The sequence below is a fragment of the Opisthocomus hoazin genome, chromosome 8 (assembly GCF_030867145.1).
Source record: "Opisthocomus hoazin isolate bOpiHoa1 chromosome 8, bOpiHoa1.hap1, whole genome shotgun sequence".
Taxonomy (NCBI): Eukaryota; Metazoa; Chordata; class Aves; order Opisthocomiformes; family Opisthocomidae; genus Opisthocomus; species Opisthocomus hoazin.
Genome location: NC_134421.1, coordinates 62167919 through 62240007, shown reverse-complemented (window position 1 = coordinate 62240007; position 72089 = coordinate 62167919). Strand labels below are relative to the sequence as shown.

At 39.0% G+C, this 72089-nt stretch overlaps 1 protein-coding gene across 1 annotated transcript; it reads right to left on the bottom strand.

Moving 5' to 3' along the window:
• Positions 1-15621: 15621 nt before the first annotated feature.
• Positions 15622-55060, bottom strand: GNAI1 (G protein subunit alpha i1). The gene is made up of 8 exons (XM_075427966.1): positions 54577-55060; positions 32471-32513; positions 32247-32388; positions 27444-27601; positions 25522-25650; positions 19504-19633; positions 18169-18322; positions 15622-17292 (listed from the first exon to the last, which is right to left on the bottom strand). The coding sequence occupies exons 1-8, from the start codon at positions 54692-54694 to the stop codon at positions 17102-17104; spliced, it is 1065 nt and encodes a 354-aa protein (XP_075284081.1). The 5' UTR covers positions 54695-55060; the 3' UTR covers positions 15622-17101.
• Positions 55061-72089: the final 17029 nt, after the last annotated feature.

Below are 72089 nucleotides of genomic sequence, written 5' to 3'. Positions count from 1 at the left end.
TCTGTTGCGAGTCCAGTGTGCAGCTGTTAACATATTTAAACAGACCTAACCACCCCACCTTGGGCGAGAAAACAAAGCCAAAAAAGTATGAAAACTCACGGAAATTTGGAATTTAGGTTGTAATTGCAAATCTTTCTCCTGACATAAAATTACCATTGGCTGTTAAAGTAACCACTTTAAATAGGCTCATCGGTTACAAGTTTCACTTGAAACCAGTACCTTTTGCCTGAGTCAAGGCACTTCAGAAGAAAGAGTTTTCATCTGCTAAAATCATTATCATTGTTCTCTAAAGAATAGGAGAGTACTTCTAATTGAACAGACCCTGCACTTCCTTTTTTGGGACAATAAACTAATTTTTCTTCTTTTTGTTATTTGTTTTTTGTTAGTTGCCTTTTGCTATTTTTAAGCAACATATAAGAATTCTGACAGCCCAAAGTAAACGTTAACTTGAGTCACTCACATTATCAGGTTAATTCATTAACTGGAGAAATGAAGGGAATAAGGACCTGCAAAACCACAGGTTTTTTCACTGCACTGGCATAAGGACCACAACATTCAATACATGAGTTTTAGCACTGGCTTTATTACTTAAGGAAAAAGTGTATATGAATATCTATACAACTGGTGCCCCAGAACGACTCTGCTTTCCTATTCTTAACCGCATCTTGGCTCAGCCAAATAGCCAGGGATCACTGCATTCAAGCATCAGATTGTGGAACAAAGAAAATTACTACTTCTGTTCTCAGGACCTGACCCTTGTTTTACAAAGGTGATGTCATTACTAAGCACTAGTAAACCAAAATAAGACTGAGCTGATTTCCTGTTACTTTGTGTACCTCCCTTAAAGATGCATTTTATACTCTGTATTCACAGCCTTGCAGGAAAAGAATGCTTATTTTTAGAAATATCCTTGAATGTTTCTACCAGTGAGTAGATCTACAAGCAAAGAGTACAACTGCTAAATCTCATTGATCCAACTGTTCTTTTGTTACTGAAGAACAAAGTTAAATAGACTACAACAGTGGATTTATAAAATGCAATCAAGCAACAAAGACTGGAAAGAACAACATAATCATCTTATGCTCTTATTTACCATATTTTTAAGAATATATATATATCTAAAAAAATGAGGTTACAGCTTATTTTTCCAAACAGAATTATTCACATCTACAATCAAGAAAGTATTACAAAATTCAGAACATGCAATTGAGTCCTGTGGTAGAGATGCAGACCAGCTTCGGAAGCTTTGACTTCAGAAGGCTCCAGCAGCAAACCTGCCCTTTGCCCTTTCTTCCTGTGCCAATAGCATCTGTTTTGCCACATTATCTGCCATAAAATTCCTGACAGTAATTCTGAGGTATTTCACTGCATTTTAATCCACCCCAGTCAGTTCCAAAAAAATATTTCTTGAATGAGGACAAGGGCAGAAGTTACATATCCTCAGGTTTGCCATTCTTTGGCATCTTAGAGTACTAGAATCCACATCTCCATGGTAGATTCCCTTGGATTTGGGAAATCTTAAGCATTCTGTATTCTATAACTGCGTGGACTCTCTACTCTCAAGGATGCCAAGGCCATGGGAGAGAAGCCATTAAATACCACATCACCACCCATCCTTTCACCCCCAGATCCCTAATGGTAAGACAAAATGCAGAAACTTAGCCCTGCTGCATTGCTTTGCTTTGCTTTGATTGTGCTTGCTTGGGGCAGCAGGAGGTGCCAACACAGGCTGCACACTGAGGATGTACGGTATGGTTTGAAAGCAAGTAGATGCCAGCACCTACGAAATGGACATCACAAAATGTATATCATCCAGTACAGAACAAGCCTTGATTACCATCCCATTCCCACCTTCCCTGCTGTTCACACTCCACCTTCTTCCACAAGACCACTCCAAGCTCCTAAGGTTTGGCTTCCTGATCTGTATCAGGACAGCCTCTCCATAGTACGAGCCCCACATGTCGACTATCTCAGGAGAAGGAATATCAGCAGATTTTACTAAAGTGCCCACTCCAGGTATTTCGCACCAGGAAGAACGGTAGATCACATAGTCTCAGTCCCAGATCTGGCTGAGAAGCAGCAAGACTAAGAGCAAATCCCAGCAGAAAAGGATGTCTCCCTAAAGGCTGATATGGTTATTGTGATTAATGGCAGAGCAAATCCTTGCAACAGCACAAAGGAATCAATCAAATCCCTCCAGATCAGCCAACGAGGAAAGAACAGAGATGGTCCATTAGCATCAAACCCTTCCTACTTCAGACCCAGACCAACGCTCCCACCTCAACTGCTGTTTCCCACGGTTACAGGAAACCTGATTCCAGGTTCTCATCTCTAACAAAACAGACAGATTGTCCAGACTGAACACAGGGCACTGCCATCCACTCCTTCTCCACGCTGAAGGATATTTAGCAGTAGCCAGTAAGTCATGTCAGTAAAGGCCCTTCTCCAAGAAGTCTATTTTTAGTATGATCATCAAACTGAAGGTTCTTAGTAAAAACTCAGTTTTTGAGGTCTCAGAAAGCTAAGTAAAGATAGGGGCAACAATGCGTGTTTTCAGATTAAAACAGCTTTTCACTGTGAAAACATCTGAGAATTTAGCCTCACCTGTCCCCAGGCTGGTGCATACAACTCAGTGTGGGTCATCCAACAGCAGGTTGATTGTGAAAACATTGTAAATGAGAAGAAGGAAGAACAGAAAACCAGACTGTATCATGGGCCACATTCAAAGGCAGGTCATGGATACCAAAAGAGCAGTTCTTTGGTCATGTTTTCTAATCTGGGCCTCTGGGCCCTGAAGACCTCACGCCAGGACACTTCTCTGGTCCCAGAGGAGTAGCAGGTGTCCAGGAAGGAGCTGCCCTGGCAGAGGCCAAGTACGCTGCCACCAAGACAGTTGACAATCTCTTCCCAGTCTTCTCCCACACACAGGCTGGCTGGATCCTTACTAAGATTGTAAAAATAAACCTTAAAAAGTTGTTTCCATGTTTTGTTGGGACACCTTTCTGCTCCTCCTCCTCTCCCAGACAGTAAGCTTTTTGCCAAGAAGGCAGCCCACATAGCAGGGTTGATACAGAAATCCAGGCTGCTAGACAGGAGACATAGCATGAAGGAACACTTTATTTCCACAGATAAATGGCTGGCAGCAGCAAGGAGGAATGCCCAGAAGTCCGTAGAGGTTTAGCGCTGGCTAAAGAGCAGTCTTCCAGTGTACAAGCCTGAGAGTTTTCATAAAAATTTTCTTAGCCCTGTAGAATAGGGATGACCTTTATGAGCACTAAATGGTCTGAATAAAAAGCAACATACTGCTAATGCCTTGTGTTATACAAATGTCCTTGTAAGTGCCCTTATTCACTACAGGATATTTTGTGCATACAGAATGCTTTCACTATGGAGACAAGATCGGTGCTTCAGGCAGGGAGACAGAAACAATACAGACGAGTGCAACGTCTAGTTGTGCTGGGAGGGAGGCTGTGATGTTTGCAGAAAGGCAGCCTGGGACAAAGCTGAGCCTGCTGAACCCTGCCCTGCCGAGAAGTTCACTCAGGTATGCCACAGCTCACAGCTCTCTGCTCCCTGAACAGTGATTTCAAGCACTTTGCACTGCTGGCAGAAAGGCTGTCCCACAGCATCCTGCTCCTTAGTGAGATGACAGAAAACACACCGCATGTCAACACTGAGGAGTTGAGACCTGCTCAAAGCAAGTGCATGAGCCTCTTGGTTTCTGGCAGAGCTGAATGATAACGAAGAGCGTGGATTCATATGCTGATACCCTGGAGGATGAGGTTTTCTTTGAGGAGAAATGCATCTTCAGTGGAAAATGGCTGAGGTATAAAAGCTAACTTGTGATGTAGGCTGTTGCTGCAGAGACTCCCAGCAATGATCTTCCACAATGGTTCACAGAGCCTGTAAAATGACAGAATGATAATTATTAGTTAACACAATTGCAGTTGCATTAGGAAAGCTGCATACAGAGATGTGTACTCCTTTACAACTGGGGGATCCCTGGTAACACCACCAGTACTGATTTACCCCAGGTAAGTAACCATTATGGACCAAACTACATTGAAAGTGAAACATGGCATCACAAGATGAGGCCACAAGTGGATTGTTGTCTTACTTTGAACTGGTTCCTCACTGACCAGTGCAAGTAAAGGATTTCCAAGATCCAGCGGGCAATGGCAAGGCTCTCTTCCAGAGGAACAAGTTCCCAGGAGACTGTATGCTCCTGCAACAGAAATAACAGCACTGGGCATGGTAACTGTAGACAGGTTGCTGCCTGGTGCTATACCTGTGATACACAGTGGCTGAGCATCCATCAGCCAAGGTGAGCGTGAGACAAGTGGTCCACAAGTACAGGCAACATTGGAGACACGTTACAGAAGAAGAAACAGTTTGTGCTGCAGTTGAACCATGGTACAGCCCAGGCAAGTCACTGCAGAGCACAGCAAGACAGAACAGCATGGTCACAAGCCAGTCGGCAACACTTGACAGCAGGACTCAAACACACTCCCTGATAATGCCTGTTACAGTTAGCACAGACACAACTTTCCTCAGCTTCTTTCTATATTCAAGGCATTTTTTCGGTGTTCTGTTTTTCTCTAATGGACAGTGTTTTACTCTGTTTGGAAAATTTAGAATACTTTTCGAACCTATGCCTTTAAAAATAGTCTCAGTACCTTTCCAGGGCATAAGGATAATAAAGTACTAAATAAATTACTGTATTACATCACTGCAGCCCAGAGAACCAGATTTCAGAAATGGCTGAGGGATAATAGTGCAGTTTTGGAGACATCCTAAAGAGTAAGGCTGAGTATGATTATCTTACATGCACTTGTTCTGCCACAGAGTTCACGTACAACTTAGAGCAAGAAATTTATTATAATGGATTAGGTATGCCAGGAAATGGTCTTTGAGAGTCTACTGAAATCAGTTTTGGCCTTTGTTTTCAGTAACAGAGTAATACTCGAGGTCATTTCTATCAGTGGAAAAGAATTTCCAGTTTGTTCTTACAGAAAATACCTTAACCACAGGACAGCACCTTACAATGTGCAAAGGGTCTGTTTTACAGGTACAAGAACCACCCTCGCCTGTACTGTACATGGTATTGTTTATATACTCATACATAACATAAAAGCAATTGAATTCAAATTAAAAATGGGATTTTAAAGTATATAGTGGAACTATATAGATTCATTAAAACATAGTATTAATACAGGAAGTCTTGTTGCTAGTTATTATATGATGCTATTGTTTATGACAGCTTTTGGATCTAATTGCATCAGACTAAACACAGACCATCTTAAATGCCTGCTCGATATCAAATGTCTTGCTGAAAAGTGCTGCTACTACACCATTGTGCATCAGACAACCACCATTAAAAGTACTGCCATGTTAGAAGGTGATTGTTCACTTGACTTACTAGCTTGCATGGGGCTTTGTGGTCACCACAGGCAAGTCAGCTTTATGTTAGCCAGTCATCCTCTACCCTCAGTGGGAGACAAATTCAGCTGTGTGGGATAGACAATGTTGAACACAAAACTCCCCATTATGTCGGCAGCAAAGCAATGAGCGGCACTGCCAGGTACATTTCACTGTTGTATTCTAATACCAGTAACTTTTGCTAGTGTCTTCAGAGAAGTTCCCTACCTCTGATACAGTTTTTTAGGGGATGAAGTGTGGTAAGTGTTCTGATGTTTGGTTTGGTTTTTTTTCTGAAGAGGATTCATGCCCCTCTCAAGACCTGGCTAATCTCTCGAGTTTATTTGCTGCAGTAAGACCCTACACAACCAGTAAATCACGATGTCATCTGCACATGCTGCAGGCTCCTTCAGCTGCGATTTGCTGTGTGGAATGACTTCTTATGTGTCCTGATTAACTGTGGTGAACTGAATCTTACCCATGTCTTTTCTCCATGAAATGCTATTCCAGATAATTCACCACAAATGATTAGCCATGAATACAAAGCCGAACGGATTTTGCATTCTTGGTTACGGGGGTAATTTGTGTAGGAAATGAGGCAACTTCCAATTCAGGATGAGTTTGTTCACTTTAAATGGGAAATATTTAGAAAGTCTGGTTTTGGCAGTCCTCTAAACCCTCTTGTACCATCGCCGCTTCATCCCGAGTTCAGTGTAGTTTCATACTTAGTACTCCACTGCCTTGGGTCAGACAGACCAGCTGTGACTACCACCATTAAAAAGGCAGCCAGTCACTTCTCTTTTTCTGTCAGCAGGGTAACAGTGACTGAGAACTGCACTTTTAGTAGTACCAACCCCAATAAAGCCACACATGATATAGTTGATAGCTGTGCATATAGCACTTAAAAACACAACACAGCGAGTGCTCAGAAACACATGCCAAAACCTCCTTTGATCATACGTATGGCATGAAGTTCAGAAGTTGCATGGAAGATAGCCAGAGGCTGCGTGTATGTCCATATGATCATCATATGGAGACTGTTACAGAAGAGAGAACTACCCGTAAGGATTATATATTGCTTTAAAAGAGCTTATTCTTTATCTTTCCATGTTGTACAGATCTGATAGTCTCTTTCCATCTGCTTCCTCTCCAGAACATTAAAAATACCACTCACTACAGAGACGCTAAAGTCTTCTTTTTCAGCTATAACAAATCCCACAGCCACTGGCATCCCCAGCTGCTTCCTCTTCCCCAAGATCCCCTCCCTGCCTTTCCTGTTACCTCCCTCTGCTAATAAACCCCCCCCTAAATCAATGCATGATTTGGCAAGTGCATTTACTGTAGCTGTAGACAAATAACTAGAGGGGAAAAAACCCTGTAAGTAGAAAGGTACACTGTCTCACAGCTTCATTAAAACACTTGGCTTTTATCAAAGTCTGTGTCATGAGCTAGTGGCCCAAGTTAGGCTACAGCGATGTTTCAGGTAGCCTACACTCAAAAGTAATTTGAAAAAGCACTCAAAACTTCAAGTGGAGTCCCAAAACAGAAAAAGAAAACATGCATGATGTTTTAAACTGTGGAGGAAACGTTTAATCATTGTGGTCCACTATAATCATTGTATCACCAAGAGTGTAAGTACCTGTGGTTTTCTTTTTCTCAGTATCTTTAGCACAGCTGTAGTGCTACAGAACATGGCAAAGAGAGCAACGCAAGAGAAGAATAAAAAAAACACACAAAGAAAGAAAAAGGTCCTCTAAATTCCACCATGAAATATTTAAACCAGTAATAGGGCAATGAGAACACAGCTGTAGAAGGATGGTTATTTGAGGCGCTTTCCATACGTTACTTAAGATCATAGCTCTGGAAGAGAGGCACAGTTATGATGGAACACTTTGCAACATGTCAGTATGAAATTTTTTCAAAGCATTACAAACTGTCAAGACCACAAAAGTACCCACCTGCCCCTTGAGCTGAAGAGCCTCCAATGAGCAGCAGCCAGCTGAGTTCTAAAGCAAAGATCCATTGAGCAAAACTATTCAAATACCTCACAGAAGTACTGAGTTCTGTCATTTGGCTCTTATTCCTCCATTATCTACAGTCTTCGGCATTAGAAGGAAATCATCTTTGTGACTCAAAATACACTTTGATTATGCTGTTCTATGACGATTGTGCTCTGCAGCATGCCCTCCATGTTGTTTGACAATAAAAAAATAAATCAGATTTTAAAGACTAATCGATAATAGATACAGGAGGCAAATGATGGTAGCTTCTCACCATGCTTCTCATGTAATCTCTCTTTCAAAGAATTCAGCACAGAGGCAGAATGCAGCACCACTGGACACGTACTTAGAACACAAGTGAAGACCTGTATTGATACAATGGCTAACAAAGTACCTTATTTTGGTATAGTGAAAAGCTATAAACATCAGTTTGCTGTGCTTAAAGCACGGAAGCCTGTCGTTAATTCCACTATTTTGCCTTCCAGAATACAGCTCATCAGAAAGATCTGCCTTAAAAGTCCAGCTTTTACCTTCTGGTCCATTGCTCACCTAAGAACATAAAAGTACCCTAGGGAGTTAAGAGAGTTAAAGCAAAGAAGGAAACTGACATGCTAGGAATCTCTTTCTGAACTCAGTAGTCAAAGACTAATGGCTCTAGAGCAGAATTCTGGTTGGCAATGAGGCAAATAAATGCTTTAGCAGTAGCCTTTAGGCAAAAAATCATATCAGGCACAGGACAAATACCTTGCAGGGAAGTTGCATGCCTTCATTCAGAAATTTAATGTGTTCTGCTGTCCAGCTAAACTCTTCCAGCCCTGTTTAACGAGGGGATCAAGTGCACCCTCAGTCAATCTGCAGATGACACCAAATTAGGCAGAAGTGCTGATCTGCTTGAGGGTACCAAGACTCTGCAGAGGGATCTGGACAGGCTGGATCGATGAGCCAAGGCCAACTGTATGAGATTCAACAAGGCCAAATGTCGGGTCCTGCACTTGGGTCAAAACAACCCCATGCAATGCTACAGACTTGGGGAGGAGTGGCTGGAAAGCTGCCCAGAGGAAAAGGACCTTGGGGTGTTGGTCAACAGCCGGCTGAACATCAGCCAGCAGTGTGCCCAGGCAGCCAAGAAGGCCAACAGCATCCTGGCTTGGATCAGGAATAGTGTGGCCAGCAGGAGCAGGGAGGTGATCGTGCCCCTGTACTCGGTACTGGTGAGGCTGCACCTCGAACACTGTATTCACTTTTGGGCCCCTCACTACAAGGACACTGAGGTGCTGGAGGGTTTCCAGAGAAGGGCAACAAAGCCAGTGAAGGGTCTGGAGAACAAGTCTTATGAGGAGCAGCTGAGGGAACTGGGGCTGTTTAGTCTGGAAAAAAAGGAGACTGAGGGGAAACCTTATCGCTCTCTACAACTACCTGAAAGGAGGCTGTGGCAAGATGGATGTCCATCTCTTTTCCCAAGTAACAAGTGATGAGAGGAAACAGACTCAAGTTGCATCAGGGGAGGTTTACAATCATAGAATCATTAAGGTTGGAAAAGATCTCTACATTCATCAAGTCCAACCACAGAATCATAGGTTGGAAAAGACCTCTAAGATCATCAAGTCCAACCATCCACCCAACACCACCGTGCCTACTAAACCACATCCCAAAGTGCCACATCTACACCTTTTTTGAACACCTCCAGGGATGATGACTCAACCACCTCCCTGGGCAGCCTGTTCCAATGCCTGACCATGCTCTCAGTAAAGAAATTTTTCCTAATCTCTAATCTAAACCTCCCCTGATGCAACCTGAAGCCATTGCCTCTCGTCCTGTCGCTGATTACTTGCGAGAGGAGACAAACACCTGTCTCACTACAGCCTCCTTTCAGGTAGTTGTAGAGAGCGATAAGGTCCCCCCTCAGCCTCCTCTTCTCCAGGCTGAACAGCCAAAACAGACTAAACCATCAACCCATGCATTGATGGCCCTTCCTCAATATGTTACCTGACTTCTTCCAGAACGAACACGGTGTTCTGATTTTTGTCTTTCTATCCCTGGTCTAATAACTTGACGGCTTAATGGAAGTCATCAATTAATTATTGTAGTCTGACCAGATACAGCATGGAGGCAGAAAGGGTTTTTGGTATTTCAGCGTATGGTAATGCATTTTTCTGTCTTCCGTTCTGCCTTTTTTTAAAAAAAAAGGGTATTACAAGGTTTAGTAATGTATAAACCTCACAAGCAATATCCAAGCTTTGGGAATGGAAAAATCTGAAGCTTGTTGAGATGATTGAAATAGATAGTTTTTGGTAAAATACTCATTTCATATTCCTTCCCTATCCATCCTGGCAAAAGAAAATTTTTTTTTAAAAAAAGAGGTTTCCACTTTTAAACCCTTTTCACTTATAAATAGCTTTGCAATTCAAGATACACAAGGAGAAACGGAAACTGATGCAGAAAAGAACTGCAAGAATGAATGAAGGACGAAAAAAACATGTGTCGTACAGATCTCATCAGGCTGAATCCATCCAGTTCAATAAAGAAACAGCTAAAGAATGACTAGATCTGTCTAAGTGAGCGCTGTAAGATTTCCCTGTTTGCTGGTAGTCCAAAGAAACAGTTGATAAATTTATCTCAAGTTGCATTAGACATTGTAAACTATTATAAATAAGATGGTATCTGGAAAAAAAAGGTCTAAAAGGATGATTTTGTTACCTTTCAAAGGTGAAGAGGAAGGACACAGCTGTAATCTCACTACGTAATACAGATGGCTAGGGTACTCCTTCAGGACACAGGCAAACGAATTCAGCATCTGCTTTGGTTCAGAGCAAAGATCTGAGTAAAGCTCTAACTCTGAGATCTTCTGCTGAACTTATTTTACTTAGTACAAGACACACACATTTGTTGCAAAAGAATGAATGCTTAGGATTGGTAACCAATACATGCAGATTCTATCCCTTGCAAAAATGAGAAGTTAGTATTATGTAAAGTGAAATAAATTTAACACGACAAGGTAAAAATAACCATTTCAGAGTATTTACTAGCCCATTCATCAGAGCACTTTTCTCAGATTTGAGCAGGCCAAATGTATTTCAAAAATCAGACTGAGTCTGAACCTTATTGTCCCAGTTGTCAGCTGAATCGCCTTGCAACTGGATTACAGACAACGCTGTTAGTGCCATCATGCTCTCAGTTCTGTCTATAGTATGACAATGAGAAGTGCTGTCTCCATAAATCTGGCATAGACCTACTTCAGAAATGAGTTTCTGAAACGTTGTCATAACGTGATTATGTCTGTAAGTGTTACTGGAACAACACAAGCCTTGGTTACCTAATATGAAATTTTAATTTTGCAAATTATTTCTTTAGTGATCATGTCTTCTTTACCTCTCAGATGTACAAGTTTCATTGTCTTTCAAATAAACTGAACTACAGTGCATTTGTCAAAGGCTAAGAAAACATTATCACATGCCAGCTGATAGGTGATCACCTGACAAACTTTTAACTCACTCGAGATGCTGAACATTAAAGTGAGGCAAATTACCCCATTTCTAACAGAACTGCTCATTGCTTTCTGAAGACCTTTTGAAAGGGATGAAACAGCTAACTCCTTTTAAAGCTTTCGCTGAAAGTCAGTTTACGTAAACAACCCTTCTGCAGCAGTCATCACAGTTTGGCCTCAAGGGACCTTAATACTCGTGCTCTGGTAGTTTAGGGTCCTGTATCATTAATACTGTTTTAATATCTCATTCCTCTTTGTCAAGGATGTCAACTGTCAATGTACTGGATTAAAACACTAGAGCTATCAGGAAGCACTATCAGTTCTTTGCAGCAATTCCACGGCAGATAGAAATGCTTCATTCTGCCTCTCTTGCAGCCTACGGAAGCATTGTCTTTCAGCACTGGTCTCAGGAAGGCGCACACAGCACACTCCGAGCGCTCTATTAATCTTCCTTTCACAGATTTCCGGGGGGAAAAAATGAAGTGAAATGAAATAGCTTGTCCCTATCTCTGTACTTCAATATTTAAAACGCCATACAACTCATTTAACAGCCCCAGGATTTATCTTTTAGATCATCTTTGAGACTACTAAAAATTCTGGTTTTGTAGAAAAAACTCATTCAAGACTAGCAAACTATTACTCTGCAGCTGTATTAGCATTTTATTCTTTCTGGCATGGTTTCTAACTAGAGGAATACAGATCCTCAAGGGCTGAGAATCTGGATAGGACGTTTCAAGATTAAGAGTCCAATATACCAACAACTTTCTGCTAGCAGCACCCAAATATATTATCTCTTCTTGTAAAATTGTATTAAAACCTGAGAGCATTCAAATGCAAACTTAATTGACACCAGAAGAGCAGTTGCCTCCCTACTCCATCCCTGTTCACTCCTCTGGAGAGTGCTCCCGCTCTCCTCTCCAGAAACAGGGTGCCTCTTGCCGATTGCTTTTTGCTGAGTAGCTTTTTATTCCTGACGGCACAGTTCTGGCAGGCTGGAGAGAAACCCTGAACAAGTATTATCACCAGCAGTAACTTGTGACTCACACGTAGCAGGCAGCTCTGAACTTCTCAGACTCAAAAACACTCTGAATATTACAGTACAGAAAGGAGCACAGTGCTTTTCCCCAATATTTACAGGATCAGGCTGCCTGGGCCTTTTATACGCAGACATCTAACAGACTCACCTGGGAAACGGCAAGTAGCTGAGCAACTGTAGATACCTCACTGTATCTCCTCACCAGCAGAGCTACAGACAACAAAAACATAGAAGACGACACCAAAAATCAACTTTATGCCACATCACTATCCCAATGTTGCTTTCTTCAAATGTTGGACAGAGCTGTGAAGCTCATCATGGAGTATTTTCTTCAAAGGTTTCCCAGAAGATGTCTCATATGCCTGTCTGACCACAACCACCTTGAAAACATTCTTTTTGTCTCTGTAGATTATATAGTTTACGACCATCTTCCATCCCTTAAATAGAGTCATAAGACCAAAAACTGAGAACTTTATAAAGAATTAAGTTTTAAGTAGAAAAACAAGGTAAACTAACAACACTTAAGCCAAACCAACATAACTTTGCTATGGAAGATACTGGCAGAATATACAGGCAACAACTTCAGAATCTGATTAAATGTACTCATCTCCATATGCAGTATATCTAACAATTAAGACTTTTTTTACAAGCATGTTTCTAGAAGTATGAAGAATTAAACTCATGTTTCTGTTAAAGATTAAAAACGGGAAAGATCATCATTAGAAACTGGATGTGATGAACTATCCTTGCTGACTTACAGGTATCTTAGGACCTAACATACAGGACAAAACCACATCTTGAGTACACATTCAAATATGTTTGCTACAACAAAGTCACAGAATATAATTTGGATATGCTTTTTCTGGTTGTTGGTGTTCAGTTTTGTATTCTAAATTATGCAGTTAATAACTTCTGATTTTTATTTATTTTAATAAATCCACCAATAATTCTTGTTAAAGAAATGCAAGTTTTGGCAATTTACACCAAGTGAAAGTTAATACTATTCTCAGTGGAAAATTATCTTTGTTTTACTAGCAAAGCTCTCGATAAAAGTTAGACGAAGTATTTTAAGTTTGTGATTTATGGAATCAAAACAGGAATAGCTGAATCTTTGTTTCAATCTACCAAAAAAAATCTGACATACAGAAGTATTAGCTTTTTTCAATCACAAATACGCAACATTATCAGGATGACTTAGTTTCATGGGATTTTTAGAACAGATTTCACAGGGGTTTTTATCATACTGTTAGAGAATCATTACACTGGAACAGGGGAAGAGTGAGAATTTGTGACTGTACCTCAGCATATTTTTTTCCAGAGTAAGACGTTATGGTTCCTGAGGTGAGTTATTACGCCTTTGAGTTTATGCGCAAATCTGATGGATTATTCATTTTAGTTTAGATAGCTGCTACGTTGACAAACGGCCAAACCCTTCTGGACGGATCTTAGTATCTATTTGAAATGTGTCTCCCATTCAACCATTTGTACTGTGCAGTCTCAAACTGCATTTTGGTTTTGTAGAAATGAGGAAACTTATTTGTAAGAGGTATTTGAGATGTGCTCTGTGTCATACTGCAAGAACTTTGGATCAGACTGTGTATCACTGTGGAACTGTAAGCTGCATAACTGAAAAGCTTCACCTGCTCAGGTTCCTGGTTTCCTAGACTTTTCTTCATGTTTTTCAAGTTTTAAGGACACTTTTTTATTCTCTAATCAGATTGTGTATTCTTACATTACTGTAGTACTAATAATCTTATATTATATACAGACATCTGTATCTTCTTTATCTGCAAAAGAAACAAAGATGAGCATATTCCACAGGATTTAGGGAACCCATTCTTTAGATGTTTACACAATAACACAACTCCTGAGTTTACAGCCCTGGCATTACTCATTGACCCACAGGCTCTTGGTTGTTCAGATGAAGTATAACAACTTCAAGAGACATCCACACAGTAGGATTGCCAGTATCTTGGTAGGGTTTCCTTTTTCCTTGATTTGGAACAGAAACTTATCCTTCCATTTTCCCCAATTCTAAATGCATACTAGCCATCATGCTGTTCAGCATGCTGCAGATTGTTCTCTTTTGCTCCTTAAGGTTTCATGTAGAATTAAAATCATTTAACTGCTAATTGCATACACAGAAATAGAAATTGCAATCCAGCAAATGTTATGCTGTTCCCATGCTATGATCCTGGACCCTGTTTTAGTAACTAACAAGCTACTACATTTAGCATCAAACTTCCCCCAAAATCAATAGGTAGCATCGTGAAGCCAAATACCAAGTTCTGCAAATCATACCTCCTCACAGTTAAATCCTTTAAAAATATCTACATGTTTAACGATGGCTGTATTTTCCCGCAGCTTTAACCACAGACAACACGCTCAACAAGACCATGGGGGCTGGAGAAGCCTCCATAAAGTTGCAATTCCCTACATATACTAAATTTAGAAGATCTAAAACAATCTGAAGCAGTATCTAAGCTAGTAGAGTGAGCTTCCTTGTATAAGGGTAGGAAAAGCAGTTTTCCTGGATATTTTGCATGAAGAGATAAGAGGAATGGAGAACTGGAAGAGAAGGGAGGCTCAGATTGCTGAGGGACAAGACTGTTCTCCTCAGTGGCGGCCCTGTAGGATTTTCTCCATTTTCTGCAGTGCTCTGACTGAGAAGCAGCCTCCTGAGAGGCAGAACAGAGAGGGAGTGGAGCCTTATTACAACTGCAGTGAAAATTAATTGTCTGGCTCCCGACCCTATTGCACATAAATCCTCTTGCAGCTTTTCCTAGCGCAGTGGCTTAGGCTGACAACTTCCATCTCAGGACAAAGACTGATCAACCAGTACAGAGCATCTACAAGGAAACATACCTGCTGTCCACTCATCAGGTCAGGAAAGACAAGCTTATCTGCCTGGACTAGAGAGCAGAAATATTTCACAATTTTGTTCTGCGTTAAGATGTGAATACTTCAGAAAACACCAGCTATAAAATTCCAAAAATTCTCTAGTTGAAAGTGTTAGGATCAATGGTAAAGTATTTAGGAATTAATCAATAATCATCAATTCACGTTCATTTTCATTTTGCTATTTCCTGCATAAAGTTTTTGAACTCGACTTCCTGTCTTCTCATTTTTACTACCTAGTTATCTCCACAGGGTGGATACAAAAAGATTTCCATCAGCACATTTAATGAAAAACAGTTCTTTCAAGCAAGGCACAAAATTTAGATTTATTTATCTAATTTGATTAATCCCAATTTTTGTTTTACATTAAGTACAAAAACCAACTTGAATGTAGGTGTAAATACAATTTCTACAAAGTAGTTCAATGAGATTTAAAATCAGTTATGTATCCAGAACTGTAAAGCACAATTAAAAGCAGCCCAGGATATACAGATTGCTTACCATAACTGCTGAAAGAGCTCATAATGTATGAATATATCTAACAACCTCCAGTAATAAGTTACCACCTTTCTAATTTTTCATTTAAAACACATTTAGCGATTCTGTTTCTAACAAAGGAAGCATTAAAGAATGAGAAGTACAGATAAGTTTTACGCAAGCTATCTGAAGCCTAAATGAAACACGTACACAATCAAAAATTAAATAACAGAACAATGACTTAAATATTTTGGTTGAACATTTCTAAGAATGTAAATGCTAAGATAATACAGAAAAATAGCAACAGGTTCAAAGACTTATTTACTTCTCAAAGAACTTATGATGTACTGTAGCTGCCTGAAATATTTTAACAATTATAGAAAATCATATTTCCAAGTTTGGTACGTTCGTATTTTCTAGATGACATACATTTAAGACAACCATCCATGAACTTATTTACACATAGATGCTTCTTCATTTTAAAATCTGTATAAAAAAATTAGTTTTGGCACTACCCATAAGGCAATGGATAATATGTACCTATGATAGCAAATCATATAATGAAAGCATAGCCAGAAGAAAATCATATTCTTTATTATTTAAAGAAACTGTAAGACTTTAATCATAATTAAAGAGCAAATTAAAGAATCAGCACTTGCAAGTCACTAAAACATCCTATCCAAAATACTGAAGATTCTTTTTATATGCAACAGGAAATTGCTTTAATCTGTGAAACCACTGTGCCATGTCTTGTGTGAGAATCTGATATTTCTATGGTTATTAATTTATCAAACTAGCTTTATTATCAGAAAATAGCAAAAAGTTTAAGGAGAACATGACTTTACTTCTTAAGTAAGCAGGAAAAAATACTACTCTGAAGTCCAGTCTTTGTTAACAGTCTATAAAAAAAACCTCAACGGTAATTTTGCCACTCACTCCACTGAGTAGAGACCACAGTTTCAAACTTTTTTTATTATTGATATGAGTGGTTTTACCAACTTCCTTTTTGCATTTCCATCATCTTCAATCATAGTTGAAACCCTAAAATTCAATTTCTCAGTGTTGCCACATTTGCACTGCAAAGACTGCAAGCCCAGATTTCATAAACTGTGGATTTCATTTAAGTTTAAAAAATAATCTTTGCATTTATCTTAAAGTTATAAAAAGATTTTTTCAAAACTTAAGGCAAAAAAACAGTTTTATTGGTTATGTTTCTCTAAGTTTGAGCAGGTGTAAGAGGCTGTTTAAATATCAAAAAACTAACGCCATATACAGTATTACCAACAAAAATAAAGAATAAGGCAGCATGCACCCTTAAGACAAAAAGAAAATTTAATTTTACAAGATGTTTAAATAATCCAAAGGCAAAAAGTGTCTGTTTCCTCTAAGAGTATCTTCATAAAACATGGAAATTTTAGAGGACATCAAGTTACTAAAATATTCCGCTCAACGTTTATACAAATACATTACTACAATTATAAGTTTACATACAATCAACTGACATCTCAGTGTTAACTAATTACTTAAATTTACAAGACAAACATAAATAAAGCTGTTAAAACAGGCAAGTACAGTACTGATCTATCATTCAGCACAATGTATTTTGTGTTTCTTTCACCTTGAAAAGAATCAGATTAGAATTGTGCGAAGTCGTTCTCCAAACCTAGACATAAAATAAAAGAGAATTAAGTATATCTATGCAGGTTTTACACAGCATGGGCATATCCCAAATGCCCAAGTCCTGTTTTCAGGCATGTAATTTACCACTTAACAACCTTTACTCTGTTCTCAGAAGAGGCCACAGTCTTTAAGGTTATTTTTAATAATGACATCAGTTACAGCATCGAAAACAAACTGCACATTTTTCGTGTCTGTGGCACATGTGAAGTGAGTGTAGATTTCCTTCGTGTCTTTTCTCTTGTTCAGATCTTCAAACTGACACTGAATGTAAGCAGCTGCTTCCTCATAAGTGTTTGATCCTATAAGGAGAAAATTGCTCAGTAAGCAGGTATCGGAGAAAGAACAAGATGCATACTACACCTGTGAAAGAAGTGATTCTTTGGAAACAGTTAAACTAAACCTGAAGAGCAGTAATTCCACAGCCCTCGCTTTAAGATACCGTAAATAAGTCTTGAAGGAAACCTTTTGGACACATCTTTAAGAATAAAAACTAAGGACCCAATTCAACTCCAGCTGCAGGAAGCGTCCTTCCATTCACTTCAGTGGCAGAGGAAACAAGCATCACTGTTCCCTAGACTAGGATATGTTGTTTCCTTCATTCAAGTTACTCACTTTCAATTTTTATGTTTTTAAAAGGTCTGGGTTTTTCCCAAACTCAAAGACATTTGGTGTACATATTTCTCCTAAGCTTTTTACTTCCAACTTGCTGTTTTCTGCACAATGGAATAGTCTGAGGCTACAGTGAAAATGACACATAAGAAGGCCGAGACTTACTAAATCAAATCATCCCCTTTTGCTATGTATTTGCTGAATAAGCCACCTATTTCTAACACATATGTACACTCCCTGTTCAAATACACACTCCTGTCTCCTCAGGGATTCCTGCTAGTGAAAATAATTACACCTAAGTACAAAAATAGGAGGGCATCAGGACAAAAAAAATGGGCTAAATAAATTAGGCTGAAAAGAGTTGCAGCAGTAACATGTAAATGCTATCAGTGAATCAGCATTATTTTACCTGGTTAAAAAGACGAATCTGAGTTAGCACTATTTTATTTATGATCCAACAAAATGCTCCCCCCAAATTAAACTTTATTTCATTTTAGACATCTAAACTCCTCCTGATTTATGCATCAAAAATGAGGCAATTTAACACCTGTGCTTCCCTTCAATACCTGCATATTCAGGGTAGCAAATAGTGAGAGGACTCCTTTTGATTTTTTCTTCAAAAAGATCCTTCTTGTTCAGGAAGAGAATAATAGAAGTGTCTGTGAACCATTTATTGTTGCAGATACTGTCAAACAATTTCATGCTTTCATGCATCCGATTCTGTAATTGGAAAAAAAAAACACTTTGTATTTTATCAGATTTCAGCAGTAAAATCAGGATACATATTTTTGATTAGTTACAAACGAACCAGACAAGTTACAAAACTAAGTTTCCAGCATACAAAATCACATTTTACCAGAGGGAAATACAGAGAGGCCAAGACCACTACAATGAACACTTTCATGAGCAGGATTTAAGCAACAACTTCCCCCCCAGCCCCCTTTCCAGGCTTAAGCTGTTCAACAGTTTTGAAATTTTTGGTGTGTTTTGACATTTTGCAGTACAGATATTCTACAAGAGTTGCTCAGTTACCTGAATTTGTCCTATACTGACTAGATCTTCTGGAAATTGAAAACTAAATTCTGCACCTAGCAGAGATTCCAGCATAAAAAAATAAAAAAAATAATTCGATAGAACTAGAGAATCAAGTTAGCAGGTTTTTTCCCCCTCTCAGACTAATTTTTAACTCCGTGGAAAAATTATCCAACATGTAAGTAGTTTGGCCAAGCTCCAGTCATTTAAGCAGTAGGTGCTACCTATGACCTTCTTTGACTACATTTGACTTGAAATGTTTTTCATTTCTTTTTCCTCCCCAAAGTTGCAGAACACAAGGAAGAGCATAGAAGACTGTCAATGATTCACGCACAACAGAAGCATCACTTCAGACCACTCAGACAGTAAGAAGCATGCACTCTGTGCATACAGATATGGGAGGAGTCACACTTTGAAAGAGGAGAAAGGAGTGGAATAGGAAGGGAAGGGAGAAGGAAGAGCAAAATTTCTGCAACTAAGGAAAGAGATCAAAGAAAGACATTTAGAGAGAAACAAAAACTGAAGACTGAAGGAAGGAAAACAAAACGTGGTAAAGCAGAAACAGATAAGTCAAGTAATTTCTTTGAGATTAAAATGTGTATTATTGACAACCTATCCTCATTAATTTCTGCGTCATTTAAAATGCAAGTGTAGAAAAGAATGCTGGTCGTAGTATTCCTTCTAAGAATGAGGAAATACTTTGAAACTTGAAAGCATGAATTCTGTCTCCATTTCTGAGACCTTTTACACAAAACCCATACATTTTATAAAGCAGTAATACTCTAAAGGATGTAATTTCTAGCTTTCCTTTCGAACTTCTTTAGTTTCTATCCAACAACTATTCCCTTCTTCAACATTAAAGTACTTGCCATTTCCTCATCTTCAGCCAAGACCAAGTCATAATCACTTAATGCCACACAAAAAATAATTGCTGTAACACCCTCAAAACAATGAATCCACTTCTTCCGCTCTGATCTTTGGCCACCAACATCAAACATTCTGCAAAACAGAAGTGCAAAGCAGGGAATGAACTTTGGAATTTCTAGCTTTCTGAATGTTAACCAATAAAATCTGAAAGTATCAGCTGTATGATTCTGATCACAAAATTTTTAAAGTGGCATAAAAATCTCCAACATTTATTACTATTTAATGTCTCCGTATACAAAAATAATAAATAATAATAAAGCCTTAAAAGCCTTCCTATGCACCTTTTTACAAAGCATGACAGTGTGAAATGACAGCTAAACAAAACTGATGATTTACGATACTGTATTTTATTAGCAACGTTAATTGTAATCCATAAAAAATACACAGTTAGCTTTACTAAATGTAAACTAAATGAAAGTGTAATCCAACCTTTAATCCAAATGAATAAAAAGTCTAAAATAATAAGAGGTATTGATCAACAATGTAGGATTCTTTAAGAGCACAGCAGGTGTCCGTTTCAGTACTTGGAAACAGTGCAATACTAAGAACGATGGATACAAGTAACACTGACTTTACCATTGTTGTTTTAGTATTCTGAGTATAAATATATAAAATCTAATTTTCACTTTTTCAAATTTAATCTGGAATCTCTAAATCCTGCTGAGTTTCAGCTTCTTTCTCCTAAACCAAACTGAAACTTGATCTATTTTTCAACTGTCCATGTTTAAATGGGATTTTTTTAAGAGACATTAAAATTATTTTCAAAATTCTCTTGAGACAAAATAAGCATTACATAAAAAGAATGATCAATTTCCATCTAATAAATCCATTTTTTGGAAATGAATTAAAGTGGGAAAACTGAGCCATAAAGGTGAGTCTCGCTTCTTTTGAATTCTTCATTTAGCAGAAATAGAGCAACAGGAAAAGAACATATTCGGGACCTTAACAGCAGAGGATCAGTAAATTAGCACAATATAAATGGATTTGCTTTTCTCTGCTATCTAAATGCTTCAAATGGCCATTTGCTAACTATTATGGGTATTATGGGCTACAGGGACTTCCAAGTATTTTGCAAGCCAGGCAAATAGCATCCTGATAAAAATGAACTGTGAACCATGGCAGGGGGATGGGACCAAATACCAAAAGAAAACAAAAAAGCAAAGCAGACAAACAGTGGTATCCTGAAATTAAGTGATATACACATCGTAGCATCTTCTCAAAGAGAGAACTTGCAGACTTCTTCCACCTGTCTCTTTCCTATCACAGAAAGAGAAGTCTGTTTTCTCAACTTCTTGCCATGACTTACGGCTTCAAAACAATGCAAATATGTCACATATTACTTCCCTCGCTATGTTAGTCAATATTCTACCATACAAAAACTTAATTGTTCCTCCTACTTGCAAGCAAATGCAACCATTCCTTTTAAAAAAGAGGCCTGACTTTTGTCTTCAGGGGATTTCACATGCAATTTTAACTTTTTTTTCAAAGTCATAAAAAAAGAGCTTAGAATTCAATAGGTACAAAAATGCTCAAATGGGAGGAGGAAGAGAGAACAGAGGACAGACCAGTTCCCACATCTCCATTCTCTTTGCTGTGAAGTAGTAGAATGGTCAACTCCATCATGAAAGCCTTATTTGGGCAAAAATGTCACACAAAAAGAAATCTAGAGCAGAACAACAGATGTTAAGATGCCTAGCTACAATTCTTGTAAAGATATTCCAGCACGGGCTAAAATAATTCAGAACTATATTAGTAATAAGGCTATCACAGTGAGGGCTTTTGGTAGACAGTAGGGCATGTAGGGTTGAACAACAAAAACAAATCTCATTCTTTATAGGACAGAACAGAATACAAGACAGAAAAATTAACTTTCTGAACAAGAAAATTTTTACTTTTTGTGGACATCGGCTTCTAAGGAACATGAGAAATTATATGCATTATACTGATGCCAGTATCATAATATCAATCTGCATGAATCTCACCTAGTTCAACAAAATCTTCTGCCACTGCTCAGTGCAAAAATATTACTACTAAGATGGTAACTGAGAGATATAAAAAGACATAGCACAACTTCCCTTATTAATAAAAAACTGTAGTAAAAAGTATTCTCTCAAAGAACAGCAAAACTATGTGAAAAAAATAGGTCTGCACAAGAGGCATTGTATTTTGGCTTGTTCAGACTATGTTGCCAGTATGTAAGCTGGGAAGGGGCGGGGGGGGAAATGCAGAAGACAGAAAACTTCTAGAACACAAAAGTGTAATTTCCAGTTAGTATTCACAGATATTGATTTTAGCCAGAAATGTTTGCTTCAGTTCAGAATAGCCTCTCTGCCAGTGGTGTAATTCGCCAGCAATGCTTGTCTCTCTTCAGGGTTGTCTTTCTAACAGTGCACCTAACAAACTCCCAGTCCTATACACAAACCATCTTTTCACACTCGTCTTTGAAATACTTACATATACTAAAATATAGCGTTGGATGAAGTTTTGGCATCACAGTTTCACACTGAACATCTCAACAACAAGTAATAAAAACCTGATGGATTGTTTTATGTAATGAAGGTTCTTCTCCCTATGGTATCAGTACAGTGAAATACAGGCATACAGGAAAAAAAAAAACACTTGCCACACAAAATTCTTAAAAAAAAAAATATAAGGCTACAAGCAGCTTTCAGAAAAATTAGCCATTCTGAAGAGACTGGTCTTAAAGTTCATAAGCTTTCCATCCGCACTGTTAGAAGTCATGCTGAGGCCTATTATGTCACAGTCCCAAAAGACTGAAACACTCACAGAAGCTGCTTAATTTGCAAACAATTTTTAACAAGATTTGAAAGAATCACTTACACACTTCATCTTTCAATATAGGAGGTTGTGCACACAGGGTTGCGTGTAAGCCCATCCTTTAAGCACTTGCCTCAGGTGCTAAAATTCATAGTACCATCCATTGTTTGACTACTCAGAACCACCAAATTTTGGTTATGCAAGGTAAGTCAGACTCTACAATGGACTAAAAAGAAATACAAGCCAGTGCTGAAAGAACTGAAGTGTGTAACAGCTGAATCTACCCCCCTTACCTAAAGAATGAAGGTATATGAGAATGTGTTAATGACTTTCTCTTATTTAAAGAAAACAGACTTCTCCAATAAGATTACAAGGTGACTTCTTCCACACTAAGTCAAATTACTTCACTCAACTAAAAGTAAAGCAAAGACACGTCTCCAGTCATCACTCTAGTAGGCTACGTTACTGACCTATATTAAATGGGTAGCTTTCTGAATGGTTTGTCTGAAACTGCAAATTTAAGGACTTATGCAAGGTCCTTTCATTAATACAACATGTTTTTGAAAGCTAGTGTTGCCAGATTTGCTATGTTCTGCTACTTTCAGAATATTTAAGCAAAGAACTTGATTCCAGTACCCATTCCAAGTGTGATATGGGCCAAACGGACACCCGGTATTTGTTATGATTGCTTTCACTTCTTTTTTAAGGTTGTACAAGTTGTTTGTTCCAGTCTTCAGCCTTGCAAAAGACTCTGAATTTGACAAGTATTTTTTTGAGCCAGGGTGTGTGTTTACAAAAACATGATACATATCTGGAAAGTCTCACATATTACACACTTACTAAAACTGAGCTGTATTTTTTATTATCCCCCTTTCCTGTTTTTTAACCCTGGGCTGTAAGATTGGGGGAGGGAGGAAGGTAAATAAAAAAAAACCAAACCTACCCATTTAATGTTAGTGTACTACTCGACTACGTAAATCGCACTAGAAGGGATTCAATTACAGTGTTGCTTTCAGAAATCTTCAAGTGTTCTGAGTTGCTAGATTTTTACTTAAAAGAATCACAGTAAAAATAAGTAAAGAAGGAAACAAATTAGAAGAAAAACAAAGACCCTTGGCTTTCTGATCAAAAACTGTCAGAAACTTCGTAACTTCTAACGAGGTTTTCTACTTGTGTATACTATTGCGCAAGTGACAATGTTCATCTCCCATTTAATGTTCTGCAATGGTGTCATCTTAAAAACATTATAAAGATTACTCCTGTTAGAATTTAAAATGCAAAAAAGATTCCTTATCATTGTTCCTTACCTTCAGAGATATTTTTGAGGGGAAGTCTCTGGATATCACCCTATATAAATGCAAGTAAGCCACCTACTCCTACCTAGTTCTCAAATAATTAGTGACAGCTGTACCCACAGGAAGATATTTCGTACTTGTATACCTTAATAATGAATACTTTAAATTTTAGTTGTTACTTCTGTCAATTCTAATGCTAATGTTTATCGTTTTGTACTAAGACCCGGATTTCCATAAGAATTTGTTAAAATTTCAGAAGAACATTTCTACAAAATAAGGTGTTCTTTGAAGACAAAAATAGTAGATAGACTCAATCTCTGAAATAGTCCATAGAAACAGGATGAAGATGACTTGCTAATTGCATTTTAGATTGAATCAATAATCAAAGCTCTGCTAAGCGCTTTATAGAGAAAGCTGAAATGAGGCTCAACCTCAAAGAATCTAAACACATACAGCAAAACAGCAAAGAAAAGATCATGGAAAAAAAAAAATGAAGTACACAATATTGCACAGCTAGTCATGTTGATGTACCCTCACCTTGAAATAATCAAGCCTTTTATGCCTTTAGTTCATCTTAAAAGTTCTTTTCAATGTTATGTAAGAGTATACTTATCACAGAATCACAGATTGGTTCGGACTGGAAGGGACCTTATAGATCACCTAGTTCCATCCCCCCTGCGATGGGCAGGAACACCTTCCACAAGACCAGGTTGCTCAAAGCCCCATCCAGCCTGGCCTTGAATGCTTCCAGGGCTCCCACAAGTCCTTCCAATAACTCACTGGACTGTAATCATATGGTCTTCACAACAGTCCTAATCATCAGTACAGACTGGAACTATCTACCTGTGCACAAATTCAGTGGGAGTGCAGAATTTAATCCTATCTACAACAGCGAACTGAACAAGAAACATTAGAAAGTGAGTGAGAAAATGGATAGCTCCTCAGAATACTGAACACTTCTCTTCAGGCTTGGCTAAGAACTACTCTCCTTAGGTCTGCAACAGATTCATTCCCATTTACCAGCTATTATTTTATAAATCAATATGAATTTTGTATATTTCAACCCTGAAACAAGGAACAAAATATATTTCCACAGTACTGATGGCCCTGAAGCATCCATATTATAGTACTTGTTATGCATTTACATGAAAAAAATTCCTTTAAGATACGAAACAAATACATTGTATAGACATGCTGACAACAATCTCTGCACAGCCTAAATGCAGATGCAATGCGCGTTTTACTGAGTTTTCATTCTTCCTGATCAGTAGCAGGTACAATGTTATTACATTTATACTATCCTATGCTTTCATCATGAAGTCTTTGGACACAAAATGTTCAGAATATTAACATTATTTTGTAAATCCCACACCACAGGAAATATAAGTCACATACATTCATTCACCACTAAATAAAATACTACCTTAACGTACAACTCCTTTTAATTCAGTTCTTCAGGAAAATGGATTTACTCTCTCATACTACACCAGTAAACAGTTAAAAACACCAGGCTCTCCAACTGAATTTAAAAAGAAGAATCTGATAGCAGAACAGCTATCTAATATGGCAGAAAATGGAGTATTTTGAGATTTAACTTACATATAAAACATCTTTACAAAAAGCTTCCAATAAACCCAAAGAATTTATTACTTAATATCTGCATATTTATTTTGAGTTATTACAGGAGTTCCAACAACTCCCACATCCCTTCAAAAAATTGAGCCAAGCATGAGGAATTTCTTTCAGAAAAAAAAAGGGGAGTGGGTGGATCAAAGTTGTGGTTAGATAAATTTGTTAAATTACATCATTGAAGTCCATCTTCTAGAACTTTACAGAAAACATATAGAAAGCATAACAGACAGATGAACATGCAGCATGCTTACATACTTAAAATGAAGATCTTTGAAAGTAAAGTGAGTTTCCACTATTCCTGTAGTTTTCACTCTAGTCCTGAGAACGTCCTGTTGGGTTGGAATGTAGCTGGTTTGTGCTATCCTGTCCAAGTCATTCAAGTAACTGAAGGTAAAAATAGATACTGCTTTCAGTTATTCATAAAACAGTAGCAAGATAATTACAAAGAATTACAGAAGTTCTAGGTCCATTCATTATATTGGGCTTGACTTCTATAAAATAGCTTTCTCTGAAGTAAGAAAAAACAAGACACATTATTCCCCTCAATTTTCCAAGGATTACTGAAATAAGCTTTAGAGACACAAAGATGTTTCATCTTAGAAGAAAGAGAACTTAGGCAATTGACTCCACTACAAAGAATTCTTCTTCTGAAATCCCAAAATGCAAACATGGTTCCACATACACCAACGTTACTTGCACTAACTAGAAGAATACCTTCATCTTTGCAACCTACTGAACTACAAGTTACTTTGTATTCTAAACAAAGCCCAAAATTACCCTGGATTTGGTAATATGTATGAAAAGAACAACTCAGTGTTTTGGCCAGAATTAATGTGTTCAGGAAAATAGTTCATACATAACAATTAGCTTTCTATTGAGAATTTCCAATTGCACACATTTTTTACAACAGTATACGTTGATTGCCAAAATTCTCATGATGCAGGCCAAGAAGCCCAGCATTTCTAAACACCATACAAATCATATTTGTGCTTTCCCATAGTAAACAGGGAAGGCATTCTGGTTACACTGAAAGAAGAACATAAGTTAACAATTTTAAGAATACAATTATATGGCTAGAACAGATTTCTTTGGAGGCAGAGGTATCTAAAAAACCAAAATAAAACAGATGAGGTTACCACAGGAAAGTAAGCCACCCTCCAAATGAAGTGCTCCATATTGAAGAAAGTTTATACAAGTGCTGTCTCTTAAGTCAACAGATGTGTCAATGTCAGCTCAGCTTGTTGCCATCTACCACCTGTACACTTAGAACAACTTCAGCAAACAAGTAACAATCATGCTGGAAGTATCAGTGCTATTTCTATACAATTTGATCACATGTATTTTAATTCAGCATACCTATAATTGCATTAGTCTAGCTTTAGTCTTCTCACAGCTACCTCACCTGCATGTTGTTTATTTATGTACAGTTACTCTAAAGAACAGAAGTACCTTATTTTAGGAGAAGTGAAAAACAGCTTCAAATACTACAAATTAATTCCGAACAACAAAGCTTTGAAAAATCGCCCTATGAGGCCAGTATCAGTGCTGCACCGCTCTTACCACCTTACCTCTCCCTCGATGGATTCTCTTCCTTGACTGACTTAGCATTACTTGCTGCCATCACATCTTATTTCTCACACCCCTGATTCCTTACCATTTTCTTTTTTTAAAGAAGTACCCTAGCATAGAGGACACATCCTGATTGTTGCTTTTGCTCAACACATTTCTAACAGAGACCACTAATTAACAAAGAAAATGAAGCGATGTTGAACCACAAGAGAAACTCCATTATGAACATGAAAGTAGGATCCTTTGTAATACAGATTCATATCATGTAATCAAGTTTCCTGGACATGTTCAGATACTTAACAGGTACTTCAGTCATGTTTTCGTAATAAAAATGCTATTAAAGCACCTTAAAGAAATTTTTGCCTTCCTCAAGAGGACAACTGGTCAGAACATGGCTCAAATTCGTAATTATACCACACCGTTTCCTTTCCAACCTTGAAGTCTAGTTGGAGCATTTTGACCTAAGTAGAGAACATCTTTGCCCAGATACTTCTAAATTTCCAACTACATGGGAGCAGAATTCCTCAAAAGATTATATTCCCCTTATATTCCTTTAGCTACTACTTACAAGTAAAAAAAAAAAATCTTGTTTGTCACCTAGTACTTACTAGGCAGCAGAGTCATTAAGCTGGTATTCTCTAGATCTGTTGAAACAAGCTTGAACTCCACTGTCTTTCCACAGTCTCTTGATAACTCCAGCAAGCTCTGCAGTCATAAATCCTTCTTCTGCTGCTCCAGCTAATACAAAGAGTTGACGAGCATCATCCTTTAGGATGCAAACAGAAAGTGGAGAGACAAGCATTGAGAAATACAACAGAAGTATTATGACCTAAGAACTATATTCAGCAACTGAGTTACTTTCTTAACCTGGGAAATGTGAATGTAACCAAACAAAAAAAAATGTGAAGGAAAACAATTGGTTTTAGCGTTCAGCCTAGGACATTAATTCCCACATTTTTCAACAACAGAAAAAGACTAGTAAACTAAATCTCTTATTCGCTGATAAAGCTTCTTGTGATTTGTTTGTAACTTGAACTAAACTTCTATAAAGAGAAGTAGTAACATATTTGCACTCAAGTCTAAAGTTAACCTTATTTGCTTATCAAATACCAAAAACTGAATAGTGACAATGCATACTACAGCCTCCAGGAATGCAGATGTATATTGATTGACTGAAGGAAACACATTAACCACTTAAGCCTCAAAAACCAACTTTGTTAGAAAGTGACAAATGAACATTTCTTCCCAAATCATGCATCAGGAAATATAAAAATACTTCCTAAAGCCTTCCCAGATAGATCAGTTACAAATATCCATTACTTTAAGTACTCTACAGAGACCAAGTTTTTTCTGTAATGCAATATTAAGCAAACATCAAGATTTTTAGGAGTGCAAATGCTGGATTTTAAGACTATGTATAATGACTGCCTTTGAGAGTGAGGCTAATGGAGTACAGGATGTCAATCCACCAGTCTCCTTTAACGTAATCTGACCAGTTGGCTACCTTCATCTAGTTTTGACTGAGGAAAGAAACTTAAAAATGTTAGACCTGTGAGGCACTGGAAAAAGAAGACAGCAGCTGGGTAGAGGAAAGAGGTCCACATTAGTACTCTCCTGTGGGTAGCTGCGTGACCTTGGTTATTAGCTGTATGTGATCTAGCGCCAAGGTACGTCAGCCAGAAAAATCAACATACTTGTGGCTTGTAACTACTACCCACAGCATGTACTGTTTGCCTAGTAATGAAAGTAAAGAGAACAGATGATACTGGAAAGGAGCAAAGAGGAAAAGGAGACTTCGGTAAATCTGTTGGGAACTGAACATATTTCAAGAAAGAAGAGGGTTAAAACAAGCAAATCTGTACAAAAAGTTCCTGTTCTGTCACCTTTGCTGGTCAAACAAGCTGTGGAAAAAAAACTAAAACATTTTCAGGTTAAGCACAGGAAATAGTGATTGTTCCGAAGAGATTTTCTGGGTGTAGACTTAAATAATTAAAGATTATGACTGCTAACAGGGAAATTGTTTACAAATGGATTGAGCAATACTGATATTCACAGCTTGAAAACAAAAAGCTTGCAGTTCAGTCAACTCAAGGCAAATTTGAAGAGATTTCAATGTATCTATATGTACACATATTATTTATACATATGAACAACAGGTATCTGACACATAGTTCAAAAAGTATTTTGAAAGCTAGAGTAGTTATAAATCTAAAACCAAACATCTGTCAAACAAGTTAACAGAATACCAATTACTGTACATGCATAAGACAAATTGTGGACAACTAATAAAAATTCAATGGATTGCACTAATAATTACATAAAAAATAGAGCAGATCAAAGGGCTGGACAGTCAAATCTCATGGACTGTAGTTTGAGTAATATGTTTGCATAAAGAAACCTCAATAACAACCCTGGTCTTGAATATTGTTTGTGGCCAAGGACCTACTACTTATAGAATCAGCAGATATTGAAGAAGAGCCAATATATTAAGACACACGATGGAAATAGTTTAGAAACTGACAGTCAATTCTGTCATGAATGATTACACCATTTTATACATAACATGGTTTGACTTTCAAACATATAAGATGTACTCTGTTTCAAATAGCTCCAATCTCTACACGCTATAAAATGGAGGGGGAGGGGGAAGGGGAGGTAGAACAAGAGAATCAATTTCAGCTTTTTAAAAGAACAAAACGTGAAAATAAAAAGTGGTCCCTATTACCCCCATACTCCCTTTTCTAAGGACACCAAGTACTACAGACACCACAAGTGAGGTAGTATACAATGATCAAGTCCTATTTTCATTATTAACCAACGCTAGATACTTTCCTTCAATTATACTGGAATGGGGCAGGTTCCTCTCTAGGAGTCACTATTTTTACACCACATTTCATATATGAGATGAAGAAACTGATTTAACCATCTCTCTAGCTAATTACAGCAAATCTCACCTTCAGAAAGTGGTCCACAGTCCTTTAAAGCACATTTGCTAAATGTCTCTCAAAACATAGTTTCTACTTTAGCACTGAAACATTCTGTAGGACAAAAGGCAGATACACCAGTCTTGAGACTGACCATTACTGAAGCTGCTGGTGTAACCTGTGCTCCCTTCATTCAATAGCTTCAAAAATGTTCAGCTCACTGCTTTACTATTAGTCTTATGACAGAAATAAGAGTATATGATCTTCCAAACAAACTTACTCCATTCAGAGTACAAACCTCAGAAATTTAAGCAAAATAGTCTGAATTTAAGAGTTTTCATCAGGAGTTACAATTCCAAGCTTTTTTTTGGCAGTCGAAACCAACAAAATTACAACAAAATAGAATAAAATTAAAAAGGCTATACTGTAATAATTGAGGATCAACCATACTTTTTCTTAAGTGAGACTGATGAGCTCTGAATTCCTTTTTCCATTTCTGAATTGACAATTCGCAAAAATCTAGTACTGACATTCCATAGGAGTGTTGCTCTGAAAAAAGAAATTGGATGACCAAGACCTGCCTAAGCTCAAGGGGATGGACAGCTATTTTAAGATTACCCTGACAGAAGTTTGCCTCATCATTTATACAGCTCTCTGAAGCCAAGAAACTCAGATGACTTCAAATTGGTATCATATATAAAATAGACCTCAAAATCTTCTTGTTAGTCATTTTATCTGCTAACACCTAAATCTACTCCTCCTCCGCTTTCTCTTACTATGTATTTAGTAACATGAGTCTACCATCTGGCTCTTTCCAACACTAACTGCCAGACTCCAGAGAGAACTCCATTGCACAAATAATGAACTAACATGCAATAAGACACTGCTGCTGCGCTGGAAAACTTCGGTCTTAAGGGAAGACAACAGCAAACATGAGAATAAATGTAGAGAGGAACAACCAATGAAAACAAAGCTTTTAGCAGTTATGTTTACAACTGAAGAGCTTTCAGGTAGAATTAACATACATACATAAAATAATGACTATCAAAGAGCAAAATGAAAATTAACTAATAATTCATGACTGCAAATCAGATTTAGACTTCAGATACAACTTTATGACCCAATTTACACAATTTTATGAACGTCTTCCTTATGACTACCATACATAATGCATTTCACAAGGTCACTGAAGTTATAATATTTATAAATTGCTTTTTAAGCAATCAGTAAGACTTTGAACACATGACTTTGTCCTGAATAAGGAATTTACATACTGTTTCTTATTTTTCAAGACCCTGCTCTCCTCTTAAAAGTAATTCAAGTCTTAACATTATGGAAAGAACCTAATTATGACAAAATATCCCTCTCACTACCTTAAATAGTTATTTCAATACATGAATAGCAAAAAAACTTCCTCCATCTTTCCTGCAAGACAGCCAGTTCCTGTGGCTAGTTCCTGCTTCAAAAACTGTACTGGTGAGCATTCCATATTCTCACACTGATTTCTATGGAAAGAAAATAAAAGCACTTGTCCTGAAATAAGTTTCAATGCCATTCAGACTAACAACTTTAGTGATCAATTTCAGCATTGCAGCACAGAATGTATTCCTGTTACCAGAGGACAAGCAAAAAGAAAAAAAAAACCCAACACGCTAAGCATTTTACAGAAAGATGCAGAGCATCTAACCTCCTGACCAGACATGGACATAATCAGGGTAACCACAGGTAAAAGTACAGGTTTAGAACTGTAGAAACAATAAGCTGAAAGAAAAAATTCTGTAGTCCAGCTTCAACAGGTGGAATAGCAAAGAGACTCACTCATCGGAGACTTGTATGCAGGACGTTAGATGAAATGAGATGGAAAAGCTTAGAAAAAGGTGTCCCATTTCTTGGGAAAAATCCTTAATCCACAAGGTATCATGAAAAAATAGGATACTAGCAGCAGGGCTTTGCCCATGTCTGTGCTTCAAGTAAAATAAAGTCCTCCAAACCAGAAATCAGTATGAAACAGGATCAAGCTCAGAAGCTGGAAATGTTTTAGGCACCGCTGTGCCTATGACCTAACTGAGAAGTGCAGACAGTAGCTAGATGCTTCCCTGTTTAAGCTGTGTTTTTAAGGAACATGAAGATGTCTAACTTAAAATGATCTACAGAACAGTTCATAAATCCAAACAAATGAAGAGACATGACTGCATAATTTAATGTTTTTCAGAAACTCCCTAAGACTTAGCTATTTAGTTCTCCAAATTTAGATAGAATTTGGAGAACTGTATCTAAACCAAACAGTTGTTATGAATCAACCCAGTGCCGATTGCTCTGTACGTCACCTTACCATGTAAATACCAATGGCATTTAGTTTTCAATCAAACTTTGTATTCTACAGACAGGATTCTTGGATATCAAGAGACTTTTTCAGGAAACAATAACAGAGAAAAATTGAAAATTAATGGATATTTCAGCTGGGTATCTGTGTACTTCAATACTCACAGCCCTGGTTGGATCACCAAAGTCTATCTTCAACCTCCCCATTGCTCTTATGATAGCAATAATGGACTGAATGGTGTTACTGTAGACAACAGCTTTGTACTGTTTACATTCTTCTTCTGAATAACCAGCTTCATGGATAATCCTACAGAAGGAAAAAAAATAAATTCTCTATTCAAATTTAAAAAAAAAAATATTTCTCTATCATAGTATTTCACCATACTTACTTCATTTGTTTTACAATTGTGCTCTTCCCTGACTCACCAGCTCCTGAAAAATAAATGCATGAAAATCAGTTAGAATTTAATTAATCTTTGAAAACACATTTAGTTTCTACACTTCAAATACCTAACCAATATAAAAACCTTCAATCGTGAAAAGTACATTTGTTACAAATTAATTTATAAAATCAAAATGTAAGCGTCTCGAGCTGGAAGTTTCAACATCAAGACGTTTTAAGAATAAATCATTACGCTCTAAAAAGTCTTTCCATTTCTTTTTATAGAAGTGAGCATAATCTTTACATAGTCTGTTGGTGTTTCTAATGCAAACAGATGATCAGTTTTCAGCTTCAAAAGGGTCTGAAGCTCAATTCCTCTAACTGCCTTTTTAATCAACACCTAACCAAAAACCTCTGTTATAAGTTCTTCACACTATATTAATGGTCTTCAATGTTGCAAATGAACATCTTCAAACTCTTCAGGGTTCTAGTCCTTGTAACCATCTTTTGGCCCTTGCAAGCAGAAACCAAAACAGTCAAACTAGTCTTTGTTGGAACAGATTGCATGAGGTTTGCCAGACACGCTGATACCATTCTCAATGCTTAACAAGTTACAGACAAACAAAAAAAAGCATGTTTTGTTAAAATACAAAGCTTACAAAAATAACGAGTACGTCTCTCAGCAGACAGAGGAAAAAAATGCAGTTTCTGCTGCCTGAACAACCTTGGTTTACTTTACCTCCGCTTTCTTTAGTCTGTTTCTTTCTCTGAAAAAATTATGGAACTCTTAGCGCTGTGATTGAATCCCATTAGACAAAACGCTCCCAGTTTGCCTGCAACTTGTGCTGAATTCTCCCTCTTACACTTCCTCTTTCTCAATGTGGTTTTGCAGAAGCGAGCACAATCTACACTCAGTCTACAGTTATTTCAAATGCAAACAGAACACCAGTTGTCCAATTCTAATACAACCAAAGAGAACTCTCTTCTTTAGAGGTCACTGTGACCATGAGAAGCCACTGATAAAGGCTGTATTCATCTTCAACAAAGGGCAAGAAGCGGAATTTGAGGCATTACAAGACAGTCAGCCTCACCTCGATCCTCAGACTAACTATACAGCATATATTCCTGGAAGTCATTTCCAGGCACATGAACAAAAAGGTGACTAGGAATTGCCAGCATGGATTTACAATGTGCAAACTGCACCTAACTTGATAACTTTTCATGAGGACATAGCTGATTTTGGGGATGAAGAACACCAATGGATGTCAGTTACACTGACTCTAATAAGGCTTTCGATGCCACCTCCCATGGCATCCTTGTACCAAACTGGATAAATATCAACTTCAAGGTGTCTGAAAATCTGCCTAGACAGACAGACTTCAACACTTGTGGTTGTGGTCAACGGTTTAAAATCTAACCAACTTCTAGTTAGAAGAGGCAATCTTCAGATGATACTGGGCTAATACAGTTCAACACCTCCATCAGTGAACTGAAAGCCAGGATGGAACACACCCACACTGACTCTCCAGGCAACATCAGCCTGGCAGGCCAGGAAGTGATCACAGTGGTGGAGAACAGAGGTGCTATTCAGAGGATCCCCCACAAGCTAGGGGACTGAGTTGACAGGAATTTTGTGACCGTAAACAGAGACAAATTTGAAGTCCTCCAAGTGGCACAGGATAACCCATGCAACAATACAGACTTGGGACTAATGAGTGCAGGAAATGACTGTGGGTATCAACAACCTGAAGACTCAGTAGTGGGCCCTAGTGACAATGAAGGTCAACCCCACACCAGACTGCTGCACTGGGTCTGGCTGGGATGGAGTTAACTTTCTTTACAGCAGCCCACATGGTTTTGTGCTTTGGATCTGTGGCTAAACCTATGTTGATAATACACCAGTCTTTTTGCTATTGATGACAAGTGCATGTGCAGCATCAAGGCTTTCTCTCTTTTCCACCCCATCCCCACCCATATGAGTTGGCTGGAGGTTGACAGGAGGTTAAGAAGGGACATAGCCATTACAGCTGACCCAAGTGATATTCCATACCACATGATATCACGCTCAGCAGTAAAAGCTCAGGGAAAGGAGGAGGAGGGGAGGACATTTGTGGTTACGGTGTTTGTCTTCCCAAACAACCATTGTGCATGCTGGGGCCTTGCTTTCCAGGAAGCAGCCAAACATCTGCCTTCCAATGGGAAGTAGGGAACTAATTCTTCTTTTTGCTTTGCTTGTGAGCACAAGCTTTTGCTTTCTCTATTAAAATGTTCTTATCCTGACCCATGAGCCTTCTCACCTTTCTTCTACCTTTTCCTCTCCCTTGGGATGAGGAGAGTGATCAAGCAGCTGCGTGGGTGTTTGGGTTGATCCCGGCCAACAGCTACCACTGCTGTACTGGTAAAACTGCAGTCAAGTCAAAAGAAGCTGTTATTCCCCAGCAGCCAACATTTATCATGCTGTATCCGAGTACTGCGTACTGCTACCCCACTCAACGCCCAGTAAATGAGATACTGATAAACTAGACAAAAAAAAAGAAGGCTGGTGCACATGGCATGCAAGGAAAAGCTGCACAGAATTAGGGTTTTTAAACCTAGAAAGACTACCAAGGGGAAAGAGGTGAGATGGGATATGTGTCTAATTGCTGTCCTCTTCATAAAACCCACTTAAGAGAGTTGAAGACAGAAGCAAACTTCTCAGAGGTACACAATAAAAAAAATGTGAAGCAATGAAGAATCAGAGAATAATCAATCAAAGAACGGTAGGGGTTGGAAGGGACCTCTGTGGGTCATCGAGTCCAACCCTCCTGCCAAAGCAGGGTCACCTACATCAGGCTGCACAGGACCTTGTCCAGGCAGGTCTTGAATATCTCCAGAGAAGGAGACTCCACAACATCCCTGGGCAGCCTGTTCCAGTGCTCTGTCAACGCTCAGAGGGAAGAAGTTCTTCCTCATGTTCAGACGGAACTTCCTGTGCTTCAGTTTGTGCCCATTGCCCCTCATCCTGTTGCTGGGCACCACTGAAAAGAATCTGGCCCCATCCTTCTGACACCCACTCTTAAGATATTTATAAGCATTTAGAAGGTCCCCTCTCAGCCTTCTCTTCTTCAGGCTAAACAAGCCCAGCTCCCTCAGCCTCTCCTCGTAGGGGAGATGCTCCAGTCCCCTCACCATCCTCGTAGCCCTCCGCTGGACTCTCTCCAGTAGCTCTTCATCTTTCTTGAACTGGGGAGCCCAGAACTGGACACAGTACTCCAGATGGGGCCTCACTAAGGCAGTGTAAAGGGGAAGGAGAACCTCCCTTGACCTGCTGGCCACACTCTTCTTAATGCACCCCAGGATGCCATTGGCCTTCTTGGCAATCAGGGCACACTGCTGGCTCATGGCTAACTTGTCATCCACCAGGACAAGCAGGTCCCTCTCCGCAGAGCTGCTCTCCAGCAGGTCCACCCCAAGCCTGTACTGGTGCATGGGACTGTTCCTCCCCAGGTGCAGGACCCTGCACTTGCCCTTGTTGAACCTCATCAGGTTCCTCTGCGCCCAACTCTCCAGCCTGTCCAGGTCTCGCTGAATGGCAGCACAGCCTTCTGGTGTATCTACCACTCCTCCCAGTTTGGTGTCATCAGTAAACTTGGTGAGGGTACACTAACTCTTCATCCAGGTGAAGAATAAGTTGAATAAGACTGGGCCAAGTACTAATTCCTGGGGGACGCCACTAGTTACCAGCCTCCAACTAGACTCAGCGCTGCTGATGACAACCCTCTGAGCTCTGCCATTCAGTCACTTCTCTATCCACTTCACCGACCACTCATCCAGCCCACACTTCCTCAGCTTCCCTAGGAGGATATCATGGGAGACTGTGTCAAAAGCCTTGCTGAAGTCAAGGTAGACAACATCCACGGCTCTCCCTTCGTCTACCCAGCCAGTCATGTCATCATAGAAAGCTATTAGATTGGTCAGGCATGATTTCCCCTTGGTGAATCCATGCTGACTACCCCTGATAACCTTCTTTTTCTCCACTTGCTTCATGATGGCCTCCAGGATAAGCTGCTCCATCACCTTTCCTGGGATGGAGGTGAGGCTGACCGGCCTGTAGTTCCCTGGGTCCTCCTTCTTGCCCTTTTTGCATACTGGAGTGACATTGGCTTTCCTCCAGTCCTCATGCACTTCCTGTCCTCCAGGACCTCTCAAAGATGATGGAGAGTGGCTCAGCAATGACATCCGCCAGCTCCCTCCGCACTCGCAGGTGCATCCCATCGGGACCCATGGATTTGCGGGCATCCAGATTGCTTAAATGACCTCTAACCCAACCCTCCTCGACCAAGGGAAGGTCATCCTTTTTCCAGGCTTTCTCTCTTACCTCCAGCGACTGGGATGCCTGAGGGCCAGCCTTAGCAGTAGAAACTGAAGCAAAGGCAGATCAGTAACTCTGCCTTCTCTGTATCCTCCGTCACCAGGGCACCCACCTCATTCAGCAGCGGCCCCACATTCTCCCTAGTCTTCCCCATTTGCTGCTGATCTAGTTGAAGAAGCCCTTCTTGTTGTGTTTGACATCCCTAGCCAGATTTAATTCCAGGTGGACCTTAGCTTTCCTCATTGCACTCTGCATACTCCGAAATTTCTATATTCCTCCTAAGTGGCCTGTCGCTCTTTCCATGTTCCGTAGACCACCTTCTTCCATTTGAGTTTTGCTAGAAGCTCCTTGCTCATCCATGCAGGCCTCCTGCCTCCTTTGCTTGATTTCTTACTCATGGGGATGCATCAACCTTAAGCATGGAGGAAGTGATGCTTGAACAGTAATCAGCTCTTTTAGACCCCCTACTTCTAGGGCCCTAACCCATGCCACTCCTCCAAGTGGGTCCTTGAAGAGGCCAAATTTAGCTCTCCTGAAGTCCAAGAAGCTGCAGCACAGTTTTACAGAGGTATAAGGGTGGGCAGGGAACCTATCCCCACGGAACAGGTTAAGCACTGCAACTGATTGTGCAGAAAGGAAGTAGAAACTCAGCCTTGGAGATCTTCAAGATTCAACAGGACATGACTCTGAGCAATCTTATCTATTTTGATGTTAGCCTGGCTTTGAGTGAAGGGTTGAACTAGATGACCTCTAGAGGTTTCTTCCATCTTAAAATATTATTTGATGTCAGTATAACAGAATATTTCAACATTTTGACTACTGTATAGTGATGTCTGTGGGATACTCCTCCGATTCAACCAAATATGTAGCTTCATGACAGGCTCAAGCCAATTTAAGACTGGCTGCCAAAATTTGTCCCACCTCTTCCCAAGCACTACTACTGATGTGGCTAGACTTCCTTTCCTCCAACACACAGTATAATGAGTGCTAGCACCAACAGAAGCTAGTGTGCTGCAGAATTAAGTAGCTAAGAAATAGAGCAGGTCTGTCAACATCAATCTAAGATCTCTTAACACCATCTTTAGCTGATGTCCAAGTAAAAGACTTATTTTTTTAATAAACCTGCAGGCTTCTTTATAGAGTAGCAATAATTCTCAGACTGTGAGCTGCCATGAAAGTTCAATATCAGTATATTAATATAAACTGAAAACAGAGATACCAGTACAAAAGTCATTTGCTATCATGACACATGAAGCATTTATAAGCCAAATTAACACCTAATCTGTAAATACCCAATTATGCACTTAACCACAAATAGGTGACAAAAGTTTAAAGGTTAGCTTTATTAATGAAATTACCATAATTTGCTTTGGGTTAATATTTTTATAGAGATAATTTGAATAAAGTACATATACCTGCATTCAACAGCAGTTTTGGAGATAAGAAATATTACTACAGCATTTAGTTTACATTACCCTGTGAAGTGCTCTTTCTGTTAAAAATTGCCACATGTGACTAACCAAGCAGGTTAGCATCAGGGCTAGTTACAGTCTCACAATTTAATTATTTTATAATATACTTTCTACTCATTTTTTCCCCGAGTCAGATACGCATGTTTCTCTACAGTGTTAGAATTCTCATGTACCAAATACCTAGAATTCTCAGTAACATAACCACACTCCTAATATATATGAAAAATAATTAAGTCGTTTATTACTAACATCAACAGTGAGTTCCTGGATGATGCATTCCCCTATTTTATTTACTGGAAAATAGAAACACTTGTGCTTGCTTTGTGTTTTGTTTTTGTTTTGTTTGTTGTTTTTTTTTTTTAACTGCATGCTAAAATGCCTGCAGCTTGCCTAATAATCTTTGAGAAACATGCAAGAAAATTACACCTCACTCAATGTCCCATACTGAAAGGAGATTCTTTTTTTTATTGCACTCCTGAATGTAGAGCTCAGCCAGGTTTTCTGATGGATGCATTTGTAAAATTTCCTCCTTTATTTCAGTGTGAATAAGTTGTCCATATAGCAAAATGAGAACTAACTCTGGTTTAGAAAGTTTGAGACAGGAGCAAGCAGTATTAAATATTTCATGTGACAGCTGCATATAAAATGTCAGAGCTAGCTGTACTGTCACAACCAAACCCTACCCAAATTTAGACAGACTTGAGTGTATATTCCTCAATCATCTAGTAAAGGATACTATTTATGGCCTACTAAAGTGTGACACTTGATTTCAGCTTCACTACTGCCAATAACTTGAACAGACAGTCTTACTGGCTCACTATTTATGTGCAACAAAAGATGTTCATAAAAAGACTTGACACTTCTGCTCAGAGTAGAACAGCAGTGTATCAGTTGCAAATATGAAAGAGTGGTAGGGAGTTTTTGTTTGCTTACTTTTAAATGAAAGTCTAAGCTAACTACTAGGGCATCACTTGGACAAAAGAAAATTTTAATAACTGACAAGTGTTTTCATCTCTCTTGCACATTTTGTGTCCTTCGTGTGCTCCTCACGAAAAAAAAAGAGAGCAACACTTATCCTATGAAAATCCAATTTAAAGCACAGAATTTAAAAACTTTTATTCACATAGTTCAGTGGAAATATAACTTCAACCAAGTCTAACACTCTTACTACACCTGCTTGCCAGAAAGCAGGTGGATCCTTGTGCTTCATTACGTAGACTGACAAACTGCAGAAGCAAAGCATGTGCAACATGTCCAATCAGCAAAATTTAACACAGGAAACAGCAGAACTGTGTTTTCCCCCATAGAGTCTACTGTAATCTGAAGGGTCTTCGGCTTCAAAGTTTAGTAATCAGGCTCTACCTTCACATGTCAATACTTCCAACAGCTAGTACTGGTGGTATCCCAAGCAGCCACTCACCTGGACCCAGCATGAGTTATGACAGCACTCAGTGAAACCATACTTAGTCATAGGCCTGGGTTTACGTGCTAACCCTGCTGCACCATCCACAGCACACTTAATGTCAGCTAAATAAGAGGGACTAAATTTGTACTACAATTTTTCTTTCAAAGCCAACTTTCAACTTTGGAAGTACAGAGAAAGAACAAAGCATCTTCATGTTCAAGTGTCTTAAAAAAACAAACAAAAAAAAACATTTAACAGATCAACCTCACATTTAGTATTCTGAAGGAATTGAGTCGGGCTAGCAAAGCTCAGATAAATTTAAGAAACAGCTAAAGCAATATTTCATTCTCCAAGCTGCTATTTGGCCAGTTACACACAAACTGTCTAAAAAATATTAAAAAGACAGACTCAATTGGACTGTAAGTTCTTAAGGGTCTTTTCCAACCTAAATGATTCTGTAAGTCTATGACTCATTACTATGAAATTCTAGTAAACATCATTTTAGACACATTCAATATTCTTTTACTTTACAAATGGAGCAGGTCTGTGTTTAAAAACAATTGAAATAAGCTTTATATAATTTGATTAAAAAGAACAGGTCAGCAAAAATGTTACTTTAAACTACTCAGAGTCTCATGATTTCTTATCCCACACACTGTTGACATAGCAAGCATTCCAGAACTACAAATTTCTGCAACAAACGTTTTATGAACCCAAGCACAGTTACTGCTGTTTATAAGTGCTGAGATCTTAATAGTAACATTTTCAGCTTGTGAAGCATTTGCTGATTGTTTACTGAGGAAACTAATCAAAACTAAAACAAAAAGCAATGCAAACTTCACAGTCATAGTATCCTCCTTTGGTGGAAATCAACTGTCAAGTACAACAGTTCCTAATAGCGCAAATATACTCCTCGCAACACTAACACAGACAAAACTGTAGACTAAATTTTGGGAAAAAAAAATCTAGACGAAGAGTTGGATAAAATATAAAGAGTGAAATAGGGCTGGCTTTGAGCCACAAAGCAAGTCCGACAAGGGAACACAACCCACAAACAAGTGGAATAGTCTTCTGTGTCGCCAGAGAAGAGCTGAAGTACGGACAAGAGAAATTAATACTAGACTTTCAGTGGATACTTGTCAGCTTTTCAGACTGTAAAACAGGAGACTTGCATCAGATTAACTTAAACATGCGAAACAGATGCATGCAAAACATGTGAAATTCAAAATATAACACACTGACTCGAAAATTGTTAGATTCACCCACTGTAAAGTTCTCTCCCAACAACTCTTGTACCCAGTCTTCTATCAGATGTTACCATTTCACAGCAGAAGACACAAGGTGAATGGTGCCTGTTCCTCACCTGCCAGTGGTCACAGCACAAGCTAAAAGGCCAGGGATTTCTACTGTTTCTGCTATGGGGCAAGTAATCTCTTATAAAAGCACATACCTTAGAAGTATAATCTCTTAAATCTATCACCTCATGATACATTACCAGACATGAGACTTACAGTGGAATTCAAGCTGCTAATCATTGTTACTATATTCAAAATACAGCAGTGCTAGTACAAGAAACCCACAAGCAGTGGAAATTTGTTGCTACACATCCACCATACAGGCTGGCCACTAAATGAAACATCCTCTGACACCAGCATCCACACTGCTGTATCTCCCTGCAAAGCATATTGGTTTGTCTTGCGTCCCCACTCTTTTTGAAGCCACTCAGCAGTTACACTTCTTATCCAACACCATCTTGTATTCTTCTAATTCTGGGGTTGCTGCTGCCACTGACAGAGTTTATGCTCCTTGTCCCCTTCCTAACTGTTTTCATACAGTCAAAGGTTGACAGTACTTATTCCCTATAAGGTGGCATTAGTCTTGGAATTTCCATACCTAGTAGAACTTGAATGTGCCAAGAAACTTTGAATGAGTGATGAAAGAAACCGTGTGAATAATATCTGGAGTAAAATGTTTCAGTAACTTAGCCATGTAGTAATAGAGTGTGAATCCTAGATTACATTACCGGTTGAAACCACAAGAGCGACAGATTCTAAAATTACGACACTGACTCAGATAAAAGATCTGAGATAATTCTCATGGTTTCAGTAGCTGCACGCTGGCTTAGTCCTGCAGAAGAAGTACCATTTAAATACATAAGCCACCATCACTTTTGTAAATTCCCTAACAAATCCAGAATTAATTATAATTATTTCTTTCCTAGCTCTTAGTAGATTGTTTGAGATCAACACTATACAACAAAATAATCGATATATAGAAAACATAATTTAATAAAACCATTAATAGAAAATACTACCTCAAGAAGCAATCACACATTAACTCAAGTTAGCATCCTGTGTGTTTATTCAGGTCTAGACCTCTAATAAACTGCTTTAAGTTTCTTAGACACTTAGGCTACTACTAAACACACAAACAAGATGAAGACTGTATTATAGAATCATAGAATGCTTTGGGCTGAAAGGGACCTTTAGAGGTCATCTAGCCCAACCTTCCTGCAGTGAGCAGGGACATCTTCAACTAGACCAGATTCCTCAAAGCCCTGTACAACCTGGCCTTGAATGTTTCCAGGGATGGGGCCTCCACTACCTCTCCGGGCAACTTGTGCCAGTGCCTCACTGCCCTCATTGTAAAAAATTTCTTCCTTATATCCAACCTGAGTCTACCCTCCCTTAGCGTAAAGCCATTAGTCCTTGCCCTGTCGCAATAGGCCTTGCTAAAAAGATTGTCACCCTCTTTCCTATAGGTCCCCTTTAAGTACTCAAAGGTCACAATAATGTGTCCCCACAGCCTTCTCCAGGGTGAGAGGTTCCATCCCTCTGATCAACTTTGTGGCCCTTCTCTGGACTCGCTCCAGAAGGTCCATGTCTTTCCCGCGCTGAGCGCTCCAGAGCTGGATGCAGGACTCCAGGTGGGGTCTCAGAGTGGAGCAGAGGGGCAGAATTCCCTCCCTTGCCCTGCTGGCCATGCTGCTGTGGATGCAGCCCAGGGTATGGTTGGCCTTCTGGGCTGTGAGAACACATTGGTGGTTCATGTCATAATTATGTTAATATGGAAACAATGAAGAAAAAGTATGGTTCTGTATTCAGTATAACCTCTGGTAATCAATGAATTCTAAAAAATAAAGCTAATGGTAAAACGAGTAGAGCGCACATCCATTTTGCAAACCTTAAGGCAAGTTTTATTCACATCTTTATCTTTAGAAGTACGAACTGAGTTTCCAGCTATTTCAAATTTTCTATTAGTGCTTAATATCTTTTTATGACTTATGAAATCTACTTTTTTGCTTAGAATTTGATGCATGTGATAAGGAGACACCTTAGCAGAAATTTTTATGTGCAATTTTATGTGCAATACACTTGAATGCTTGCAGCTTTCAAATATAAATTATATATAGCTCTTCAAAACTGTTGTTGTATTTATATTCCTAAACTGTTTCAAATTATTAGCTGTACAGTAACTGGTATATAGTACAAACCCTTTTATCATTATGCACATCACTTATAGCATAACCATATTATGGACTCATTGTCTTACTATAAAGGAGACCAGTACAATCCCAAGTATTGTATTTCAGAAACTCTGTGAAACATTCAAAAGGAAATATGGTACCTTAGAACTGAATTTACTTTTTTTAAAAAAGATTTATCAGTTGAGAACATACAAGACATCTCTTAAAAACCATTATCATTACCTTACAGAGGGACAGTGCCATTGTACTTAAACATCTGAAGCATTTTCTCAAATTAAGATATAAGCAAAGCTTCCTTTGTGTGAGGTGCCAAACACAGCTGGATCGTGACAAGCTGAGACTCAAAGGTTTAGAAATAAACCCCTTATGTCAGAAATTAAATAGGGGAATGGATACACATCTGGAGATGAAAACCACATAGTAATCATGCTTGCAGCCTGACAACCATATGCCATACCACCAGCATCTAAAACATTTGTGGCTCCAGGTTTATCTAATACGTCAATGCTGACAGCAGCCTGGTAAGATTACCAGTTGACTACTTCAATGTATCAAAGACCAGCCTCCACACTACCATACTGTAAAAAATTTGGGAATCTCATCAAAAATCAAAGTCCAGAAACTTGTTAGTGTTTCTAATGGAACTTCACTAACAGCAAATAAGTGATCTTTTCTTCAAAATTAAAAATCATATATAAATTTGTTACTTACAAAAATTGAAGTAAAGGTGGTTATCTTCCTCCACACATCATAGTATGCTCAGAAACAATTACTGCATAATTAAAGACCTTCTAGAACATGAGTTTGAGTGGATATTGTATCTGACCACACTACACACAAGACGACCACACTACACACAAGACAAAGGCAGAGTGCTCCAACAAAAAGAACTACCTCCTCTGCTCTTAGAATGTTTACCAAGATAGTTACTGTCAATTTCTGCTAACAGAGTACAGCATGCCAGACCTCCAAATATATATCTAATAAACCTCTAAAAGCTCAGCGTGCCCTGACGTTTCTCCTGACAGCATGGTTGGCCTTCATGGCCTTTTACTGTTCACTGAGCTATAAATATGGTGTGCAAAGATTGTAGGTTCAGTGAATGAGATACCAGAGAGAACTGCTACTACTAAGCAAACTATCTTTAATCACAAAGATACTTTACAAAAAATTCCCCGCTGCAACACAGGCATGCTTTATGCAGGTTATTCTGGTGAAGAGATACAACAAGCGAACTTGGAATTCACAGTATGTTTTCACCTTGGGCTCCAGTTGCAACTGCTGCTGTTGTATTATCTAAAGTTGTGGCAGATCCAACTGTCCCTGCTTCCTTGTATTACTATGCAACTGTACAAAGAGCTGGGAAAAATCAGAGAGCAAGGTGCATGCATTCCTGTCAAAACAGGAGAAAGATGTCTCATGTAAATCTCGGCTGGTTTTGTTCAAAGCTCTACTTCTCATGTAACACCAAGGTATTTCTCACAAATGAGACAAATGGATACTGTCAAAGTTTATACCAGGACAAATGCAGTTATACTAAAAGTCAGCCCATTATTGCAAAAGTAGTGCAATAAACTTTAGTCCATGTAAATTATCAGTCTTCATCCATGCCTAACTTAACAGTGCTTTTCATCTTGTAGCCCACAGACTAAGACCCACAAAAATAAGGAGAATGACCATATTGACACTTGACCTAAATTCACTACAAAAAGGTCTCCAGATCCAAAGGACTTAAAGTGACACAGACTGAAGCGTTAAATGAAAAGATCCAGCTATTCAGACCGAACTCTTCTTCGCCTCTCCCCGTTTTTTTTTCAGAACTCTTATTTATATTTGAACCAGGAAAGAAAATTCATGTGTATACTCAACCATATTCTTTTGTTACATGCACATGCATTTTTCCACACAAAACTACCTACAAGCAGAATATTATTTGTGGTTAACAAACAATACTAAAAGAGAAATCTGGCTTCTTTAAACAGACTTTGTATTTAATTGGTCTCAAATTAAACTGAGAAAGCTTTGAAGTATATAAAAATTTCAACCCATTCAAACAGGCAGTTGCACACAACAAGCCCAGAAGCAAGGAATATGACGTACCTACATAAAGAGCAGCTTGTCAGGCCTCAAACAAGTACGTTGTCAAAGCCTGATCTAATTCAACCCCAAAAGGCCCTATGTTCCAGAACAGCAGACAGAGAAAATAACCTAAGTAGTCTCTCATCTAGGAATTAAATGACATCCTTCGCTAGCAAACACTGAGGCACTAAAGCACATTAGGAGGAATCCCTGTTAATGTCTAAGAGCTTTAGATAGCGTATAATGGTTTTGCTAAGAGTTTACTGGATTTATTAAGGATCAGTAACTGAATCTGCATACAGCCGAGAAATCCACTTTTAAAACGCTTCAAGAAATATTTAATGCATCAAGAATACAGAAAACACTTAAGTGAGATTTAGCAGCTTATTTTCAGTCTATCCTTGTACAGTACAGCACTGGTAGATTCTGAAATCCACAAGCATTCAAAATAACATTTAATTAAATAAAATCTATAAATATGCAAGACAATTCTTGTTTGCTCCCAATTTTGTTATTGCAAGACACTTCTCTCCAGTCATAGCAAACTTTAAAATTGCATTCCAATACTACACTCATTCTGTTCATAATACTAGTATAACTTCACTGTTATAACTGGAGACTAACGTCTCCATTCTCCTCCCTGCATTCTTCACAAAGTACTAGACAGAAGAGGATTCCGCCTAGTCAAGACTATGACCTGTGAGTTAGAATAGCATAAGGAAACATAGGTCTGAGACTCTTGGACTTGGAACGAAAACAAACTCCTACCTCCATTTTCTTATCACGTACCCTGCTTAACACACCCCTTGAGAAAAGACTGACACTGTCTCCTATTTCAGCAATGAGGTTTTGAAATAAGTGGGTTTTGAATAGAGATTAACATGCCCACCAACTGGACCTCACAGGTGAACACAATTCCACATTATTCCTACCTAACCTGATTCTACAGTAAACTGAGATGCAGAAATTGAAAGAATCCTATTCTGCACCCTTCCAGTCACTTCTATGCATTTCCAGTACTCCATTCATATACGTAAGGCATGTATCTCTGCTCCTCATCACGCTTTTATTCAGGTCCTCACCAGACCATTATGAAATACCAGTTACATCAACCACTCTAGCTGCAAACTAAGTCCAAACAGGACAGCCAATTCAACTAGTAAACCAGCACAAAGCAGAATGAAGCATTTAAAAGTGGCAGGGAGAGGGCAAAACCATTCAGCCAGATGCTGCAAGAGCACTCCCTTTTCAGCAACACAGAGCTTCTTGAATGGCTCAACTGCTTATGTCACTACAGTATTAGGCAACACACACTGCTTATTTCCATCATTCTGATATGGATTTAGAAAGTAGGCAAGAACCTCTTCAGTTTTACTGAAAACTATTAAAAAAAATCCCAGATATTCAAATGTCCTTACTATCATGATGGGTAACAACTACAACAGCTTCATTCGTGTAAAAAAAGCAAAATATAGTTGTATGCAAGAAATTATTTTATCAACTTTGCAAAGGAAAGATGGAATAAGGGTAGCCATTTGAGTCCAACAGTATTTTCATTTAAGGGAACTGACCATATTAAATTCTAGAAGATATAAAGAATTATAAACCTGCCTCACAGCTTCAGCAGGAATTATCATTACTTTTAAAGAAGAAATCAACATACTGTAATCTGTTTAGAGCAATGATTGTAAAGACTTCCTGTCCATTCTGGTTGCCTAGATACTGTTATATTTCAGTAAAGATTTAATCAGGTACCTTTGCCAAGTGTATTACACACTTCAGACGCAATACTACATTTCTAAAACACATATATGAAAAAATAATGTACAGTTTATTTCATAAATTAAAGCACTGTATATTCAAATGGTGTTGATTCCTTTCAAGAAGCACCTTTACAAAAAGCATTTTCTAAATTTCATTGTCAATTTATACAGGCACATACAACATTGTTGTTCACATGCTTCTCTATATATAAATACATAGCACTCAAACATATAGATATATGTCAACATCGCTACTTCAACGACCCTTCAATTGCCAAACTCAGGAAAGGAAAGCAATTTATTTGCCTTTCACATGTTTTAACAACAAATCCCTTATTTAAAGAATTGGTTCTTAAATGCTCTATCTCAAAATAACCCCACCAGTTGAGACACTGATAGAATGATATGAAGACATATATTGAAAAATTACACAGAAATACAGTTTTAAGGAAGGGGCTAGCCATCAATTAAACCAAAATGAAATGGAAAGTCAAAATTTTACCTCAACTGATAACATACTTTCAAATCAAGAAATGATGCATATAGGTATCTGTGACACTAGGTGATTTCCAGGCCATCTTGTTGGGACAGCATAAACAGATACATGATCCTTTATCTCCTGTTACATCTTCAAGCTACAAGTAATTCCAGAGATTTTGAAGCTGGCTGCACAGCTTGCAAATTCCAAGGGCAAAGCCATGATAATGGGTAACTACTTCCAAATCCCCAACTCGTAACACTTTTTACAGCTACACCGTGAAAGGGTTATGAACAAACAGCTGCAAACATGGATAATTAGTCTATGACATCATATCATTCCTTCATTTGCGACCCTGATTCTCATTAAGAAATCTTATTTTGTCTTATTTTGTTTTGTCTTGTCTGCTCACACTCAATGGAAAAGAGAGCAAAATACATTTAGCATTAAGTGATGATTTCGAATCTTTTACTGAAACAGCATACATTCCTAGCACACAAGTGTCTCAGTAAAAAGAGTTTATTTTTGTCTTAATCATCTAATAAATTTCAGTATCTCAATTATCCTTCCGTTCAGAAATATCACTAAGCTAAGCCACTTCAAAAACCCTGCATTTTTCTGAATAGCGCACTCAAAACTTGTTGCTCTCACAAGTTCAAAGTTCTGATTTTTCCAACTGCTCTCCATACACCTTACCAACATAAGTACTTCCTTTTGGATACATAATCTCTCAGGTGAAGCCAGCTAAGTTCCATTTACAGAATAAAAAAACCCAGTAATTTACACAAAGCCTCAGGTAACAGTAGGACATTGAGCAAACAAGGCCAATAAATAGAACAGCTGACCTCAGTAAAGCTGGACAATGATGAAGAGTCAACCTCAGAAGAGCAAATTTTCATCATTACAGGTTCTCCTCTACACATCTTGGAAAAAACTTTTAATAGGTAATTATCAAGTCAGTTTATTTCAGCGTTTCCATGGCAGAAAAATCTTCACACTTACAGAACATCTTAAATATCTCTACTCTACTTCCAGTTTCCTACCTTGACATTTGTTAGACAGCATATTACAGGAAAAACTGCAGACATCCATCCAGGTCAGCAGCAAAACCTGACTTCAGAATTTCATGCCCACTGAAGCTGGACTCATGGATTGGTTTCAAAATACTGATCCAGAATTTAGCATGTGCCAACTATTCAATTATTCCTTCTCAGAGGACCAAAACAACTACAGGGTAAAATGTGGCAGCAAAAGAACAATCCCCTTTGTCAGTATGATTATATAAATGAGCGCAGTGTAGCTCTTCATAACACAAAGGCCGAGTTCAAGTTGTGCCGACACAACTATGCAAGGAGCCATTCTGTAAACTTTAGTTCTGAAGGTAGTCAAAAATAACTTCACAAAAGGAGGTTAGCTTAAATATATGATAATTTCAATAATACAATCTATAGAACTGAAGGAAACTGTCATATCAGCACACTAGTGCTACAATAAACTGTGCTGCCAGAAAAAGTAGGAAGAAACTAGTTAAGTCAGCGTGTTACACAACTTATATGTAGTCTTGAGGCACCATCGACGCTGGGAATGAATGGCTTACTAAAAAGCACCTTACCAGAGTCTGTTTGGTCTCCAACCAGGAGAGGAAAATTAAAAAAAAAAAGTATTACATTGTTTTTAAAGGACAACTTGAAGGAAAATAATCTTTTAAGCTTTAAATGTTTATTGTCTAACTCTTAATATAAAAAAAAAGCTTAATGCCCAATACAAAAGATAAGTTGAAGTAATTTTTATATATCCATAATGACACTTTTTAATGAAGAGCCAAAAAAGCAAAAGGTGCCATTACTGGTATCATAACATAGTACAAAAACATATGGTTTCTCTTTAGCCCCTTTAAAACAACATGTACTGAAGTAAATTTTTTCTTAAGAATGTTAAAGAATTAAAATCACGAGACAATCATAAAGTGATTTTATAAAGAAACTTCCAAAATGAAGATTTAAAATAATGATGCAACAGATGACCTGAAATCACTAAAGATAATTTGTATTGCAGTGAACAAGTCTATGTACACATTAAAAAGCAATATTATGATGTTGTAAATTATAACACCAACATTCAAACAGAAAGAGACAAGCACAAAAGAGCAATTACACAAACACAACCATAACTGAATAACCATGTTTTCTATAGATCCACGAGCTTCCTTTCGCAAAAGCAAAGTGGATTATTACATTATGGGAATATAGTAATTTTTGACTTTTTCTTTGAAATTATTATTGTATTGAGTACAAAGGCTTGAGGATTTCACTGACCTAACTACAAAGTCAGATATAAAAGTCCACATAAATAACATCCTGATTGCCAGAGACCAACTGTACCATATTGAAGTGCAAGAGAGCTCCCAGTTCAGAACACCTGCTAAATCTAAGCAAACAGGCAGAAAGTTCTGCCGGGAGGAGGAAAGTGTGGGGGTATGTGGAACATACAAGACCAACAAGCAAAAAAACCGAAAAGACCCCAAACGTTAAACACTTCTTTTATGTATCACAAAAGAGCTTTTAAAGAAGATATGAACTTTGTAAATATCTATAGATAGTTGTCTCCGAAAGTGAGACAGGAAATATTTCATCAGGACTTACAAAGATGAGGTCAACCTCTCCGAAATGTGCAATACTTCTTTCCGAGAACAAAGCTTTTTTTGAGAGCTCTCTTAAGTTTGGTCTTTTTTGCCTGCAAGTGTGGAGAAAGACGATACTCTGGAGAAAAGGCAAGAGAAATAATGGTACAAACAGCATATATATGTTTTTCCAGTCAAACGCACAGTCAGGTCTGGATGAAGGCAGGTATTGCCAAAGACTGTGAGAATCATGCTGTTGAAAAAGATGAGTATGCAGTGGGAGTCAGCTGACTAAGCAGACAGAAATATGCAGGTCTGTATCAAAAGCAAAGCAGCCAGAAAAAGATGCCCAAGATGCGAAGAGGTAGAAGAACAACTGAATAGAAACATCTAGTTACTGCCTTAAGGAACAGGAAGAACTGCAACGAAAAAAGGTTAAGAGCAGTACTCTGTCTTAAGTTAAAACACAGATATCTTTAAGGATGTGACCTGCCAATGTTCCAGTACACATCGCAAGGATTTATTCAGGAATGAAAAAGTGGGTCTGCTGGTCTTGAGTATGTAAGTCTCTACTGAACTCAAATCTGCAAACGTAATTATCCAGGAAGAAGACACATAATTACAATTCTCAAATACAGGGTCTGTGACCTCCTGGATGCCAGGATCCACTCCTAAAAATGTTTAAGGCATATCTACTGCCTGTTTCATTCAAGACACTAACAACCTGAACACTGAATTTGCTATATTAGGTGAAGAATGTGATAATCCACAAGCCAAAGTGCTAATCCTATAAACTCCTGCTGCCAGTTTGAATGTATTCACAAAACCTGATGAGTTAACCTCATACCAGAAGGCTTTTTACTAAATGAGGTACTGCCTGTTCTCCTGCAGTTGGCATAAATCCAGTCTTAGGTGGTTTAGTCAATTCAACAGAAATGTACTTGCAAATCCACACCTGATCTGGATCACATGTATATTAATGCATCTCACAGATCAGTCACACAGAACCACCATCTCCCAGCATGATCAGAATTACATTCATTCTGCAAGCATCACTGGAATTTTTATTTGTTGGACACTAGAAGTTAAGATGAAGAACCATGGAAGAGAAAAACAACTTGGGTCTACTGCTTTCTCTGCTTGGAAGCCTGCCAAAATACACACTGCTTTTCAAAAACCTTGCTTGCACTAAGTATATGATCTTATCTATAAGAAACAATAGCAACAAAAAAATATAATAAAAAGAAAAATTACCTCAAAGAATTAGGAAACAGAAGTTTAGGAACTGTCAACTTGACACAAATATTCAAGTGCTTAAGGAAAAGTACTTTTCTATGTCAAATTTTTAGTGTTGGACAATATACTAGACTGCACTTGCAGTTTTTTGTTGAGTTCTGATGAAATTTAAGTATCTCTCTGCCACACCTCAATTGAAAATAATTTTAAATTAAAGACGCTTGATTAACTAAGGATTTACAAAAATAAAATCACCAAAATCCATGTATAAACAAGCACTTTCCATTTGGCTTACAAACTACGTGCTCAAATTCAGCTTACTTTTAATAAAGAGGATGGCGCTCAAATTTTCCAGAAAAGGTTCTCCTGCCATTGGGATAGTACATTGAAGTGCACAGAATTACATGGTTAAAATACTATTACATACAGATATTGTCCAGGGATAGCACATTGAAGTGCACAGAATTATATGGTTAAAATACTATTATATACAGATATTGTCCAGAATCCAGTATTCTTATTCCAAGAACTAATACATGACCTGCAGTCAAATTTCTACAAAACGATGCACCAATTTACAGATATGATAAAAGAAGTTAAATAATCCATGCCAATAGCATTTTGCACAGCTTAAATATGTCTACTTCTTCCTAGAGACAGGACAGGAAGATATAAATACAATCTGGATCGGTGATATTGTTCACAAAGTCATGGTTTAGGTACAACAATCTCACATCTATGTCTTAATTAAATAACTTCAATTTCCTGTTTTAGAAAAATCTTTAGAAAAGCATACAATGGAATAAAGTAAATGTAAAGGCTAGAAATAGACTGATTTTACAAATACATCTTCTCTTATTTGAGCATTCTAGCTCAAGCTTCAGTAGAATTCTCTAATCACCACACAAAAATACAGTTTTTAGGGATTATGGAATAAATCTGTCTTATTGGGTCAACAGGTATACAGCTACATGCTCTTTTTCTACATAAGGAAGGTATTTTCGATGCCTCTCACACACTGTATTTTCAGGGTGGCAGACCACAATTTGTACTTTTCCTGTTATTTCAGTATCTTTTTAATGGAACAAGCCCATAGATAGATGTAGGAGTACAACCAAGTAGATTATAAACTATGACACATGGGCTGAACAAGCAATTGGGAAAGTGAGCAGTGAGAAGAAAGTCACTCTAATGGAAGTAACTTTAAATAGTTTTGCCATGAAATAAAGCATTCATGTAACATTTAAGACATCTGACACAGTTGCAAGCAAAAGTAACAGAAAAATTTTCATTCCAACTTCCATTACAAGACACGTGAAATACACCCATGGATACATTTGTGTACTACAAAACCTCATCCTGAGTTCAGTAAACATTTATGTAAATTTTCTTTAAGTAACAATTCAAATGCTGGTTCTAAAACAAGTTAGCCTGCTAGTTTTCACACCTCTTTTTAATAGGGGAGGAAGCATTATTGGACCAGCTGAGCTACAGCTCAGAACACTATAAGAAAACACATGTTCCATATCCTGACATTTCATGAGATTCCAACAGAAAAACATACTTTCCTCAACAGCTTTTCTGTATTAGAAACGCTGAATTTATAATATTTAAAAATAAGCGCTCATAACATAGGCCTTTATACATGAGAGCATTAAACAAAACAGTGGAAAACTCATTCTCAAGTTTAAAGCATCTTTCTATAGAAGTGGACTTTATCCATAACCACAGAATATGGTGAAAGATACAAAGACAACTACCAAACTACAAGTACTATAAGTTCCACACAGAACAGCAAAAACTGAAAAACTTTAAATGCCTTGCCAGAAGACATATAAAGCATTGCTTTGTCACCTTCAAAAGAGACGGTAGCATCTTCTGCAGTGTGGCTACTGATCACATACAGGATTACCTTCCCATGAAAACATCTGAGGATGTCAAAGATGTACAGGACTAGGCACAGTAACTACCAAAAGCCTAACACTTTCTGGAAAACAAACCCAAAAGAAAAGCTTTAATTGTTTTCCTCACAAGCAAAACTTTAAATGTATAAACACATTTTAGGACATTTGCTTCTCCCATACTGGGTTTGTCTCTTCATCTACACAAGGAAGTGCTTCAGTTTCCTGTACCTTTCCGGAGCTATTTTAGAATTTAGCAACAGAAAGGAGTTATTTCAGAGGTCCACTACAATGTTTGTAGTGAACAGAGCACTGCAGAAAAGCAATCGAGCAAAATCAGCATCAATGGGAGTGAGAAATTGGGCAGTCCTTTAAAAAGTTTGCCTGAAACTGTAGTTCTGGGAGGGGAAGGGCAGCACGAGGAAAGCTGTAACTCCACATCTTTTTAACTCCAGATTAGAAGGATCCAATCTGGTTTAGACATATGGCGTATACTGGAGAACTTCCTACAACGTTAAATGCAATGCAAGCCTTGCAGCATTCAGCTGTCTGCAAGTTGTTTTAGTCCTGCGCAAAGGCATTTCTAATTAAAACCCTTGCCTTCTTTTTACTTTTACGACAATTCAAAAAAATTCTTTATCTTTATACACAAGCGTATCACTTAAAACATACCAAAAAAGCTAGCTTCAAGTACCTGTGAGCAAAACTCGAGAACACACGATAGTTTATCACGCGAGTTGCTATATTGTATGTTTAGAACCCCCACAAGGTTGCCCTTCCCCCTGTACGATTTCAGCAACGTAACCAACTTCCACAAAAATAAAACAACGCAATAAGTTTCACGGTGCTTTGCCTTCTGTTCCTTCGACGCTTTCTGCGCTTTATTCCCACAGCAGCAGCCTAGGGATGTCCGGGTCTACCAGCAAGACTCGGCGCACAGACCCAGCCCCCGATCCGCGCAGCGGTCCGCAGAGCCCCCGGCACAGGTCCGAGCTGTCACCCCGCGCGCGGCAGCTCCGGCACCAGCCACGCCGTGCCGCCTCCCCCGCCCGGCCTGGGACCCCGAGCGACACTTAACGGGCTGCCGGCCCCCCCCCGCGCCCCGAAAACTCCTGAGGGGCCGGGAGCACCCAGCCCTGAGGGCAGCGGCGAGGAAGGCACCCCCGCCCAGCCGCCCCCAAGCCCGAGCGGCGGGCACCCGCCTCGCCCTCGCCCGCACAGGGCCCTCGCCTCGGGGCTGGGAGGGGAGGGGGAAGCTCCCTTCCCTCCCTCCGGGCTGGGGGTTACTTCAGGGGCACCCTCACCTCCCGGGAGCCCTCACCTAGGAGGAGCAGCTTGACCTCCCTGGCCGCCTTCTCGCCGTCCTCCCGCAGGTTCCTGTCGATCATCTTGCTCCTCTCCACCGCTGCCTTGTCCTCGGCGCTCAGCGTGCAGCCCATCTCGGGAAGGGGGCTGTTCCGCTCCGCCGGGGGAAGAGAGAGCGGGAGCGGCGGGGTTCCGCGCCCGGGGCCGCCGGAGAGGCAGGGGGAGCGAGTGCCCCCCCGCTCCTTTCCCCTTTGCCCCCTCCCTCACCTGTAACGCAGCGGCGGCGGAGACACCGCGCTCACCTCACACGCAAGCGAGCGGAGGGGAGGAAAGCGGGGAGGGGGCGAAGGGCGGCTGGCGCGGAGCCGTCCCCGGCGGCGGGCGGAGGGGAAGGGAGGGAAGGAGGGAGCAAGGCAGGCGGAGGGCTGCTGACGGCGGCCGCGCACTCCTCACCGCTGCTCCCGCTCCCGCCGCCGCCCGGCCGCGCCCGCCCCGCCCCTCCCGGCCGCGCGCAGCACCCACGCGGCGGAACTGGCCGCGAACGCGCGCACGGCAGGAAGGGCGGGGCGGGGCGAGTGCGCCTGCGCACGGCATCCGCGAGCCGTTGGCGGCGGGGCGGGGAGCGGGACGGAACCGAAACGCGAACGAGGTTAAAGCCGGGCGCGGGGCTCGGGTTGCGTCTGTGTGGCGTCACCGCGCGCGAGCCGCGGACACCTGCTAGTAGCGCGGGGGAAACCGCTGGGGGCTCGAATGTAAACGGCCGCGTGCAGGCGGTTCCATTCCTCGGTGGCGGGGGGGGGGGAAGCGCTCCAGAGCGGAGGCCGCCTGGGGCGTGGCGAGGAGCGGGAAAAGGGGAGGCCAGTGCGCTCCTACGTCAGGGCCCCGCCTCGGTCGCCGGCGGCTGCCGTGTGCTCGCTTCCCGCCGACGAGGTCTGTCCGATGGCCTCGGGGTCCAGCCCCCTTTCCGCCCCCCCTACGCCGGGTGCTTGAGGGCTGCGGGGCGGCCGTCGCCTCAGGAGGGGGGGGCCGGGAGGGCGCCTGAGGCAGCAGCGGGGCTTTCTGCTTCCGAGACCCACCCGGACAGAAAGCCCCAGGGCGCGAAGCCGCTCCGTCAGCTGTCTCTTCGTGGGCTGCAGCCCACCGTCAGCGCTCGAGTCCGCGCACCCTCGTCCGATCGAGGGGCCGGTTGTTGCTTGTTTTGGTCTTTAATACCAAACCCCTGAGAAGACTGCACGCGATGTCTCCGACTCTCTCCCCGCCACGCACGTGTGTGGACCGCAAAGGAAAGACCCTGTTACCTCATACCAGGATCGCAGAAGAACTGGGGTTGGGAAGGACCTCAGGAGATCACCCGGTCCAGCCAAGGCAGGATCAGCTGAGCTGCTGCATGACTTTGTGACACCACCACCCCCCCCCCCCCCCCCCCCCCCCGGCAACTTGTTATAACAGCTGGTTTGAGACCCAGCAGATTTCACAGAATTTCTTAGATAAAACAGCATGCACGTGAGATAAAACTTTGTGGATCTCAGGAAAAGTTTTGGTCAAAAGACCTCATAAAGACACAAGGGTCTATGGGCAAATCTGTTAAATTAACGTTCGTCTTCCCCCGTGAGTCCTTTAGGATTTTTTGTTTCTGTAGAATCTCGAACAATTTCTGCCCCCAGAATGAGCTAGAAGAGGGCAGAATTTCACAGTAAAGGAGATTTTTTATCATTAGAGTACAAACGCTTTAAGTCAGACTCAGCTATTACTATACACGGTAAATTAAAAGTCTTTTCCTGTAATACTTGATGGAAAAGCATATTAAATGTGCAGTTTTCAGTGGATGTGTTGGATTTTCTCCTTTCTTTGAATGCTGACACTGAATAATAAGTAATGATGTCAAATGAAGTAGATAAAGCTCAATTAAACTGCAACTTAAATAATTTTAACATTTTCTGGTTGGTGAGCGTGCACTCAACCCTATAGGGAAACCCTGAACAACATTAATTCTTAACACTTCAGAAGACCTCTGAGACGTTTTATTCAGCCATCTGCATTGTGCTGCCGCTATGGAGAGTGGCTGGGCAGCTGAGACGTGTGACTCGCTCCTCTGCCACCAGCCAGCTGCCCTGCTGAGTGGTACGCAGTCCCTTCTGTGTTCTCTTGTGCACACTTCCACACCAGTACTGTGGGTTAAGAGTTTTTACCAAAAAATTCAGCTCACGTATGGGAACCTAGTCTTGTTTTAGGGTTCCTGTTATCTCCTGTGACAAAGTGGCAGAGGTAGTGATGTAGACTGCTGCTCAGGAAAGAAAGGAGTGAGGAAAATGAATAAGCTTAGGGATAGTTTTCTGGTTTGGAAATAAGGAACAAAGAGTGATTTCTGAGATAAATAGCACGTGATTTGGATATCGGCAAGTGAAAGTGTGCAGATTAACGGATAACAAAGTAGTAAGCAGAGATTATGGTAGGTGGAAATAGGTGATAATGAGAGAGGTAGATGTTGCAAGAATGGAGATAGTACAAGTAGAACACCCCAACTTCGCATGGATTTTGTTTCATTTCATCATGTGCCTAGTGCACACATTTTTATACTTTTGACTGAGAGTGTCTGCTACGGTTCTGTCTCTGCCCTTCTTGCCTTTTTAACAGTCACTACACCCATAGGTATAAAGGGTAAAAGAGGCACGAATTCCTGTTCTTTTTATCACCCTGTAGCAGAACAGAACTGTATAGTATTTGCTTTTTTACACATTTAGCTAGTCTTAAATATAAACAGATTTAACTATCTTTTTACTTCTGTTTATCTTAAAAGCACTTTATTTCATAATTAGGGGCTTTTCTATTACGTTTTTCCTATTACAATCCTGTGGATAAGGTGTATCTTTTTGTACATGGACGACATTACCAAAATCTGGGCTACTGCTGAAGATCTGCTTGCGTATGTTCTCTCTGACATGTATGTTACTTGTGTTGAAATTTGTAGGCAATTCGTATTGATTTTTAATTTTACAAGAGCAGAAGAAATACTCATTACAGGTTATGTGTGATTCACCAATATTATTTCCTCATGCAGTCGCCTTTGAAATAATAAAAGATCTTTTCAACTGTGTTCACCAGTGTCTGTTGTCTAGTTCTACTTATGGAATAGTGGCACAGGTGATAAATGATTATATTCTAGAGTTCCTTCATGTCAATACAAGCTCTCAGGATCATGGAATAATGCATACTCTTTTTACAGTGCTCAAGAACGCTGAAGAATGATTGTGCGTTAAAGACTGTGGCCAAGAAACTCCCAATATTAAGAACAAAGTTTGTCAGTGCAGTGCTTTACAACAAACAATGTCTTACATGGCATTAAGTTGTGGAGCAGTGGAGGCCTGAATCTACACCCGGAGCTAGTATAGATCAGTACATGGTGGCAAAGGTTCGCTTCTTGTGTCTTAAATATTTTCTAGTAATCTAAAATATTCTGCTGCATCGTAAAAGAAACTAAATTTGAATAGTTAAATATAGTCTGTATTTGGGAAATACACTGTCTTACCAGTTTTATTCCAGAAAGTCAGGAACGTGTTTGGTCTAATACATTGATCAGAGTTGCTTCGCAGCAGCATGGTTATATCTCATAGTGTCTTTCATCCCTATGGTTAGAATTACACAGCTTTCCCCTTTGCCTGACAAGATGGGAGATTGCTCAGCATCTGTGCACGTGTTTTGCGACCTCATTCCTGAGAGAAGATTATTTCAAGAGATTTTATTGGTTTGCTTGCTTTAGCAACAAATAGCTGTTGTTTGATATGACTTCCTTTTGAGTCCCCATCACCTGCTCTTGGATTTGTTTTTCTGTAAGATTAGCTGCTGTTGCATCGGCTTAATAGATAAGATTTCTTGTGTTTGGTGTGGAATATACAGTGTTGTGTGGGAATAATGATCAGCCTTCACCTTTTCTATTTTGCTGTTTTTCAGATTTTAATTTCAGTCACCTGAGTCAGCCACCTTACTTGCTCTCGTCTTTAACTAGACATAGTGCACAAAATCACATATGAGAAATTGAATATAATTATTATGAAAGAAATAGAGGATAGTGGGAAAGAATTTCATTTTCTGTCTTTGGAAAAGTGAACAGACCAAGGTAAAATAATTTCTGAAAAAAGCATGTAACTATATGCATATAACTCAATGCCTAAGCTAAAATAAAGTATCTAATTTATTTAATACATTTTTGCACTAAGTAAACAAAATGTTAACAAGGTTCAGAGCAAGGTATCTTGTTCCATACTACTGCTTCACTTTTAAATTGTATATGTTGCTGTTTTGCCTTTAGCCAGCTTCTCAACTTGTTTACAGTTCTACTAACCCCCATTTTTTTCCAGATTAACTGGAGGGCTCCCATGTGATGCCATGGTTCCATGTGGCACCATAAGTAAATCATTAACAATGGTAAGAAGCTGTATTACACTATTTGAAATGTAAACAGATGAACAAATGGTGAAATAGACGTTAAAGGTGGTTAGCAAATACAAATCTACTATATGTGTTAAACATCGAATACTCCTCTGCCCCATTGCTGAGTCTTCTCCATGCAATCCACCTTCAAGGACCTCTGGATTACATTGTATGCGTGCACAAAGCTGATTCTCCTCTCATGTTAATGTGATTAATTAATAGATAGTGGATACTTCAGTTGTTAATTAGCTATGATAATGTCCTTGTTCCCCAATGTCACTGATGAGAGGGTAGACTTCAGATGTCACGTGCAACACCTCTTTGAAGGGCCTTTCTGAGTAAGAGGTTTTGTATGTTTAAGTCAAAATGAAATTTTTCTTGGAAGAAAACCAAGTCTAGTTCAGTTTTTTCGAACTTTCCTAATGCCATAGCTGAACAATACTGAATTGATTAAGCTGTAACTTGGTAGCGTCCAAACACCAATACTGCTTGTTAATACGGATACAGGTAATTACTGTCAGTGCCTTGGGAAATTTCATGGAAATTCCAAGATGTATATTGTGTGAGGATGGTGCTATTGGGAGGGGGAGGAGATGTATGCCGTGCAGGTCAGTGAGTGCCGTATATGGCCTAGTACTCACTGCTGCCCTGAAATATGCAGTGAGTATTCTGTTAATTTTAATGAATGCAGTGCTAATTACACTAATGTGGGAGGAGAATCAGCTTTGTGTATGCATAGAGTGTAACCCAGAGGTCCTTGAAGGTGGACTGCCTGTCTTTTGGTAGGAGAAGGCTCAGATATGGGGCAGAGGGGAATTTGACATTAATTCACAGTATGTTAACCTTTCCAAAAGATCAGGTTTCCAACAAGTTACACGAGTCTGTAAGTTGATGATTTGAATGTTCAAAACACTGTAGATAAATCCTCTATTAGACTATGATAGAGCCAGCAGCAAATGTTCAGCAAGGCGGACTTCTTTTTGTGCAGTCTGCATGTTTTGGGAAGATTATCTTGCTAGATTTAATTCTGAATAGTTATGGCGAAAGAAGCTACATCATCTACTGTCCATTCTAACTCTGAGCTGCAAATGAACTAATCATGGTATGGACTTCATAGAATAAATAAACAAAAGAAGAACTCATTGAAAAATTGAGCATATTATTAATAAAGATTATATTAATTTGTAAGAGAGAGACAGAAGGACACACACCGATGCACATTTGTTTCCACAGTGCTAAGAGGCCAGCACGAAATCCCATAGAACTTCAGAACATAATGCATTTAGTATACTCATAGCAGAGATGAATTGTATGTAAAGTAAACCACAAAACCCCAGGTAAACACGTAGTGTTATGAAATACGTGCCTGTCTGTGAAGTGGTCTGGGCAGTTATATTTTATTATTCTTTGTTCTTTTGTAGTTATGGATAAATTGAAATTCTTTCACAGTAAGTGTGAAACAGCACTGTGAACCACTAAGTGTTGTGTTTGTAAGTGTTATTGCATGTGAGCAGTAATGAGGTACGTGAATCCATATATTCATGTGCAATTGCCACATCATCAGCAAAAATTACAGAGTGGGTATCACTCTGTTTATGTAAAGCTTTAGTAAATCTTTTTTGTAGTGACGGTTTAATTTTGAATTGTAGGAAGTAAACATCAATGTTTATGCAAAAATAACTGTCAGTATTATGTTTATTCTTATGATGCTAAGTTGATGTCTTTTTAAATGAATTGAAGATGAACATCTTTATTCAGATTCATAAAAGTATAGTGAGTGAAACAACTTGTAAGATGTTATACTAAATGAGATCATCAGCAAAACTACTACAGGAATATTCCATTTTTCTCTCACATAAGCACAGAGTAACTATAACGAAATATGGCAACTTTCTGACTGTCATATCTAGTGTCTTCACCTGTATTCTGAAAGGCAGCTCTTATGAGTAGGTAGCTTAAATAGTCTGTTTTCTTTTACTGGGTTTGTAAATTGGATATGAACATTTCTTATTGTGATAAATGGATTCTATAATGTATTAATACAAGGTTTTCATTCCTATTTATAAATATACTACAAATCTAGCAACAGTTTTGGTGACAAAGCACGTCAGCAAACCGATAGGACTGATTACTTACGGAGATTCAAAAACTTTTTCAATAATTGCAAATTTAAATAAACTGCAGGTAAAGGCTATTGATTGAACGGAGTAGATTATGACCATGTTATTCAGTAAACATTTTTTGTTCTCTTGCAGATGAAAGGTACATGATATTTACATGTAAATTAAAAATATTTTTTTAATAAGCGGTCCTTTTTATTTTTTGCAAAGAACATATGTGTGGGTAATGGCAGTGGTCTGTCCATTTTAGAATGCTGAATAACTGTGAGCACTGAGCAGTGAATACCAAGAAAATAACTTTGAAACATGTAACAAAGTGGGTTTGTCATTCTCTTCCCCAGACACAATGACATAAAGTCTAATACTAGACCTTGGGATTCTATTGCTATGACTCTATAGGACTCTCTTGTTTACAAAAGATGAGAAGAAACCAAGTCGTAGAACTGCCTACTGCCTACTTCCTTGCAGTGATTATTACTGAGCAGCAATATGAAGCAGGTCTGAAGGAAGACCTTTGGGGTGGTTTTATGCTGAATCTTCAGAATGTTCCTGTTCATTCTCAGTCATACCAGGTCCCAGTTCCAATCCAGAGTTACACTTCCATCTGTCCTTGCTTTTACTCTTAGCTTGTATTTAGCTGTGCATTCTGCTGTTTCTGAAGACGGGCTTGTGTGCCCTAAAGCTTGTCTTTTTTTCCTTAGCTACACCTGTTGATCTAAATAAACCAACAAACCTTAGTTTTAAGCAGTTTATTAGAAGCAACAAAGCAATAAAGTTCATGGGTACACTGAAGTCGATGGAAATATTACCATTTCTACTACTGTACCATCATTGTACTTCAGTACAACCAGAATTTCTCTTTTGGAACTGCTCAAGTGCTTGAAGTTATACATGTGTTTAAGTGCATTCCTGATCTACAGCCAAGGTGCTCAGCATCTTTCTAAATTCTTACGTAGTTAGACAGATTGTGCTGACACTTACTGTGTTGCAAAATCATTGGTTTTACTGGGTAAATGAAGAAAGTCACTGTAACTTTTTGTCTGAAATCTGATCCTAAACATTTTGTGAGGAAAAATACACTTTTGGCCTTCTATTCATAACATCTAGGTTAATGTCCATCTCCATTCAAAATTTTGCGTTTCTGTGGACTAAGTAATTTTCACATTTAAGTTTCTCCTCAGATGGCTTAAAAAAAGCAGAACACTTCCTGTCATCACAGAGATGGGGATAAACATGCAGGATATTCTCGGGTGCAGTGGCAAGATGGGTTGTATTTTGTTGATTTATATGAAATGAGTAATTACTCAGAGCAAAACAGATATTAGCCTCATTACAGGAAATAGTGGTTTCTAATGCTTCTTTCTTGATTTTCTGAACAAGTAAAGCCAGCCCATAGCTGGTTATAGTTCAGTGCTCCTTTGTTTGGCTTGGCATTTACTTCACTTTTATATAAATATCAAATTAGTCCAAGTTGCCTGGGTAGTGTTATTCATTCTATTGTTTGTTTACATGTTGAACGTCCTTAAAGCTCGTAGTAATAACGGGCTGCTACTTTTTTTCGAATAGACTCGTTCCCTTTTCTCAGTGTCTGTGCAAAATAAAAAAAATCAACAATTGCAGAGTTATTAATTTTTAATTTTCATCATGAATTGAATACTGTTATGGTGTTTAGCTGAATAATACATTAAGTCTAATGGTGCCTGGTATTATAAATTACATTTTGAATATAATCTTCCCTTTGAAAGCTAAGAAGTTTTGCCTTGGAGCATTCTGCTGATGCATTTAAGTCTCATAAAAAAAAAAAAACAAACACAGACCTGAGGAGGATTCTGACAAAAGATTTTTTTTAATGAATAAAGTTTGCAGAGTCAGTTGTGATAACAGAATAAAATAAGTAACACAAACAATGTTTTTTATAAAAATGCAATAATGAAACAAGCATAAAATCTATTTGTAAAGTAATGAGAAAATACTTTCAGTAATACTTTGTTTTGAAAATATTATGGTTAGCAATAGAAATAATATGTACCGGGTAAATACTGTCAATGTTATTAATACCAAATCCCAGATCCAATGTAAGGAAAGAACAGTGTCATCAATATCTGTAAGACTTGGTTGTGACTTTGGATTACATAGTGTTGAAGAAAGCAGTAAAAGAACCTAGAAATATCACAGAATCACAGAGTGGTAGGGGTTGGAAGTGACCTCTGTGGGTCATCTGGTCCAACCCCCCTGCCGAAGCAGGGTCACCTACAGCAGGCTGCACAGGACCTTGTCCAGGCGGGTCTTGAATATCTCCAGAGAAGGAGACTCCACAACCTCCCTGGGCAGCCTGTTCCAGTGCTCCGTCACCCTCAGAGGGAAGAAGTTCTTCCTCATGTTCAGACGGAACTTCCTGTGCCTCAGTTTGTGCCCATTGCCCCTCATCCTGTTGCTGGGCACCACTGAAAAGAGTCTGGCCCCGTCCTCTTGACACCCACCTTTAAGACATTTATAGGCATTTATAAGGTCCCCTCTCAGCCTTCTCTCCTTCAGGCTAAACAAGCCCAGCTCGTTTCCTCGTAGGAGAGATGCTCCAGTCCCCTCGTCATCATTGCAGCCCTCCTCTGGACTCTCTCCAGTAATTCCTCATTTTTCTTGAACTGGGGAGCCCAGAACTGGACACAGTACTCCAGATGGGGCCTCACCAGGGCAGTGTAGAGGGGAAGGAGAACCTCCCTCGACCTGCTGGCCACACTCCTCTTAATGCACCCTAGGATGCCATTGGCCTTCTTGGCAACCAGGGCACACTGCTGGCTCATAAATAAATAGCTTGCGTAACAAAATCCTTTCTTCTCATATCCAATATGCAAAAATAGTTCTTTCTCATCTGTCACAAGATCACCTGATTAAATAATTTGGCAAACTATTCTATGTAGTTTATTCTATCATGTCGAGTTTTGGCTACTGCATCTAGGCTTCATTCCCAAGAAAATAGATGCTCTTTTCAGCTGCTCTTACGAGAGGCAATTGGAAGATCCAGATATTTCCCTAACTGAAGCAGAACTATAAAATTGAGTTGTGAGCCTTTGCTGCAAGAATTTGAGGAACCCAGATTAAGAAAGTTTTGTATTGATAAAGCTGTCTAAGGGAACAAAAACAGGAAATGTTTTCAGATGAGAAAGAGCTATCAGGAATTTAAACAGGAAAGACTGAGTACTGTTTGTTACTGCAGAATGTGTGCGGAATGACCGTTGCCCTAACGATTAGAGCTTTAACACAAACTCAGTCCAAGGTCATGCAGTCCAGGTCAGCAGTGCAAAGTGGTCCACAAGGTACTTCGCCCGCTAAAAAAGCTGAAAATGGTATTAGAGACGAGGGAGTCGGAAATCAAACTGTCCCTCAATTAGTGGGTTCAAGATGCAAATAAGAATTACCATCAGAAAAAGATCTAGGGCACTCTGAAGACAGCAAAGTATTACAGCTAGGATCAGAGAAGTCAGAGGGAAGCAGTGAAGTCCAGAGAAGCAGTGAGCTGCAGCTGGGGCAGTGCAATATGGTACAGGCCTGGTAATGGGGAGCTGGTCACAAGTGGAGGTGCAAGCAGGGACGATGCTGGCACACAGGATGGGTTGTTATCTGCAGGACAGAAAGCCTTGAAAAAAGCAAAACACAGCAATGTTTGAAATGCTGTCATGGTAGTGTGCTTTGTGGTGTGATGCAGAGCTGCGCTTCCCACGGGTGTGGCGAGGCGGGTCGGCTGTGGACAGGCACTTGCGGGGCGGGTGGGCTCACGGTGCAGCTTCGCATGGGAGAACTCCGAGGCTTGCAGGGTTCACTGCTCACCGAAACTTGTTGGTAGAGAAAACACTCCAATTCTCAGCAGCTCCTTTGCTGATGGATAAGGATAATGATGTCAGTGGGTAGCTGCAGTTCCCAAGGCTCGCAGCAGCCCCTCCGTCTCCCATGGGTGGGCTGGGCTGGAGCCCAAGGCTCTGGTTTCAGAGCAGACCTGCCAGAAGTGGGCAGTTTTCCCCCAGAATTGTGTCTTAGACAGAAACCAGACAGGTAGTGAGCAAACCGGTTTGGAATCCACAAACAATTTTTACAAACACAAAACAACCAAACAAAAAAACAAACCACCCGAACACCTTATACATTCTCGTAAGTTCTAAACTGACCCATTGGTAGGTTTCCTTCATCATAAATAATCCTTCTCCTTCACGGATCTATGCTTCCTTTGCATATTGGAGCACATAAGTAAGTCCCATCACAACCCTTGTTTCTGCTAGGCAAAGTTGGCATGAGTTTGGGCTATGTTGTGCTTTTTCATTTCAGGAGATATTCTGAAGTGTGTTCAATTAACATACAAACAAGTAGGTTTCTACAACAAGTTTCTGTTGCTACAAAAATGAATCTGATGGTACTGTATTGTCTAATAAAAAGTAGCAATAAGATGAGACATGTAGAAATATTATCAAAAATAAATATGATATTTACATTAAAATAGTGCTGCCGAGATATCCCCTGCTACAGTAGGTTGGTCAGCCTGAGTCAAAATAACAGAAAACTGATCCACAGTTCACTTCCTTACGGATTAAAAAGAAGGAAGAAAATCGATTCCAATCAACATTTTACTGGGTTTTATTTTTCAAAAATAAATTTCAAATTTTTGTTTTTTGTGAAAACGTGTAAGGTTTTGACTAAGTATTCCATGACATATAGATTGAAAATGCAGCAATATGCTTTACCCATGATTCAGACCTCGGAGGGATTTAAGAGAAGTGAGCTGGCAGATTTTTAAAATATATATATAAATTTCTGTCTTTATATAGATATGTATTTTTGTTACTTGTGACGTTTATGTAGATATTATGTCCAGATTTTCACCGATGGATGGGATTTATAGAAGGGTTCTGCAGGAAACAGGACTCATTTCTGTTCTGTCTGACACTGTGCTTGATAACTTTGAATTACTTCTCATACCGTATCTGGTAAAACTTGTGTATGACACAGAGACCAGCAAAATGTTAATGGTGAGGCAGTTATACAGAGTGACCTAGAAGGACTGTAATGATGGACCCTGGGGGGGAGGAAAAAAGATGTTTGTATACCTAAAAAAAGAAAAAGTGTATGAAGAGGGAGTTTTACATCTTCTTGAAGTTTTTATGAGACCAATATTGAAATACTACTTATAGAGCTAGCGTGGACACACCAAAAGAAGGAAGTTGAAAGTCTTCCGTCAGATAAATCATCATAAAAATGCCCAGGGAGAATTCTCTAATAAAAAGGATGGGGAACGTGCACAGCAACAGCAGGAGCTGGCTTGGACAGGCCCTTCAGAGGGCATCGCCCATCTGGGCTTCACCAGGCGATGGCAGGGGTTCAGAGCAGCCGCCTTGTGCTGGGCGATGCACCGAGGAGACCGCTGGAACGTTCTGTCTCAAATGACAAGTGCATAATTTAAGGGTCAGTGAGAGATGGAAAATCAAACTAGGTCGTCTGTTTTTTACAATTCCTTAAAGTCAGCATTATCTATGATAAAATAATTTAGGAATGAACTGCAGCAAATCTCTTCTAATTAGCAATTGCGTGTTGCCTCAATGTGATCTTGCAAAAGACCCCATAAGTGAAGCTGACCCTCAATGCAGCGTGATTATCCCTTGTGTGACTGGTGACAGATAGCTACGATACAGAATTCTGTAATTTGAATAAAACAAACTTTTTAATTTGTTATGAAACATTGTGGAGCTAGCTGGCAACTTTCATGTTCCTTTGAAGGCCTCTTTAGCTCATTGCTAGCCTAACGGCTGCTGGGCCTTATAGTTATAATTCAAAGCTTGATTTATATTGCTGATTAAAAATCGCCTAAAAGCCATTGGAAAAGAGAAGTATGGGCACAGAAGTATGCAGTACACGTCTATCTACAAGACTTACCAAGCCTTTTACTGGATCTAGCTGCTGAATTTTGAGTCTTACTTTACTAATTTTCCAGATTTTGGTGACTGACAGAGAAGAGAAGCTGGTGTTGGCATTAAAAAAATCACTTGTGTAGTTATACTATTGCATGGAGTAGTCGGACTCTTCAGTCTTTTATCTGATATCTAAAGAGGATAGTATACGTAATTGATAAATATGGTAACCAGAACTGAGGAGAGCATAGATAGCGCATTCCATTTACGGCATCGTGGCTGAACATGTGATACGAATATGTGACTTGATCATGGAGATCACAGAGACAAAGGACACTGTGACCAGCACTGATAGTGGGTTGATTTTACACGGGGGATGCCCACACTGTGCAGTGGTCAGGAGCATGACAATTTCTGAGCTAACAAGGCCATGCAAGAAAAACACTTTGCGTTACCGTGCTTGACGGAGGGCTTGTAAAGTCAGGCATGCTGCAAGACTTTGCCCAAGCTGCAGAACCGGCTCGCAGCTCCTCTGGCTCCTCAGCACAGCTGCAAAATGTCTGTGTGACCCAGACACCGTCTACTAGTGTTCATGCTACAAAAGAGTAATGCGCGTTCCTAGCTCGCTATGCTCAATTTAAGGCCATAATAAGAGAGCAAACAACCCAGATTTCAGGGACGAGGAACAACAAAGATGTCATAGAAACATGGCAGTTTTCTTAGGAATATGTAAATGTTGTGTTTCACACCAAACTTTTTCATTTTAACTTCCTCTTTATCTATGTATATACATTGTTTATTCAGAAGCATGTTGCAGCTTCTGGTGGGTTGAAGCAGGCAGTGGGGCATCTCTCTATTCATACATTTCTGCTTTTTAATAGGATCTGTTCAGAGCAAGACAAAAGCCTGATTGAATAGTTGGGAGAAATTTTGTATCATAGAGTCATTTAAATGTGAACTAGGACATTCTCTGGACAATTACACAAAAATGGCAAGTGACCCTCTGTACAATAGTTGCTTTCAATGTGATCCAAGGCCAAGACAGGCTTTTGACAGTTGCATAATGCAGATGGGTAATGATCAGCCAACACAGAAATGTTCAGCATTGTGCAAAACGAGAATTGCATTTAGCGAGGTTGAAACCAAAAAAAAAGACAGACAAAAGAGCTTTCATTTTCGGTATGCTGATCACTTCTTGAATTAATAATATTCAAATTTAGAAATACTTATTTGTGGTCTCAAAGCTAAATACTAATAGGAAGACTGGAAAAGGCTGACGTGAAATCTGGGAGATCTTCAAACTTTGACACACCTGTTTGCAAAAACATCTGCAATATATTGTAAATGTTTTATGAAACTGCAGATTAGTGATCATATATGCTGTTGATCTGTATGAAATATATGTACTTTTATTTAGAAATATTTTACTATGCCTTTGAAATAGCTGTAGACTAGTTTAGTTACAGGTCTGAATTCCAGAATTCCTGAATCCAATTAATTTCGCTCACTGCTAGCATGCTGCCACCTCTGCTTTTCTTCCTACTTTTTCCACTGCAAAAATTGTTGCATAGCACTTTATGTTAATGCTTATTTGCTCTTTCTTATGCTAAAACTGATTTCACAGAAAAATGTCGACAATATATATCTGCAAAAATACACTTGCATCACTAAACATAACATTGCAGCGATGTGAATTCTCTCTTCTCCAAATGGTAATAAGGTCTTAAACCGCATGAAATTGGGGTGTTTCAGTGTACTTAGTTTATACTGTAAAAGCCACAGGCTTTAGAAATAGATATAGATATATATATATCTATATATATATTAATAAAGTATTCTAAAAAGCCTTTTTAATATATATATATACACACACACACAAAAATCTGCTGCAGGGAGCTATAGCACAAGCTTGTTTGCTATCTCTACTATTATTTTTTCACTGTAGCCTGAAAATAAAGCTGTTGATATTAAGGATAATTTATGGTCTTCCTTTGCATTTTCTCTTTCACTTTCAGGATGAGGCCAAGAATGTTAATTACTGACATACAGGAATTCTAATACCATTTCAAATTAATTATCCTTTTGTGATATCCCATCTTTGAGTGTAGGTGGCACGTAATGTTCCCCAATAAATATTCCAAAATACTGTAGTGGATAATTGTGTAAAAACACATCAATGAGGAAATTTTTTTGTAAGTGAGGCTAGTAAATGGTTTGTTTATACAAATTGGTGTTGCAAATATTAGTATCCTGATGTTGTGTAACTAAATACAGTATTTTATTATTTGCTCTGATCTTTCTTTTTTCCTTAAACTTTCTTATACCCACAAAAATACTTTATAGTAGTGAAGAAGTGAATTATATGTTGCATTAGAAACAAGATTTCCATATCTGCCCTTAGGTTCCTGCTTTTACTGAATTACAGTGGTGAATTTTATGAAGAAGTAGTTTTTTTATGCTAAATTGTAAAAAAGGCCTCTATTACTTATCATGGAGTCTTTTTTGCCTGCAGACTAGCTAGTTTTGGTTACTACTACTTTTTGCCAAAAGGTATGCTGTCTGTCTGTGGAATAAGTATACAAAACACTGAATTTGAGAACAGTGAATATTCAATTTGATTTATAACAATACTGAGCATTGAACAATAATTATGTAATAAGAAATGTTTTTATAAGTTAAGTTGTTGATCTGTGTCAGTTACCAACATGGTTTTCTTGAATTTGATACTAATTGACCTCTTGAGGCTGCAACTTGTCAGAGTTTTTTTTCCAAAGCCTAGTTAGGAAAGGAATTCTCCTAAAATACTTCCATTTCTTAACACGGTAAGTATGCAAAGATTTAAGCTTTAACTCTTCTATGGAGTCTTCCTCACTATTAGATAACAACCAAGATAAACTATAAATTTATCTTCTTGTTAAAGGTGGCTGGTTTCCAAACCCTTTTTTCTGCTTTTCCAAGCTCATTCCCTCCCTGTGGGCTCTGGTATGGATAGACTGCTAAGGAAACAACATGAATAAGTAGAGCTACATCTTTTTGCAGAATTCTGTCATCTGGTCCTGAATTGAACCAGCATATCATCTCCACATGTCAGCGTAGAGTTGTGGAATGGCAGGTCCTTGATAGTACGAAGTTCATTATGAAGGTATTATTGAATCAATTCGTTGCCAAAAACTTATAAAGAAATCATAAAGCAATCAAGCCCTGTCTGACAACAGATAGTCCAGAGCCTGACAGATTAATCATTCCTTCTTTAATTTTGTTTAATATATTCATTGATTAATAGAGACCTTTCCAACTATAGTATACCCAAATGCCATAAAATCTGGTAGAACCTGCATGAGGATAACTGAAAGATATGGAGAGAAAAGCAAGGTTTCCTCCAAACTGTAGTACTTTTCAACAGAAAGGATATAAAGATCTTATTTAGACCCTTATCTTGATCCCACTGAATTTATAAGGAATATTTAAAGAATTACAGTGAACTTCAGATAATGCACTTACTGCACAGATTATCTGATAGTGGGCTTTATTCAAGATAGAGCAAAAGTGCAAGCTTACAAATATTTAATCCTTTTCATTTAGTTTGGTTCAATTAATCTGTATAGACTTTGAGAAAGAAGTGTAGTGTTTAATAACACAGTACCCTTTCGGTAGGTCTTACGATGCTGGCCGAACTTTGCTTTGGGTAATTAGCCTCTGTTTAAATTTCCCCTGTGGTTCTTCCTAGTTGGAAAATGTTGTACTTTAGTGTACTTTTTGGGGGCATGGCTTGCTTTTCCATATTACGAGTAACTACTTTTTATATCAATTTTCTGTCTGTCAACCCTCTTTGGCCTAGTTGCTCCTCACCATTATTATATAGAAACATGTCTGCCTTTACTGTCATGCTCCTCATGCTAGACAGCAAACTATCCAATGTATAGCCTAAAGCTGCCTGTGTTCTAAAGAACCATCCAAACTTAGTTCACTCTGTAAACAATAATACAAAATAAAAAAGACTTCATGGTGACGTAAATATCATTGCTATGTTTCAGCTGCTGTCTAGCAACATTTCTATCAGTGGTAAATGTGTACATTATTCAGCTTACTCTGTTGCAATAAGCTCTAAATGTAGGGTGCCGTTATTGTTAGTACACAAAGATTGTTTGAACATGGAAGCAGAAACTATAAGCCTTCAGGTGATGTTCTTAACATACACATAAAACAACATGTTCTTTCTCATAAGTGTGGGATTAGTTGTGAATGATTCACGGAAAAATATGAACTGTGGTTGGCTGTGGAGAGAAAGTGAACTTTCTTCATATTGACAATACTAGGTTTGTTGTAAAAAAGCCAAAATGGTAGAAAAGATATGGCAAAGGTTTGTGGGAGAAAGAGTCCTATTCTCTTGTTACCTAGGGGGTTTAATCAAGTGATTTCCCCCCACGTTATGGGAAGGATAATTTGTAAAGTCCTCTTAAGATGTGTAGTGTAAATGTAAAATTGCACAAGGAAAGCAGCCTGAAGAGAAGAACACAGTATTACTAAGTTTGTATTGTTAATCATTATAAATGTGAGCAAAGCCAGTGTTAAAGTAAGTCAAGTTAAATGAAAATTTGCAAATGGTTGATGAAACATGAATATGGAAAAAATAATGCACGCAGTGATGCTATCCAAAAGTGTCAGAAATGCCATATCCCCTGCTGTTTGCACTCCTGAAAGCATTCAAATGACACCTTGCATCTAAAATCACAATTACCAAGCCTCCTCTTGCTTCCGTGCTGAGGAGAAGAGAGGGATTGCTATGGAGACAATATATAGCTAATAGCTGGCGGGTAGGTGGAATAAATTCAATAAATAAACAGTCACAGCTGAAAAGAAGGAATGAGGGATGACAACCAAGTCTGACAAAACCTTCTGATTTTGTATTGAAACTTTGAAAAGGATGTAGAAATCAAATACTGTCACTAAAAAATGATAAAGCCGTTGAATCAGTCAGGGAAAAACATCAGGAAACGATCTGTTCAAAATGAGAAGCTAACAGACAATCACAGGACCTTTTACTAAACTCTACAGCTGTTTCTATGGCCTTGAACAGGTCATTTATATTA

Coding starts and splice junctions, on each gene's coding strand:
- GNAI1 (XM_075427966.1), bottom strand. CDS start 54,694: ATGGGCTGCACGCTGAGCGCCGAGGACAAGGCAGCGGTGGAGAGGAGC. Junction 32,514..54,576: donor GGTCAAGCTGCTCCTCCTAG/GTGAGGGCTCCC, acceptor TTTATTTTTCAG/GAGCTGGTGAGTCAGGGAAG. Junction 18,323..19,503: donor TGGCTGAAGATGAGGAAATG/GCAAGTACTTTA, acceptor TTCCAATTACAG/AATCGGATGCATGAAAGCAT.